This window comes from Cynocephalus volans, chromosome X (assembly GCF_027409185.1).
Source record: "Cynocephalus volans isolate mCynVol1 chromosome X, mCynVol1.pri, whole genome shotgun sequence".
Classification (NCBI taxonomy): Eukaryota; Metazoa; Chordata; class Mammalia; order Dermoptera; family Cynocephalidae; genus Cynocephalus; species Cynocephalus volans.
Window position 1 is genome coordinate 176751732 of NC_084478.1, and position 71910 is coordinate 176823641.

The 71910-nt window shown below is 48.0% G+C and overlaps 2 protein-coding genes and 1 pseudogene across 2 annotated transcripts; all 3 read left to right on the forward strand.

Annotated features, from left to right (window-relative positions):
* The first annotated feature begins 17432 nt into the window (after window positions 1–17432).
* On the forward strand, window positions 17433–18527 carry LOC134367591 (melanoma-associated antigen 8-like). The gene is given in 1 exon segment (XM_063084333.1): window positions 17433–18527. A coding segment is annotated over 1 exon segment (1095 nt).
* A 14929-nt stretch (window positions 18528–33456) lies between these two features.
* Window positions 33457–35610, forward strand: LOC134368627 (PWWP domain-containing DNA repair factor 4-like; annotated as a pseudogene).
* A 7461-nt stretch (window positions 35611–43071) lies between these two features.
* LOC134368628 (histone-lysine N-methyltransferase PRDM7-like) lies at window positions 43072–47906 on the forward strand. Its single transcript, XM_063085051.1, has 4 exons — window positions 43072–43150; window positions 43362–43633; window positions 44060–44127; window positions 47723–47906. The coding sequence occupies exons 1-4, from the start codon at window positions 43072–43074 to the stop codon at window positions 47904–47906; spliced, it is 603 nt and encodes a 200-aa protein (XP_062941121.1).
* The last annotated feature ends 24004 nt before the right edge of the window (window positions 47907–71910 follow it).

Consider the following 71910-nt stretch of genomic DNA (forward strand, 5'->3'; position numbering starts at 1 on the left):
CATTTGTTTCCATTTTATGGGGTGGGGGAGCAAGGAAAGCAGTCTTTACAACAGACAAAACTTTTAAAAATCTCCTTTGCCAATGTGGATGTGCAGAATAGAGAGCAAGAAAGCACTGTGGGGGGTAGGAAGGGGCATGGTCAAGTTAAAAACGTTTGTAGAGTCACATTCAAACGTCCTGACGGTACAGAGTGTTCTTGCTGTGGCCACACCCGTGAGTGCATATCCAAACACTTTGGGATGAAAACCTTGGAGTTGCAGTGGGAACCCTGACCCAATGAGTATTCTTCTGTGGTCCTTTTTGTTCCCGAAGCAGGCCAGGAGGGCTGTACACACCTACCCTGCAGGGGATGCTTTGCTGGTCTGCCCACAGCTCCAAGTTGGGATGTACAGAATAGAAAATTTTCTTAGCCAGTCCTTCTTTTCCAGTGTTCTAACTCTCGTCAGCAGCTTCTGGCAACATGCCTTGTTTTCCCAGCCCTCCCTGGTCTCCCTCATTGAACTAAGGCTCTGAATTCCACTTGCCTGCTAATACTCAACAAAAGACACCTTGCCAAAGAAGATATATATACAGATGGTGAATCAGCATATGAAAAGATGTTAAACATCATTGGTCATTATGGAATTACAAATTTAAACAACAATGAAATATCAGCAAACCTATTAGAATGCCTAAAATCCAAAACACTGTCAATACCAATTGCTGGTGAGGATGTGGAGCAACAGGAACTCCCATTAATTGCTGGCAGGAAGGTAAAATGGTACACCAGTTTGGAAGATAGTTTGGCAGTTTCTTACAAAGCTAAACATAGTCTTACTATTGATGCAGCAGTTACATACCTAGACATTTATACTCTACTTAGTTGAAAACTTACCTCCTCACAAAAACCTGCACACAAATGTTTCAAGACTACCCCCAAGTGTGCCTGAGATTCAGTGCCATTCTTTTCTGGCTTGTACCCACAGACTGAACTAGGCAACCATAAACCAGCTGGAACCGTTTTCCTCCTTCAGCTGGTCATAAAGGAACACCTCCCCGCCCCCATGCAGCCATAAGTGCAAGGTGGGGAAGGGGTGCTGGTGCAACTGTTCTGGATTCAGTGTCTAGCGAAGGCTCACTCTCTGCTTCATACATGTAGCCTCCTGTGTTCTCAAATGGTGGAAGGGGCAAACAGCTCCCTCCCACATTTTTTAGAAGGTCTCTGATCCCATTCATTAGACCCCTGCCCTCATGAATTAATCACCTCCTAAAGTTCCCACCTTTTAATACTATCACAATGGTGGTGAATTAATCACCTCCTAAAGTTCCCACCTTTTAATACTATCACAATGGTGATTAAAATTTCAACACATGAATTTTGAAGGGACTCATTCAGACCATACAATATGCTAAGTGAAAATAGCTAATCCCAAAAGCTTAACACTGTATGATTCCATTTATATATTATTCTTGACATAACAGAATTATAAAAATTAAGAACATATTAGTGGTTGCCGGGAGATAAGGGAAAAATGGGGGTGGGTGTGGGAGGGAAGTGGATATGTCTATAAAAGGGTGACGTTAGGTATCCTTTGGTGATGGAAATGTTCTGTATCTTGACTGTCTCAATGTCAAATCCTGAATGTGATATTGTACTACTTATCATTAGGGGTGTGAGGCTAAAGGGTACACACAATCTATCTGTATTATTTCTTACGACTTCATGTGAATCTACAATTACTCAAAGATATTATTTTTTTTAAATTTTCTGCAATTTATTGCCTGTACTAGAGAATGACCACTCCCACTGCCCCTGACCCATCCTTGTTAAGCAACTGCTCAACTCCAAGTCTTTTTAACAAGAAAGTACTTAAGCAGCGTGGTAGTCATGGTATCCAAACAGCATTATTTTAATGATTGGAGGGCTATTGTTGACTTTTCATAGGATGAGATATTTGGTCTTCCTGAGGGCCTTTGGTTGCTTACAGCATAGTTTATTAGTCAGGGTTCTCCACAGAAACATAACAAATAGAAAGTGTGTGTGCGTGTGCGTGTGCATGTGTGTTCTCTCTCTCTCTCTACACACACACACACACACACACACACACACACACACACACACACTCTCTCTCTCTCTCTCTCGCTCTCTGAGAGACAAACAGATATATAGAGACAGAGAGATTGAGAGAGAGAGATTTATTTTAAAGAACTGTCTCACAAGATTGAGGGGCTGACAAATCGGAGTTTGCAAGGCAGCAGGCACGTTGGAAATTCCAGCAAGAGTTAATGTTGCAGTCTTGAGTACAAAAGCAGTCTGGAGCAGAATTCCTTTGGCTTTAGGAGACTACAATCTTTTGTCTTAAGGTCTTCAATTGATTGCATGAGGCCCGCCCACATATTGAGGGTAATCTGCTTAACTCAAAGTCTACTGATTTAAATGTTAATCACATCTACAAAATACCTCCACAGTAACATCTACACAGGTGTTTGATCAAACATCTGGGTACCATAGCCCAGCCAAAGTGACACATAAAATTCACAGGGTGGAATGCAACAAACATCAATAAGAGCTAGGTGTTCTGAAGGCAATTACTTTATCTTTTTGGGAGGAAGCACTGCCACCACACACACACACACACACACACACACACACACACACTCTCTCTCTCTCTCTCTCTCTTCCATCTGGTCCCCCTCCACACAAGCAGAAAAACCAAAAGCTTTTCCTCCTTCCCCATGGGAAAAAGTGTTAAGGAGGAAACTTGTCGTCACTGTTTAGCCTTCACTCAGTCATTATCCTTTGTGTCTGGCAAACGGTGGACCTGTCTGTCTGACCCCAACCCTGCAAGACCCCGCTCCCTCCTTCCCCTCCCACACCTGCCTCTTCCCTTCCTTCCTCCTCCCCACATCACAGAACATGCACACACACACTTTATTCCACAAGGGGCACATTTTATTTTACTTGTCACCATTGTGTGCCCTGTTGATGTAACATTCGCTGGCCATGACCCAGTAGCCAGACCTCTGGAGACTTCGCAAATAGTTTTGAGGTCTCTGGTCTCACCCTTTAGTTAGCAGCTGCCCAGGTAGCCACTTGAGCTGCTGGGGGTCTCCCTGTCACTTGAGGTGCTGGGGATCTGCTTGTCCTTTTGGTCCTGCACTGGCTCTGTTTGCTGATGTTCCTCATTCACCTGGTAATAGTGTCTGAATAGTGTTGGCCCTTTCCCTTTTGGGGGTTTAATTGAGGGGGTCATCATTTTTGCAGTGGCTTTTGTCCTTACACTCCCTTGAAGGGGTCTTTCAAGTTTCATGGCTGTCTTGGATGCCTGGAAGGACAACAGGGAGATCACAGAAGGGCAACTGTTTGGAGGAAGAAGACGGAGGGATAGGAACAGGGGCTTCATGAGAAGGCATGTGGGCTGAGGGGAGGTTGTGCCAGGTGAGGACAGGGTAGGAGTCTTGGGAGAAAAGAGTCAAGGTGAAGATGAGAAGGAGCTTAAAAAGCTAGCAAATGAAAAGGCCAACAGGTGCAGAGGGCAAAAAAAACCTCAACAGAAGCCTGCTCTGTCTAGCCAAAAAAAAAAAAAAAGGAAGAGGGCAGACGGTAATCTTTTAGACAATAACTGTTCTGCTCCCACCAAACACCACCACCAAAAAAAAAAAAAAAAAAATCTGTGTGTCCCCTCACACCCACACCAACAAAAGCCAAGTAGGAAGCCTAGATTTTCACTCTCACCAGGATATACCATGATGCTCCAGCTGCCCCCTCACCACCATTAGATTGGTGTCAGAGAATCCTGAGTTGGAGCTTGGACTTTCTTCCCCACCAGGTACAAATGAGGCCTTCCTCTACACCCAACCACATCTTGTCAGGACAGCTTATGTGGGAAGCCTGGACTTCCATCCAAAAATAAAAAGTTACCCATTCCTCTGTCAACTGGGATGTCATCAAAGGAGGCCTAGTGAAGAGTGAAGACTTTCACTACTGTCCAGCAATAATGAGGGCATCCCCACACCCCATGGTGTCAGTGGAGGCCACATAGGGGACATTAATGAAAACACCAATCATTTCCATATTAGGAGGTGTCAGTAGAAGCCTAGTGGGGACCCAGAACACCCACTTCCACTCGGCAGTAATGAGGAGACTTGGGTGTCAATGGAGGTCAAGAGGGGAACCTGGTCTTCCATTTCCACATGGCAATAATGAAAGAGTGCCCTGTTTCTCTTGCTAGAGTGGTGTCAGAGAAGTTCCAATGGTGACCACAGCAACACAATACAGAGTCACTCACTTTGGCATAGGAAGCACTGAGCACACCAGCATACCCCCAAGGTACTTAATGCTCAGCCCACAGACACAAAAACCCTACCCAGTGTCACCCACTCCCAAAAAGAAACTGCCAAGGGCCCCACAGCTTCAGCCACAAAGACACCTACAGACAACTCCAAGACTGGATACAGTTGAAAAACTTGCATGAAGACTACACTACTGTGCTTGCCCAGAACCTAACCTACAGTGCTCAACCTGACTGTTAATATAGAACACTTCTACAGGAGAAATTTCTCCATTCAAAAACTAATCCAAAAATTAGAAGAAGTGCCTGCCCCACCAGATGCCCAGACATCAACTCACAGATACGAGAAGCATGAAAAAACAAGGAAACATGACTCCCCTAAAGGAAAAAATAGTTCTCCAGTACCAGACCCCAAACAACAGAAAATCTACAAAATGCCTGAAAAGGAGTTCCAAACAATAATCTTGAGGAAATACAACATGATGCAAGAAAATAGATAGAAATCACAATAAGTGAGAAAAACATTCCAGGACCTGAAGGAGAAATTCAACAAAAACATGGATATCATAAAAAGGAACAATGCAAAAATCCTGGGACTGAAGAATTCATTCAGCAAAATGAAAAATACAACCAAGAGCTTAATCAACAGCCTGGAACTAGTGGAAGAAAGAATTTCCAAACTTGAAGACAGGCTTTTGAATTAACTCAATTGGACCAAAGAGAAAAAAGAATTTAAAAACTGAAGAAAGCTTATGAGATCTATTGGACAACCTTAAGCATGAAAACATACATATTATGGGTGTTCTTGAAGGAGAAGAGAAAGGACAAGCCATCAAAAATCTATTTAACAAAGTGATAGCTGAAAACTTTATAAGTATTTGGAGAAATATGGTCATCCAGACCCAAGAGTCTAAAAGATCCCCAAACAGCTTCAATCCTCCCCCCAAAAAATGTCCTCCTGAGATATATTATACTCAAATTGTCAAAAGTCAAAGAGAGAGAGAGAGAGAGAGGGAGAGGGAGAGGGAGAGGGAGGGAGAAAGGGAGGGAGAGAGGGAGAGAGGGAGAGAGAGCAGCGAGAGAAAAGTGTCAAGTCAACTATAAGAGAATCCCCATCATACGAACAGCCAACTTCTCAACAGAAACCTTACAGGCCAGGAGAGAGTGGGATGTTATATTCAAAGTACTAAAAGAAAGGAAACTGCCCACCAAGAATACTATAACCAGTAATACTATCCTTCAGAAATAAAGGAGAAATACTCCTTCCCAGATAAATGAAAACTGTGGGAATTCATCACCATGAGACTGATTCTACAAGAAATCCTCAAGGGAGTTCTACATTTGGAATCAAAAGAGCAATAATCACTGTCATGAATATATGAGAAAGAATAAAACCCACTGGTAGAGTAGATACGCAAACAAGAAAGAGAAAAAAAAAAGCTATATCTTATCACTACAAAAATACAAAAACAAAAAACATCAAAGAAAAATAATCAAAAGGAAAGAAACTAGCCAAACAAACATAAAACAACCATCAAAAAGTCAATAAACTGCCAGGAGTAAGGCAATACCTTTCAATAACAACCCTGAATATAAATAGATGAAACTACACAGTTAAAAGATGTAGACTGACTGATGAATTAAAAAGCTAGACCCAACTATATGCTGCCTACAAGAAACTCACTTCACACATAAAGACACACATAGACTAATAGTGAAGGGATGGAAAAAGGTATTCCACACAAGTGGAAACCAAAAACAAGTAGGAATAATTATACTTATATCAGGTAAAATAACTTTAAAACAAAAACTATAAAAAGAGAGAAAGAGGGACATTATAAAATGATAAAGGGAATGATTCAGCAATAAGATGTAACAATCATCAATATATATGCACCCAACATCAGAGACCCCAGATATGTGAAGCAATTATTCTTGGATCTAAAGGGAAAGATAGACCCCAATACAATAATAGTTGGGGACTTTAACATCCCTTTCTCAGCACTGGAAAGATCACCTACACAAAAAATTAGGAAATGAACATTGGATTTAACTGCACTTTAGACCAAATGTACCTGACAGACATTTATAGAACATTTCAACCAACTGCAGAATATGCATTCTTCTCATCAGTACATGGATCATTCTCCAGGGTAGACCAGATGTTAGGTCACAAATCACATCTGAACAAATTTTAAACCATTGATATTATATCAAGTATTTTTTAGGACCACATGGAATAAAACTAGAAATCAATAACAAGAAAACTTTAGAAACTATACAAATTCATTGAAATTAAACAACATGCTCCTGAACGACCAATGGGTCAAAAAAGAAGTAAAGCAGGAAATCAAAAAAATTCTTGAAACAAATAAAAATAGAAGCACATCACACCAAAAACTATGAGATAGTGCAAAGCAGGACTAAGAAGGACGTTAATTGCAATAAGTTCTTACATCAAAAAATGCTGAAAGATCTCAAATAGACAACCTATTGTTATACCTCAAGGAACTAGAAAAGCAAGAACAATACAACGTCAAAATTAGTAGGTATAAAGTAATAATAAAAATCAGAGCATAACCAAATGAAACAGAGGCCAAAAAAAAAAAAAAGATACAAAATATCAATGAAGCAAAAACTCTTTTGAGAAGATAAAATTCACAAACCATTAGCTAGACTAACCGAGAAAAAAGGAGAGAAGACCCAAATAACAAAAATCAGAAATGAATACGGAGATATTACTAGTGATTCCACAGAAATACACACTCATTAAAGACTATTATGAACAACTAGATGCCAACAAATTTGAAAGTCTAGAGAAAAATGGATAAATTTCTGGACATATACAACACACCAACACTGAACCAAGAAGAAACAGAAAACATGAACTAAGCAGTAATAAGCAATGAAATTGAATCAATAAACAGCAGTCTCCCCACAAAGAATAGCACAGAACCAGATGATTTCATTGCTGAATTTTCCCAAGCTTTTAAGGAAGATTTAATACCAATTCTTCTCAAACTATTCCAAAAAAACTGAAGAAGAGGGAAGTCTGTCAAACTCATTCTATTAGGCCAGCATCACCCTAATACCAAAATTAGACAAAGACACAACCAAAAAAGAAAACCACAGGTCAATATCCTTGATGAATTAGATGCAAAAATTCTCAACAAAGTACTAGCAACCAAATGTAACAGCACATTGAAAAGATTATACATCACCTCATCAAGTGGGACTCATCCCAGGGATGCAAGGAAGTTTCAACATATGCAAAACAATAAATGTGATACACCACATCAACATAATGAAAGACAAAAATCATAAGATAGTCTCAATAGATGCAAAAAAGCTTTTTAAATAAAATTCAACTTCCCTTCATGATTAAAAACTCCCAACATAGGAGGCATAGAAGAAAAGGGTCTCAACACAGTCGAGGCCATATATGACAAACCCACAGTTAGTATCATCCTGAACTGTGAAAAGTTGAAAGTTTTTCCTCAATGTACTGTAGCCAGACAAGGATGCCAACAATCATGGCTCCTATTTAATATAGTACTAGAAGTTCTAACCAGAGTAACTAAGAGAAAGAAACAAAGGGCATCCAACCTGGAAAAGAGAAAGTAAAATTGTCCCTGTTTGCAGATGACATGATCTTGTAGAAAAACCTAAAAAAAAAAAAAAATCAAAAAACCGTTAGAGCTCATGTAAGAGTTCAGTAAGTAGAAGGATACAAAATCAATATACAAAAATCAGAGTGTTTTTACACACTGTCAATGAACTAGCAGAAAAAGAAATCAAGGGTGCAATCCCATTTAAGATAGCTACCAAAAAAGTAAAATATGTGGGAATAAATTTAACCAAGGAGGTGAAAGATCTCTACAATGAAAACTACAAATCAATTCTGAAAGTAATTAAAGAGGACACTAAAGACAGACATTCCATGCTCATGGATTGCTAGAATTAATGTTGTGAAAGTGATCATACTACCCAAAGTGATCTACAGATTCAACACAATCCCTATCCAATTACCAATGACATTCTTCACAGAAGTAGAAAAAGAAAATCCTATGATTCATACAAAACAACAAAAATCCCCAAACAGACAAAGGAATTCTGAGCAAAAAGAATAAAATGGGAGGTATCACACTACCTGAATTCAAAATATAATACAAAGCTGTAGTACCAAAACAGCCTGGTACCAGCATACAAATAGACACATGGAAAAAACGGAGTAGAATAGAGAACCCAGAAATAAATCCATGTACTTACAGCCAACTTATCCTTGACAAAGGCCCTGAAAACATTACATTGGGGAAAGAACAGTCTCTTCAGTAAATTGTGCTGGTAAAACTGGATATCCATGTGTAGATGAATGAAACTAGACCCCTATCTTTCACACATACAAAAATCAAGTCAAAATGCATTGAGGACTTAAATGTAAGTCCTAAAACTATAAAATTTCTGGAAGAGAACAAAGGGGAAACAGTCCATGATGTAGAACTGGGCAAAGATATCATGAATAAGACCTCGAAAGCACAGGCAACAAAAGCAAACAAACAAACAAACAAACAAAACAGATGGGACTTTATCAAACTAAAAACTTCTGCATAGTAAAGGATACAATCAACAGAGTGAAGAGACAGCCTGCAGAATGGGAGAAAATATTTGCAAACTGTCCATCAGACAAGGGACTAACATCTGGAAAACAGAAGGAACTCAAACAACTCAGCAGTAAAAAACTAAATAACCCAATTTAAAAATGGGCAAATGAGGTGAATGGATATTTCTCAAAGACATACATATGGCCAACAGGTACATGAAAAAATGCTCAACATCATTAATCATTAGGGAAATGGAAATCAAAACCACATTTAGTTATCTCACTCCTTTACAATGGCTATTATTAAAAAGACTGAGAATAACAAAACGGGTGAGGATGTGGAGAAAGGGGAACCCTTGTACATTGTTGGTGGGACTGTAAATTAATGCAGCCATTGTGGAAAAGAGTATGGGGTTTTCTCAAACAACTGCAACTAGAACTACCATATGATCCAGCAATCCCACTACTGGGTATATACCCAGTGGAATGGAAACTGTCATGTCAAAGTGACACCTGCACTCCCATGTTTACCACAGCTCTATTTATAATAGCCAAAATATGGAACCAACCTAAATGTCCATTGACAGATGACCAGATAAGGCAACTGTGGTATGTATACACAATGGAATTATATACAAACTACTCAGCCATAAAAAAGATCGAAATTCTGCCATTTGCAGAAATATGGATGAACTTGAAGAAAATCTTGTTAAGTGAAATAAGCCAGGCACAGAGAGAGAAATACCTTATATTCTCATTCATAAGTTGGAGCTAAAAACAAACAAACAAATAAATAATGTATTGCACAGTTAAAAGGAGAGGGAAGAACTGTGGATACTAGAGGTGGGAAAGGGGAGGGAGGAAGGAGGACAGTGAGAGGCTGCTTAATGGACACAAAATTACAGCTTGGTAGGAAAAATAAATTCTATTGGTATGCAGTTGACCCAGGAATCTTTAATTAACCATCGTTTACCACAGGTTATCAAACAACTAGCAGAGAGGAGATCAAATGTGCACATCACAAAGAAATGATGAAGTTTTGCAGTGATGAAAACGCTAATTACCTGATTAGATCATCACATATTGTATACATGTATTGAAATATAACTCTGTAATCAGTATGTTTCAATAAAAATTTTAATTCACTCACGTAACAAGAGGCAGGAAGATCTTAAACAGAACAAAAATATACAGGAAGATCTTAAACAAATAAAAACATGCAATCAATACATGCCAAAACCAAGATGACAGACATGTAAGAATTATCTGACAAAGATCGTAAATCAACCATCATAAAAATGTTTCAACGCACAATTATGACCACACTTGAAACAAGTGGAAAAAAATAAAAAGTCCCGGCAAAGAAGTAGCGCATACAAAGAAAAATCCAGTGAAGTTTTCAGAAATGAAAAACTACAATAAAACTCACTGGATGAGCTCAAAAGCAGGAGAGATGTTTATAAGACAAAACTACGGATATGACTGTCCACCACTGGTCTTTGCTGCTGCAGCTCCAGACTTGGAGTCATTTTTCATAAGGGTTGCAATTAGACAAATTCTCAGATGTGGCGGGGAGAGGACATCTCCCAGAAAGCATTTGGTCATGAAGCCAGGTGCCAAGATGAGGGCCCTCATGAGTGAGGGCGGAGGGGTCCTCTCCCCAAAACAAAGCAACCTCAAAGAATCCATCTCCTGCTGTCTGGTTAGCTCAGTTGATTAGAGAGTGCTGTGATAACACCAAGATCAAGGGTTCGGATCCCCTTACCAGCCAGCCACCAACATACAGAAAGAATCCATGTCGACCCTGCTGTAAACCCTGGAAGAACCCAGGCAGAGGTGTCAGGGTGACCACTCCCCCAATTTTCACTTACACAAGGGTTAAGTTATCAAGTCCAAATCTACCTCAAGGAACCGGGGAAGTGTGGACCTCGGTCCAACGGGCATATTCAGGTAGGCCCAGGGAGGTGTCACAGTCCTCCTAGGAGTCAAGCTGAGTACCTTGAGGGTGAAGTAAGGGGACCCACAGAGTCCATTTCAGCCCAGGAAGCCCCGGGCATGGTGCAGGTTGTGACGTCCTCTCACTTCCGCCTTGGGGTCTGACAAAGGGGAGCAGTTGGTGTCGGGTGTGAACTTCCGGTCAGCAGAAGGGACCGAAATCGGTCTGTGTTAGAGTCCAGGTGAGATGCTGGAGGGGGACTGAGGGACCCAGAATCATCCCGCTGTGTCCTGGCTGTCAGCCGTGAACCACTCCCAGACATACTTATCAGGCTGAGCCCCCGTCCTCCACTGCCACCTCTGGGGACTCTAGGAGTCAAGCCTTGGTGTGACGGGCAGATTCAGGTCACAGGTGATAAGGGTCCAGCCTCTGCCTGGAACCAAGTTGAGGCCCCTGAGGGTGCACTAAGGGGACACACTGAGTCCATTTTTGCCCGGACACCCCAAGCGTGGTGCCAGAAGTGACGTCATCAGACTTCCGCTTTCGGGGGTCTGACAAAGGGGAGCAGTTGGTGTGAGGTGCACACTTCAGGTCGGCAGAGGAGACAGAGATCGGTCTGTGTTAGAGTCGAGGTAAGACACTGAGGGTGGACTGAGGGACCCCGAATCATCCAGCTGTGCCCCGGCTGTCAGCCATGGACCACTTGGGGGCAGACTTGTCAGGCTGAGCCCCCCTCCCCCACTGCCACCTCTGGGGACTCTTGGAGTCAAGGCATGGTGTGATGGGCAGATTCAGGTCACAGGTGATAGGGGTCCAGCCTCTGCCTGGAACCAAGTTGAGGCCCCTGAGGGTGCACTAAGGGGACACACTGAGTCCATTTTTGCCCCGACACCCCGGGCGTGGTGCCGGAAATGACGTCACCTGACTCCCACCCTCGGGGGTCTGACAAAGGGGAGCGGTTGGTGTGAGGTGCACACTTCAGGTCAGCAGAGGGGACAGATATCGGTATGTGTTAGAGTCCAGGTGAGACTGTGAGGGGGGACTGAGGGACCCAGAATCTTCCAGCTTGTGCCCCTGTTGGTACCCGTGGAACACTCGGGGGCAGATTGTCAGTCAGAGCCCCCCTCCCCGACTGTCACCTCAGGGGATTCTGGGAAACAAGCCTTGGTATGACAGGGCAGAATCATGTCTCAGGGCACAGGGGTCCAGCCTCTGCCCTGAACCAAGGTGACGCCTCTCAGAATGAATTCAGGGGACCCACAGAGTCCATTTCAGCCCAAGACGCCCCGGGCATGGTGCGTATTGTGACGTCCTCACACTTCGGCCTTGGGGGTCTGAGGAAGAGGAGCGGTTGGTGTGAGTTGCACACTTCAGGTCGACGGAGGGGACCGAGATCGGTTGGTGTTAAAGACAAGGTGAGATGCTGAGGCTGTCCTGAGGGTCCAGAATTATCCAGCTGTGACACGGCTGTCACCCACAGACCACTCGGGGGCAGACTTAGGCTGAAACCCCCTTCTCCCCTGCCACCTTTGCGGACTCTGGAGGCAAGGTTTGGTGTGACGGTCAGACTCAGGTCTCAGGAGACATAGGCCCGGCTCTGCCTGGAAATAAGGTGAGGCCACTCAAGGTGAACTCACGGGACCCACAGAGTCCATTTTAGCCCGTGATGCCCTGGGTATCGTGCCGGGTTGTGACATCCTCGCACTTCCGCCTTGGGGTTCTGAGAAAGTGGAGACCCTTGGTCTCAGGTGCACGCTTCGGGTTGGTGTAGGGGACAGAGATCTGACTGTGATAGATGTGAGGTGATATGCTGCAGGGGGACTGAGAAACCTTGAGTCATTCAGCTTTGCCACTGCTGCTCCCCATAGACCACTCGGGGGCAGACTTGTCAGGCTTCAGAAGCCCCAAGAATGGTGCCATATATGACTTCCACTGACTTTTGCCTTTCCGGTGGGGAAGAGGTGAGGGCCTTGTTGCTAATTATTGGGTTCTCCAACTCTCCCTTGTTTGGCTTCTCCTACACATATGTAACCAGTCCCTTGCATTATATTCCCTCTGTATTAAATGTTTAGAGGGGTTTCTATTTTCCTGACTGTTACACATTGCCCCCGAGTGTTACACATTGTCAATTATATTGATTGATCTTATAGTGTTTAACTTCTTTGCATTCCTGCAATAAACCCAACTCTGTCAACAACATTTGAATATGATTAAGTCCCTTCTATAACTAATAACAAAAATGAAAGAAAACCAAATGCCCCTGGACCCTGAGATCTCCTCCAATTGACATTCTATCCCTCTCGACCTTTTCATACTCTTCTCAAAAATAATTTTACACCCCCTTATTTGGGGATATATATGGAAAAAATTAATAGGATAAGTAATAGAGTAATATATTCAACTTGTAAAAAGTTCAAGCAATACACATAAAGCTATTTACCACTGACTGTGTGATACAGCTCAAGAGATACTCAGAGGGAAATGTATATCCTTAAATGTACTAGAAAATTTAAAAACATTTAAAACACCCAGGCAAATCAAGAAGCTAGGGAATAAATACAATATTAAATCTAAGTTAGTAGAAGGTAGGAAATAATAAAGATAAATGCATTAATAATGAAACATATCAGAGATTACTAACAAAAGCCAGTTCTTTGAAAATACTTATGCAATAGACATTTTTGGCAAAGATGATCAATTACTAAGAAAAAAAGCATAAACAAACAATAGAAGTTAAAAACTATGTACTAAATATAGAAGCAGGAGAGATGATTATAAGACAACACTACGGATATGACTGTCCACCACTGGTCTTAGCTGCTGCAGCTCCAGACTTGGAGTCATTTTTCATAAGGGTTGCAATTAGACAAATTCTCAGATGTGGCGGGGAGAGGACATCTCCCAGAAAGCATTTGGTCATGAAGCCAGGTGCCAAGATGAGGGCCCTCATGAGTGAGGGCGGAGGGGTCCTCTCCCCAAAACAAAGCAACCTCAAAGAATCCATCTCCTGCTGTCTGGTTAGCTCAGTTGATTAGAGAGTGCTGTGATAACACCAAGATCAAGGGTTCGGATCCCCTTACCAGCCAGCCACCAACATACAGAAAGAATCCATGTCGACCCTGCTGTAAACCCTGGAAGAACCCAGGCAGAGGTGTCAGGGTGACCACTCCCCCAATTTTCACTTACACAAGGGTTAAGTTATCAAGTCCAAATCTACCTCAAGGAACCGGGGAAGTGTGGACCTCGGTCCAACGGGCATATTCAGGTAGGCCCAGGGAGGTGTCACAGTCCTCCTAGGAGTCAAGCTGAGTACCTTGAGGGTGAAGTAAGGGGACCCACAGAGTCCATTTCTGCCCAGGACGCCCTGGACATGGTGCCGGAAGTGACGTCCTCTGACTTCCGCCTTGGGGGTCTGAGAAAGAGGAGCCATTGGTGTGAGGTGCGAACTTCCGGTCAGCAGAGGGGACTGAGATTGGTCTGTGTTAGAGTCAAGGTGAGACTCTGAGGGGACTGAGGGACCCCGAATCATTCCCCTGTGCCCCGGCTGTCAGCCGTGGACCACTCAGGGACATAATTGTCAGGCTGAGGCCCCTCCCCCACTGCCACATCTGGGAACTCTGGGAGTCAGAGCTTTTGTGTGATATGGGTGACTAGGTTTGACTAAGGCCGGGCCTAGGCCCTGTCAGGAATGAATGTCGGGACCCTGTGAAAGAACTGAGGAGACCCACAGAGTCCATCTCCACCCCTGCTGTCAGCTTCGGAAGCCCCAGGAATGGTTCCCTAAATGACGTACACTGACTTCTGCCTTTGAAATGGGGAAGAGGTGAGGGCCTTGTTTTGAGAGTAGGGGGCCGAGGCTCTTCCAGGTAGGGAGGTGAGAACACAGAGAGAACACAGAGGGGGCATTAGAATCCAGAACGAGGGATGCCACAGAAGCCTGCCCCAGTTATCAGCCCTGGGGGGACTTGGGCACGTGTCCTGACTTCCACATCCATGTCTGGGAGAGAGAAGGGTTCTGGTATAAGGAGCACGACCTCAGGTAAGCAGAGGGACGGGCCCAGGACCTACCTGGAGTCAACGGAAGGATTCAGGCGACCTAGGACCCCAGGTAAAATGGGGTCCAGCCCCACCCTGAGAGAATGTGGGCAGGGTTGCCAGAACTGTTGCGTCCTTGCTTCTCTTTTTGGGTTGTCAGGGAGGTGAACACCTTTGCCTGAGTGAGGACTGGGGATACCGCCACCCCAGAACAGCAGAGGCCTCACAGAAACCCACTCTGTCACCACTGTCAGCCCTAGAACCTACAGGCACGGTGACCAGATATGATGCTCCCTCACTGCTGCCTCGGGGGTCTGAGGCTGGTGAGGAGTTTGGTCTGAGGGTTGCAGCCTCGGGTCGGCATAGGAAAGAGGCCCAGGCCCTGCCAAACACCCAGGTGAGGACACAGAGGGAGGAATGTAGGGACCTCCCACCCCAGATAGTGAGGACCCAACAACTCCCCACCTCTGTTGTTGCCCTGGGAGGACCCAGGCAGGGCTGGCTGGATGTGGTGACCTCTGACTTGAGCCTGAGGAAGGTATCAGGGAGGAAATGACTTTGTTCTGAGGGGAGTAGCCTTACATCAGCTGACGGACAAGTCCCAGGTTTTTCAGAAGTCGAGGTAGGTACTCCAAGTGAAGACTAAATGTACTTACCCACCTCAGAAAAGACACCACAGTGTCTAGCTTCCCTGTTCGCAACCCCTGGGGGAACCAGGTAGGGGCAGCAGGGTGTGGCATGCTGTCAACTGCACCTCGGTGTGGAAAGGGTGTCCTCAAGCATGTTAGAGCTTGGCCTGAGGTAAGAGAGGTGATGTCAGGTCAGCAGAGCGTTGGTCTAGGCCCTGCCAGGATTGCAGGTGAATACCCAGAGGATGGACTGAGGGAAGCCCCAACCCCAAACAGTCTGGACCGAGGCCTTCCTGTCAGCACTGGGACATCCTGGGCAAAGGTGCCCAGATACGATGCACCCTCACTTTTATCTTGGGCCACTCAGGGTAATAAAGGTCTTGGTCTGAGGGGCAACTTCAGGTCAGCAGAGAGAGCCACATCTAGTGACAGAAGGAGTCATCTCAGGCTTAGCCAGGAGTCAAGATGATAGACCTAGGTGAAGGTAGCCCCTAACCATAAAAGAAAGGACCCCACAGAATGCAGTGGTCCCCTGTTCTCAACTCTCGGAGACCCCAGGTAGGGGTGACAACCCCAGGATGTGACACCTTGTCACTTCTGGCTTGGTGTCACTTCCTTTTCAGGGAGCTGAGGGCCTTGGTTTTAGGGGTGAGATTGGATCAGAAGCGGGAGAAACATCTGATCAGCTGAAGGAGGGATCCCAGGATCTGTCAAGGGAAGAGATTTTCGTGAGGACTGAAGGTGCCCCCAGCCCAGAACATAAAGAGGGCCCCACAAATGTCCACTATGGCCCTGCTGTCAGCCCAGGAGACTCTGGGAAGAGCTTCAGACTGAGCCTCATTTCTGGCTCAGGGGTCTCAGAGGGCTGAGGACCTTAATCTGAGAGGGCCACGCTCAGATCAACAGAGATGTGTCCCAGGCCCTACCTACCAGGAGTCAAGGTGAGGGCTGAGGGGACCACCCACACCAGAACACACAGGAGCCCAGCCCCTCCCTGCTCCTCTCACCCATGGGTAGGCCCACGAAACAGTGGGGGCTTTGGCTCTCACTTCCTTTTCCGGTGTCTCATGGAGATAGGGCCTTGGCATAAGGCACGTGGCCTCGGGTCTACAGAGGGCGAGTCCCAGGACCTGCCAGACATAAAGGTGATATCACGCAGACCCCTCCCTCCAGGACACACGGATCCCACTGAATTTGGGCACCTCCTGCGGTCCTCCCTGGGATGCCCTGGGCAGGTGTGGCCAGATGTGGGCCCCTCACTGCTTTTTGTTCCATATCAAGGGTGTGAGCTCTTGTTCTGAGAGTTTCTCAGGCCAGCAGAAGGGTTGGGTCTGGGTCCTGCCGGGGGAAAGGTGAGGGCTCCAAGTGAGTACGGAGGGGACCATTCATTCACCACAGAACAGTGGGGACCTCACAGAGTCCGGCCCACCCCTCCTGTCAGCACTGGGAGCCCAAGGTGTCCTTGCAGTCTGCAGCCTGAGGACCTCCTCTGTTCCTCTTACAGGAGCTCCAGGAACTGAGAGGTGAGACCTTGGTGTGAGGCAGTGTCCTCAGGTCACAGCAGAGAAGGCCCAGGAGTGCAGGAGTCAAGGTGAGGTGCGTGACCTGAATGAGTACCAAGGGCCCCACTGGCCCCAGGACAGAGGGGACCCCACAGCGCCCGGCCCCACCCACAATACTGTCAGTGCTGGAGCCTCAACCTCTGGCGGCTGAACCCTGAGGAGCTGTCTCATTCCCCCTTCAGGTCCACAGGAGACAGGCCGACCAGGAGGACAGGAGTCCTGTGAGGCCCCGAGCACCACCAAAAGACAAGACCTGTGAGTAGGCGTTTGTCACAGCCCCCTAGGGTGTGGTTCTAGGCTGAGGCCGCTCACCTGCTCCCTCCCTCCCCCAGGCCTGTGTGTCCCCATCACCCAACTCCAGCCCTCACTCCTGTCTTCTGTCCTCAGGGAAAGTCGTGATGCCTTATTGTCAGAAGAGTCAGCTCTGCAAGCTTGAGGATGGCCTTTGGGCCCAAAGAGAGGAACCGTCCCTGGTGGATGCACAGGTTCCTGGTGATGAGGAAGACATGGAGGTCTTCTTCTTCACCACCTCTTCCTCTACCTCCTCTTCCTCCAACTCCTCTGCCTCCACCTCTCCTCTGATCCCAGGCACCCCGGAGGAGGTGCCTGCGGCTAGAACACCAAGTCCTCCCCCGAGTCCTCAGAATGTCTCCTCATCCCCCACTGCCATTGCCTCCACTCCATGGAGCCAGTCAAATGAGGGCCCCAGCAGCCAAGGAGAAGAGGGCCCGAGCACCTCGCAGGATGCGGAAGTCCCTGAGTCCTTGCTCCAGGATGTACCACGGGAGAAGCTGAGTGATTTGCTTAATTTCCTGCTCCTCAAGTATCGAATGAAGGAGCCGATCACAAAGGAAGAAATGCTGAATGGTGTCCTCAAAAGTTACGAGGACCAATTCCCTGCCATCTTCAGCAGAGTCTCTGAGTGCCTGGAGCTGGTCTATGGCATTGAAGTGAAGGAAGTGGATCCTGCCGGCCATGCCTACAGCCTCAGCATCTGCCTGGGCCTCACCTACGATGGGATGCAGAGTGATGACCAGAGCCTGCCCAAGACCGGCCTCCTGATCATCATCCTGGGCTTGATCTTCATGGAGGGCAACTGCACCTCCGAGGAGATCGTGTGGGAGGCGCTGAGTGTGCTGGGGGTGTGTCCTGGGAGCGAGCACTCCATCTATGGGGAGCCCAGGAAGCTCATCACTGAAGATTGGGTGCAGGAAAACTACCTGGAGTACCGGCAGGTGCCCGACAGTGATCCTGCACGCTATGAGTTCCTGTGGGGCCCACGTGCCCACGCTGAAACCACCAAGATGAAAGTCCTGGAGCATTTGGCCAAGTTCAGTAGTACCGTCCCCAGTTCATTCCCGTACTTGTATGAGGAGGCTTTGAGAGATGAGGAAGAGAGAGCCCAGGCCGGAATTGCCACCATAAATGGCACTTCCGCCACGGCCAGTACCAGTGCTAGTGGCACACGTTAAAGTTTCTCTAACCCCAAATGAAGTCTAAGGTAGATTCTTCACTGTGTTTGAAAATAGCAGTCACTGTTTTAATTAGAAATATAGTGTGGGGCTAGGGGAAATAGAGTGAGTCACAGCGTTGGTTTCCTGTTCCATAGGGGTTAGTTGGAGCTTTGTATTGTTTTCAGTTTTGAATTTTTCAAATGTTATTCCTTTAAATGGAAGGTTTAATTAGCTTAAGAAACTAAGTTCATGAATGACATCGATCACACATTTGTTACTCTTTACCCAGTTCAGGAGTAAAAGTTTTGCTATTTCATAAAACAAATTGGGAAACCTTCCATCTTATTTTGTGGTCTGGAATAAGATAGCATGGCATTGGAATAGGAATTTACTTGGAAATACGAAAAAGCTTAATAAAATAATTGAACAAGAACTAGAGAAAAAAGTAAGAAATGATTAATTTTTGGCTTCCTTTCCCCTTAAGTCTGTTGTTCTGTGAAATTAAAAAACATACGTACACCTGGATTTGCTTGTGTTCTTCAAGGATGTAGGAGAAATTACATCTCAATAAATGAAACCGCTGCTCACGGGCTCATGTATTCTGCCAACATTCAATGAGCATCGCTCTCTGGAAGGCCCTGTGTTAGTCGGGGAGATACTAGGATAAGCCCGACCCACCGCTCCCCATAGAATGGGGAAGCCTAGGAACAGCCACCATATTAGGAGTGTGGTGAGATGTCCTTAAATCCTAAAGAGCAAGTAGATAAGGATTGGCCAGAAGGTGGGACTCCGGGTGAGAGCAGTCGACTGTAAATGTCCTGAGCCAAGGCAGCTTGGGAGTTCAGGCATCTGCACCTCCCTCTGCGGGAGGTGTCTGCACTGAAGCTGGGGGTGGCAGGGGCCAGGCTCTCAGACGCTGTGTCTTAGGACTGAGAGTAGAACATGGATTGGAAAACTGCTCTGAGCAGGCCCTTTTGGATGGTGAATCAAGCAGAGAGAACTCTCCACCTGGGGCAGGTATGGGAGGTGTCCTGCACTCCTGTGCCAGTGCGACTGAACACAGTGCAGGAACGAGGTGACTTATACCCACCATGTACGTGGGTCTCCTGAGAGATAAGAGTGAACCTCCCATGAGGTGAGGCCCAGAAGCCACTGGCCAGGAACTCTTCTGCCTGGCCTGGGGAAGCAGAGCCAGCCTCATTAAAATGGCATTTTAATTAGGTTGTCTTGAGGGTAATTTGGCCAATTGTAAGCAAGGGCCAGACTTTTGGTGGTGAGGGGGATTAATGAAAATAGGGGTATGAATGGAAGAGCAGCTGGGAGAATGGGAAGAGTTTTGTCCTTGACTCAGATTCTACAAGCTTTGAGTTGCATCCAGCTGGGGAAGACTCCTGCACACCCACATGAAATAAATAATAGATCGTGCAGGAGGGAAATCTTACCGAGTTCTATCTTTGAAGCAACGTCTAGTGCTGAATTGGTATTCCTCGTACTGTTGTGCTGCATAATCTCTGAGGCCTCCTAGATGACACCTAAAACAATAACATTCTCAGAGGAGAGGATAGTAAGATCTATCACTATCCAAATATTGATATAGATAACTGCCAATCATTAAAAATCTAATACATGTCGCACACTGTGCCAAGTGCTTTGCATACATTCCGTGCATTTCAACAGTCCTACGAGACAAACTCATTATCAAGCCCATTTCACACAACAGTAACCTGAGGCTCACAGGGCTTGGTAATTTTCCTGTAATCACGTGGCTAGTGAGGAACGGGGCTGGGGCTGGATGCCTGGTGTTATGGGCAAAATTGTGTCTGCCCCCAAATTCCTAACCCGCAGTACCTCAGAATGTGACTGTATTTGGAGATGGGGTCTTTACAAAGGTTTTTATCAGGTTTATGGGGTCTTTTATCAGGTTAAAATCAAGTCATTAGAGAGGGCCCTAATCCAATGTGACTGGTGTCTTTATAAGAAGAGAAGATTGCAACACAGATACGCACAGAGGAAAGACCATGTGAAGACACAGGGAGGAGATGGCCTGTCTACAAGCCCAAAAGAGAGGCCCAGGAGAAACCAACCCTGCCCACACCCTGATCTTGGACTTCCAGCCTCCAGACCTGTGAGGAAATGAGTTTGTGTTGTTCAAGCTGCCCAGTCTACTTTACTTTGCTAGGACAGCCCAAGCAAACTAATACACATGGTCTGAATTCAGTAAAGCTCACGCCATTCTCACTCACCCAACCTAAAGCAGGCCTTCTGTCTCACAATTCATTTCTCAGGAATCTGTAACATCTCTCTCTTCTCATGACTCTGTAGTGTCTCTCAGGCAACCAAATGATGGGCCCTGTGGTACTAAATGACGGTACTAAAAGCAGGTGTAAAGAAGTGCTATGGACTAAAATGTGTCCCCCCACAACTTACATGTTGAAGTCCCAACCCCAATGTGATGGTATTTGGAGATGGGGCCTTTGGGAGTTAATGAGGGTTAGATGAAGTCTTGAAAGTGGAGGCCCTCATGATGGGATTGGTGCCCTAACAACAAGAGACACCAGACCCCTCTTCCTCTTTCTCTCTCTCTGTCTCTCTCTGCCAGACGCACAGAGAATGTGGCTGTCTACAAGCCTGGAATAGAGCCCTCACCAGACACCCCCTATAGTGGAATCTTGATCTTGGACTTCCCAGTCTCCAGAACTGTGAGAAAACAAATGTCTGTTGTTTAAGCTACCCACTCTATGGCATTTTATTATGTATAGCAGCACAAGCTGACTAAGAGAAGAAGGAAGGTGACAATGCACACCAAACACAAATTGGGGATTGGCTGTGGTTCCTTGAGAGCCGAGTCTGTCCAGGTGACAACATTCTTGTGCAGTCCCAGCACTTTTCTGCAATGCTGTGGCCTTCTCCTAGTCTTCTCCCATATGTCCTCCTATCCAGCTCTGGAATCTGGCCTGTTTCTCAGCTCTTCGTGGCTGCATCCTCTGAAGGCTGCACCTTGCTCCCAGTGGGACAGCCAAGAATCACCTGCCCTCCCTCTAACATACAGCACTTTTACTCTTTGCAGAAGTCCCCTTACTGTCCGTGTCCCTCACTCTGGAGCCCCTCTGACAGCAAAATCCCTTTGACTTTAAATACCTTCATCCCGCTGGATGTCTTCAGCACATTTCTCAAAATGTTTTCCAAATAAGCTGGTGATTGGAGTCTGATTTGGCCCATAATGTATCAGTTCCTGGGATATAACCCTGAAGTTAGTTAGAGGTTTTGAAACCACCCTGATATTTACAGTAGGATGTAAACAGGATACACATACATAGATGAATGAGCTTTCCTATGTGGTCAAAAACCAAAGCCTCTTATATTAGTCAGCTTAGACTACCATAACAATATACCATAGACTGGGTGGCCTAAACAATAGAATGTATTTCTCACATTTCTGGAAGCTGGGAAGTCCAAGATCAGGGTACTGGCAGATTTAATGCCTGGGGAAGGCTCTCTTCCCAGCTTGTAGATGACCACCTTCTTGGTGTGTCCTCACATGGCAGAAAGAGAGAGCGAGCAAACTCTCTGGTGTCTCTACTTATAAGGGCACTAATTCCATCATGAAGGCCCCACACTCACACTTACTCATCTGCACTTAATTACCTAATTACTAAAGGCTCCACTTGCAAGTACATCACATTTCGAGTTAAGACTTCAACATTTAAATTTATAATTCAACATTAAATTTGGGGAGAGCAGGGAAACAGTTCAGCTCATAACATCTCCCTCATAAGTGGGAGATGAGGAAAGACCATGGAAATCACTGTGGAGCAAAGATCTACTACAGCTAAACTTCTAAAACCCTCAAATTCTCCTAGGAGTGAAAAATGGTTCCTTGGTGTACATGCTAGCTCTGATGAAAAATGAAAAAATAACCATCTTTTCATTGCCCGTGGCCTACGTATCTGCCCCACAGAAAAGTCCTGCCTTTCATGTGTCTAATGGCACCTGTATAGATAGCCGTTCTGGCGTGTGGAGGGTAGCAGAGACTGACAGGTTAAGATTTTGCCCATGCATCAAAAGCAAGAAAAAATTTTCAGCCTACTGAGATTTTAGAGGTTATTGCAAAGGATAGTGCAGAAAAGTGCTACTGAATAAAAACGGCTCCCCACTGAGATTTATGAGATCCTTGGAAAACTACATGGGATGCTGTATTTGAAAGCACCTGTCATATAGTAGGTACTTAATAGCCAAGGTATGAAGCCAACCTAAATGTCCATCAATGGACGATTGGATAGGAAAATGTGGTATATATACACCACGGAATACTACTCTGACATAAAAAAGAATGAAATACTCCCATTTGCAACAACATGGATGAGCTTGGAGAAACTTATGTTGAGTGAAATAAGCAAAGCACAGAGGGATAAATACTGCACGTACTCTCTTATAAGTGGGAGCGAAGAGAGAATGAAAGAAGGAAAGAAAGACCACAGTGGTGCATTGGACTTGGAGAGGGAGAGAACATACCTAGGGATACAAAGTGGAGTGGGAAAAGGGGGCTGGGGAGGGAGGTCGGAGATAATTGGGTGGCGAACACTGGGTATAATCACCATTTGTGGTAATGGACATGCTGCCAGTATGGGTCGCACCATCACATCTTGGGCACGAGTGGTGACAATTAGCTTTGTACCCCATGAATATTCATAACCAATAAAAAAACCCCGAAAAATTAAAAAAAAATAAAGAGTTGAAAAACTTAAGGCAAATCTGGCCTTCTCAGAAACTTCCAGCAATGAAGACGGCTGTTTTCATAACAAACTAAAGTAGTTGATTTTTGTCCAGCATCTACTATGTAACAGTTTAAGGGAAGACTTCAAGTGCCCTTACACGTCTTGTCTTCCTGTCTTTCCTGGACACAGGGACAGTACATTGCCAGTCCACTTGTAGTTAGCAAGAGTCATGTGACTTTCCCTAACCACTGAAACATGAGCAGACGCGTTGTTTGTCCCATGTAGGCATTTGAGAGCCAGTGGGCCATTCCCATCCTTTCTCGCTCCATGCGACAGCAGACATGGCGATTCCACACTGAGACGGCAGGAACACAGGAATCTGGATCTCTGGGTCACCTGAGACTGGAGAGCTGCTGCCAAACCACATCAGAGTTTATGTGCACAAAAAACAAACCTTTGTTATGTTTCAAGCCATTCAAATGTTGGGGTCTGTCTGTTGCATCAGCTTGCAGTTACTTTAAATAATACACAGCTACTATTTATGTGGTTAAGCTGACTTAGATATTTTAACTGCAAATGTGATAGTGCCCATATTCTTGTTGCAAAACATTTGTAAATACAGATAAATCACATTTCCTATCTTTAGAAAGGTCTTTCACAATTTAGCCACCTCCTCAGCGCTCACCACAAGTAATAATCTGGTGTGTATGATTTTAAAGCTTATTCCATGACTTTTCACACATAGACGTGCTATGATAATATACAGTGTTTTTTTAATACCCATGAGTAATGATGCACATGTTGATCTGTCACATGTCTTTGCCACTTAAAAAGATGGATGCAAGGTGTCCGGCAGATCCTGCCCGTTTGGTCTTCTCATGGTTTTCAGTGAACAGGCCAAAGAAGGGAGTGACAGTGTTCGCTGGGGTTAATGATCCTGACTACCAAGGCGAAGTTGGGCTACGACTCCACAAAGGCAGTCAGGAAGAGTATGTCTGCAATACAGACGATCTTTCGGGTGTCCCTCAGTATGACCATGCCCTGTGATTAAGGTCGGTAAGAAACTACAACAACCCAGTCCACGCAGGACTATTCACGGCCCAGACACATCAAGAATAAAGGCTTGAGTCACCTCACCAGGCAAAGGACTATGACCAGCTGAGGTGCTTGCTGAAGGCAAAGGGAATACAAAAAGGGTGATAGAAGAATCTAGTTATAAATACCAGCTACAACCACGACACGAGCTTTACAGAAACAAGGACTGTAACTGTCATGAGTATTTCCTCCCTGTTTTGTTATGAATATGTGTCAGCAAAATGCCTGTGAATTTGATGCTTTCCTTTCTATTGCTGAGTAGTATACCGTTGTATGGATGCACCATAGTTCATCTTACACCCATGGAAGGATATTTGGGTCGTATTCAGATTTTGGAAAATATGCATAAACCTTCATGTGTAGGTTTTTGTGAGAACATACATTTTTATTTCTTCCAGGAGTGACATTTCTGAGTCATATGGTGCCTGTTTATAAGAAATGACCAAGTGATTTTCCCCATGGCTGTAGCATTTCATAATTCCCACCAGCAATGTAAGACATTTCAACTTGTCCTTTATCCTTGCTAGCAATTAGTAGTGTCGGGATTTTTAAAATTTTAATCCCTTTCAAATGTGTATAGTGTTGTCTCATCTTGATTTTGACTTACAATTCTCTAATGGCTAATGATGGAAAACAACTTTGCATGTGCTCATTTGCCATCATATGCCCACTTTGGTGAGGTGCCCATTAACGTCTCTTGCCCATTATTAAAATTGGGTAGTTTGATTTCTAATTTTCAAGGTTTGAGAGCCCTTTACGTATCCTAGATACAAGTCCTTTGCTGGGTATGCAGTTCGCAAATATTTTCTTCCAGTCTACAGCTTGACTTTTTGATTTTTCTTTTCTTTCTCACAGCACATATTTTTAATTTTGAAGAAGTTAATTTATTTTTTTCCTTTATGAATTGTGCTCTTGGTGTCATGTTCAAGATCTCTTTGCCTCACTTTAGGTCATGAGATTTTCTCCTGTGCTTTTTTAAACAGTGTTACAGTTTTTCATTTAACATTTAGATCTATGCTATGGTTTTACACATGGGTATCTAGTGGCTCCAATGCCATTTATTGAAAAGACAAACATTTCTCCGTTGAGTTACCTTTGTAAAATGTTAAAAGCTGTCCTTGTGCGTTTCTATCACTGGACTCTCTAACCAGTTCCTTTGATCCCGTGTCTGTCCCTTCACCAGTACCAGTTTCTCGATTACTACAGCCTTATCTTCAAATCAGACAGTGTGATTCTTCAAACTTTATTCTACTTTTTCATCATTGTTTTTTCTGTTTGACAAATAAAAATTGTCTGTATTTAAGGTGTACAAGTGACGTTTTGATATACATACACATTGTGAAGTGATTACCACAATTAACATATTCATCACCTCATATAGTTGCCATTTGTGTGTGTGGTGAGAACACTTAAGATCTACTCTCTTAGCAAATTTCAAGAATATAATACATTATTATTAGCTATAGTTACCTTGATGCACATTAGATCTCCGGAACTTACTCACTTTAGAATTGAAATTTTGTACCATTGCCCAAAATCCTTTCATTTCCCCCAACTCCCAGCCCCTGGCAACCTTTCTACTCTGTTTCTATGACTTTGACTTCTTTAGATTTCACATGTAAATGAGATCATTTAATATTTGTCTCTCTGTGCCTGGCTTATGTAACTTAGCATAATGTCCTCCAGGTTTCTCTATGTTGTCCCAAATGGCAGGATTTCCTTCCTTTTTAGGGCTGAACAATATTCCATTATATATACTTGTCACACTTTCCTTATCCAATTATCCACTGATGGACTCTTAGGTCGCTTTCACGTCTTGGCTATTGTGAATAATGCTGCAATGACACAGGAGTGCAGATTTCTCTTTGAGATCCTGATTTCAATTTCATTGGATATACACCCAGAACCGCGATTGCTGGATCATAAGGTGTTCTATCTTCAGTTTTTGAGGAACCTCCACACTGTATTACGTAATGGCTATGGCTACACCCATTTACCATCCCACCATCAATGTACAAGGGTTCCCTTTTCTCCACATCCTCAAGAGCACTTGTTATTCTTTGACTTTCTGATAATAGTCATCCTAACAGGTGTGACGTGGTATCTAATTGTGGTTTTCATTTGCACTTCACTGGTGATCAGTTACAGTGAGCACTTTTTAATGTATCTGTTGGCCATTTGTAATATCTTCATTAGAGATATGTCCATTCAGGACATTTGTCCATTTTTAAAATTGGGTTATTGGGGTTTTTTGTTTGTTTGTTTGTTTTACTGCTAAGTTTTATGACTTCCTTATATTTTGGGGATATTAGCCCCTATAAGAAATATATATGATTTACAAATATTTTCTTTCATTCTGTAGGTTGCTTTTTTATTTCATTGATCATCTTTGCTGTGCAGAAACTTTTAGTTTGAGTAGTTCCAATTGTTTAGTTTTGCTTTCTTTGCCTGTACTTTTGAAGTCATAGTCATAATGGCATTGCCAAGACCAATGTCTAGAATTTTTTCTCCTATTTTCTTCTGCAATTTTTAGATTTTGGGGCCTTATGTTTAAATCTTTAATCCATTTTGAGTTGATTTTTGTGTATGATGTAAAATAAGTGTACAATTTTATTCCTTTGCATGAGGAAATCCAGTTTTCCGAACACCATTTATGAAAGAGACTGTCCTTTCCCCATTGTGTATTCCTGGTGCTCTTGTCAAACATCAGTTGATGGTTATGTATGGGATTATTTCTGGGACTTCTATTCTGTTCCATTGGTCTATGAGTCTGCTTTTATGCCTCTACCATGCTGTTTTGATTACAATAGTTTTATAATACACTTTGACATCGGGGAGTGTGATACCTCCAACATTGCTCTTCTTGCTCAAGGTTGATTTCGCTACTTGGGGTCCTTTAGGGTTCCATATAAGTTTTAGGATTGCTTTTTCTAATTCTGTGAAAAATGTCATTGGAATTCTGATGGTAATTGCATTGAATCTGTAGGTCACTTTGAGTAGTATGAACATTGTAACAACATTGATTCTTCCAACTCATGAACATCCAATGTCTTTCCATTTTGATGTGTCTTCTTCAGTTTCACCAATGGTGTATAATTTTCAGTGTACAGACCTTTCATTTCTTTTTAGTTCAAACTTTTTTTAATAAAAATTAAAATAAAAGATTTTTTAAAAAAAATCTTTGATACCAATGAACTATCCTGCTCCAAATGGTTGCAATGGTCGTTATTACGTTATGTGTATGTAATGACAGTAAAAAAACAAGAGGAAACACAGTTTTAAAGTTGGTTGTTCAGAGGAGCGAAAGCGCAGGCCACCGGTGCCTCAGGCATTAGGTGCAGGGTTCACGGTCGGCCCCCTGCTCCTGTTTGCTTGCGTCACTGCCCAGGACAAGGAGCTGCAAACCCAGGGTGGTGACAGAGGCCCTGGAAAGCCACCACCAGGGCAGGGCGGCACTAGACGGTCCTTCCGCTAGGGGGCGTGCCTTCGGGACCGTCCGCTAGGGGGCGTGCCTTCGGGACCGTCCGCTAGGGGGCGAGCCTTCGGGGGCGTGGCTCCACGCAGCCCGCCTCCCACAAGCGCCCACCAATCAGCAAGGCCGACTGCTCCCGCGCGGCCCCAGGCCCTCAGAGCCGCGTGGCCAGCGGGGGTTCGCGGAGTCCCATGAGGCGCCAGGTCGGGGTCCCTCCCGTAAGGCGCCTGCCCGGCCCTGCAGCCCAGAGACACGAGGGTGTGGGCGCAGGGAGGGCCTTGCGGACCTCTGAGGAGACGTCCTGTCGTGGGCGTCGCCCGGGGTCTGGGACCCGGGCCCGGCGGGCGACGGCGCCGGGAGGGTGGCGGCGGGGCCTCGTGTGTGCGGTCGGGCGGGGAGGGGACCGTGCACGGAGGCCCTCGGCAGCGGGGCAGCGTCCTGTCCTGGTCGCCTCCTGCTGCCAGCGCAGATTCGAGGGCACGCCAGCCCCACGCCTGTGGGGCCCGGGAAGTGCCCGCTGGCGGTCCTGTCGCTCGCCCATCCCTGCAGCGTGGCTCCGCGCTCCCGAGGGCCAGGAGCGGTCTGCAGCGCGGGAACACAGCGCGCCCTGGCGCCGGCGGGAAGGAAGCGCGGGGACAGAGCCGCCACCGCTCCCCGGGCTCACCGCTTGGGATTCCACCTGTTGCAGACGCTAAGGAGCCCGTGGCTCTAAAGTCAGTTCCTGGCCTGCAGGTCCCCCTGTCATGCTCCCCCCCCCACCCCCCCTGCAGCAGTCGCAGAGTTCCGGACGCTCCTGCAGCAGCCCTTCTGGGCGTGGGTAGTCCTTCCTCCCACATGTGTCACGAGTAGGACCTGGTTTACGGTGACCCGAAGCCCGAAAGGCCTGCAGAAACGTCTGCAGAAAACCGCCCTGGGCCTTGGCCTGACTTCCTCTGACCTGCACTTGCTGGTTCCATGGACTGTATAGGTCTGCTCCAAACGCCTCTGTAGTCCAAAGGCCTTCGAAACTCCACGGCGAGGGTATTTCTCCATGACAAATGACAAAAATCGGGCACGCCTGCTAAAACTGTTTTCCCTCTTTATTTTCATGCAGGACAGGATGCAGCAACTGATGAACGTGGGCACAAAAGGCCTTTTGCAGAAGCAGCTGAGCAAGATGTGGGGTCCTGCGTTTGCCGTCATGTTTGCCTGCCTAGTAAGGTGCTTTAAGAACAGTCACCCGATGCCCATGCAGCGACCGTTCTACGCAAAACACCTGACACGACACGTTGTTCCCAAACACACACTGTGGTCTACGGATCAAAAGACGTTATGAAGAGAGTGAAAAGATACCCTAACGCATGGTAGGAACTATTGCCAATCATACATCTGAGGAGGGTCTGCGGTGCCAAAGACTGAAAGCACGCTGGGCATCCCTTGCCAACTCAGCGGTCGGGGACCTCCTGCTGGTGGCTCGACATCAGCCACGCAGAGCGTATGTCCAGCACGGAAGCATCAGGCCTGCGCCGTCCCTCCCGAGCGCCCGTTTCCAGCGCATCGCTGCCCCGCCTTGGCCGCAGCAGGGTCGCCTGCAGCCAGCTCATGAACAGGAGGAAGGGCTGCATCAGAGGACAGCTCTGTCCCCCCGGCGGGAAGGACGACGGTGAGAGAGGAAGCGTGTGCCCGGTAGCCAGGTGATAAGAGACCTGCGTCCGAGCATAGCGTGCATGGGCAGTGCGGTCTCAGCGGGACACGCTGAGCTGAACGCGGGTTCCAGATGGGACAGGCTCCTCCCCGCCTGCCTGTCGTCCGAGGTCACTGGACGACCATTGTGTGCTGACGACTCTACTGACGCGTCCCGGTCCCTGTGTGGACCCAGGGTGCTGCGGTCCTGCCCAGCCGCCCACTGGCGCGCAGGTGCCTTTTGCCCACGTGCTTCCTCGTCCACACGTCCCCTGAAAGGGATTGACGGTCCTCGACCTCGCGTGGTGTGGCAGGGAAAGGGGGTGTTTCAGGGGACCTGGATGCTGAGTCTGTGTGTCCGAAGGGAGAAGAGGACCCGATGTCCCTTCCCTCCCCTTCCTCCCTGCCCCCAGTGCCCCCTCCCGGAGAACGCCCGTCCCGGCTCCACAGCTCATTCATTGAGTCCCCGCTTCGGGCACGTGTGACCGAGGGAGCTCGAGACCAACGTTCTGCCCCTGAGGACGAGTGAGTACTTCCTGGTGGGAAGAGCGAGGAGGACATTGTGATGACCTGCTGGTTGCTATGGCAACTGGGGCACGGCATTCTTTTCTGGCGGCAGAAACTCTTCACAGGACATTGCCGGACCGGAGACGTGGGAGCAGCGTACAGACAGCGAGACTAGTAGGTGTCTGCTGTCAGCCTGTGCGTGTGCGTGACTGTGTGCATGGCGTGCTGGCGTGTGTGCGTGCGAACTCCTTGGTTGGACTTCAGGGCTCAAGCCCCCTGCTTATCACAGGGGCTGGCAGCTCCTGGGGAAAGGGGGCCTGAGGAGACGGAGCAAGCACCCACCCCGCCATGGTCCTGAGGTGACACCCGCTGTGTGAGGGCACTGCCATCTGAGTGCTTCAAAGCAGAGGTCCCCCCCTAGTTCCAAACTTACCCCTCGGTTTCCCCACGGTTGTCACCTGTACCATTAGCGATGTGGCTGACTTTGGTCATTTGAATGTGGGTACTGTGTCGAGGATCATGGCTCATCTTATGGAAGGCGACAAGTCTAATTTCTTCTATTCCTGTGAAAAAAACTGAGGCAAATCACGATTCTTCAGTCTGTAATGGTGACGGTTACACCTGAAGTACAAAACGACCCCACTCGCCGCGTAGGCGTGACCTCTATTTGTAAAATGAATGAACAAAATAGTAGAAAAATGCAAAGGCATTCATTCACTCCCACCCAGTTATTCCACACAGGCCCTGCGACCCTATGAAACCTGCACACTTTCAGAGAAAAACGTGGGGACGTTGCTGGGGAGTGACTCTGGCAAAGGAAAGGTGCGAGAAGAGGCAAGAAGGTGTTTTCCTTATTTACAAAGCAGTCTTGTAAACCGTGCCTTTCTTACAGTAAAGGGATCTGCCAGCTCATCCTTTTATGGAAACCCACGTCTTGAGGAAGTTTTGAAACCCAACCCAGTAGCCGCACAGAAGCTCACTATGCTCATTCTTTTGTCATTTTGAAGATCATTTCGGATTTTTCCGTGTATACTTTCAAAACAGGGAACTAGATGGAGCTCAAAATAGCGTCCATCCTGGAAGCAAGTACAGGGGGAGGTGTACAGACAGTGAGCTGGATTGTGGGCGTCCACACCAGGCATCGTGGGTTTGTAACATCGGCGTGTACGTGGCTGTGAGCGGGCGTGAGTGTGTGTGACAGAGAGTGCGTGCTCGTGTTTTGGGGCGTGGGTGGTCACGCTGCAGGGCGCTCGATCACCCCTGTTTCCTGAGAAGGGCTGGCAGGTCCAACTGAGGGAAGACTGAAGAGGCCGAGTAACCTGTTATTCCTTCCCCCTGTAGTTGTGTGTCCTCAGGTGACCCTTGGGCTTAAGAGCCCAGCACCCTTGAGTACTCTAAAGCAGAGGGCACCAACCTGTGTGACCACGCACCCTCGTCCAAGGAAGACCGTGTGCAGACTGTCCCCAAGGTACGTGTATTTCGTCATCGTGACACATTTCCTGTTACATCGACCAGTGTGCATGAACAAAGACACACATATATGCATTTATGAAGGAAAGAAGTTTTGCATCAGAAAACAGAATTTGAAGTCAATACTGAACGAGCTAAAGTGTACAAAGGAGTCGTGACACTTATTTGGATGAAATATAGAGAAAACTAGGACATATGAACAAAGAACTTGGGTGGAAAGGTAGGAAGAGTAGGACGGATAGAACGGTAGCATCTTCGGCAGAACACATTTCTATACTGTCGGAAATTCCATGAGAGTTTGGAAATATCAGGAAAAGTTTGGCATAAAGAGATTCATGAAAATGACGTAGGAAAATGGGCATTCACTAGGAAATGTGTTCAATTATGCTCTCGTGTTAGCAACTGCAGTGTAACAGTAGTGCTCGCACGTGCACAGGGATGCATAGGGAATGCGCTGGAAGCACGTGCACCACCGTCTTCAGAGTGAGCATCTTTAAGGTGCTGCCCCCTCTGCACAGCCTTCTACGCATGACATGTTCTCTGCAAGCTCATTCAGTGTGCTTTGAGACTCAGAAAATCACAATCACACGAAAAACCCCATTTTTGTTACACACACACAGACGATCACAAACACACGACTAATGTTAAATCCATGTGTCCAAGGCAGACGCGATCCCAAAAGCAGTAGCTCCCCCTGTTCTGAAGCGGGAAGACATTAGCATACGCCAAGCAGCATACCGTGGAAACATTGCAGAATGCAAAAGGAGGAAAATAAACATGACATCTTCATCGTAGATGTGATTCAGATATCAGCTCTGTTTCAAAAAGGCGTGCATCCTAGAGTTGGGGAAGGGATCGCGATCATTGGATCCCCACTTAATTGACTTATGTTGCTTCCTCTTATGAATTTTCCAGATTATCATGAGAGGTCCGTAGGTCCTGGGTATCTACACGAGGTGCCATCTGATCCCTGAAGAACGGTGCCCTTCAGAGGCACGCAGCGGGGTAGAGGGTGTGCGGACAAGCAGTTGCAGTGTGAGAATCAACAGATCCAGCCCACAGAACCGGACCTGCCTCCATCCACGTGACGTTGGTAAGACGTCCCCATTCACTTGCACCCATCTCATGTTGACATTTTGGGGTGCAGTCACCTTTGCACCTCACTCTACACACAAGTGTCTTCATAACGAGCATCACAGCTTTGGGGTTGGGAGACAAGAGTTTTGCACAGTATAGAGGTGCAGGTCGCAGCCAATGACCAGTGCCTGCAGCAATCCCTACTAACGGTGACAGCCAGGAATCATCAGGATGACCTCATAGACCTCTGGATTCTAAGCTCATGCTCTTGAACATGGCGTTGGGCTGGATGCCCGTATTGGTATGTAGGAGATGACTTCAGGCTTCCTGGGGCGCACAGGGCAGCATCGGCACCCTAGGAAGGCGAAAAACGAACTAAGAATTCTCCTAGGTTGAAACGCGAGGATCCCAGAAGGCACAGTGTGTCTGAGAGAGAAATGGGATCCCTGACACGACCCCCACGTCCCCATGCAGATGCTCTTCCACATGCTGTCATTATAATTAGGGCACCATGGTGGCTTCGGAGTGTTATAAAACTCCTCCTGCACCTTCTGCATTGTTCCCGAAATGCTTGCCATTCATCTTCCCCTCTGTCTAAGGCCCGCTTTTCATAATACCTTGTTTTATCTCATCAATTCCTTGAGTGGAGCACTTCTAGTTTCACAAAAGGAATTCTTTCCTGATACGCGTCTTCTTTTCCATTTCCCTATCCCAGTCTCCTGCAGTTCCGTGCACTTACAACACGAGTGCAAGCAACTCAGGGAGAACCAGGTGGAGGAGGACAGCGCTCACCAGCTGAGAACGCTTTGCAGTCCAGGGGCACAGGAGGCCTCGTAGAGTAGGGGGTTGGGGGAAGACCTGACACAGCAGTGGCAATGACAGCCAGACACCTGCCTGTCTTCATCACCTCTTGTTAGATGAAAGAGTTAAAGTGAAAACCACAGACATAACGGCCCTAATTACGCCTGAAATGGAAGCCATCGGCTCCTCGGTAGGGTCACAGTGCAAGGTCGGTGCCCAGTGCAGGGTCGGTGCCCAGTGCAAGGTCGCTGTCCAGTGCAGGGTCGGTGCCCAGTGCAAGGTCGGTGCCCAGTGCAAGGTCGGTGTCCAGTGCAAGGTCGGTGCCCAGTGCAAGGTCGGTGCCCAGTGCAGGGTCAGTGCTCAGTGCAAGGTCGGTGTCCAGTGCAAGGTCGGTGCCCAGGGCAATTTTGGTGCCCAGTGCAAGGTCGGTGCCCTGGCGGGAGAGGAATGGGGGTGCAGAAGAGCCCTGAAAGTGGTGCTGGAGAAGTTGGATGAGGGAACAAAACTGGGCCGAGGAAGAAAACCAGATGACCAGGAGACCAGTCCGCCCTCCCTGAAGGTAGCTCCACATCCAGCCAGTTCACCACCTCGTAAAAAGTTTGGCAAACGCAAAGGGGTCGCTCGGAGGAGTGCTGGGAAGAGAGAAGACCCAGGATCACCGCCGGTTGGTGCAGAGAGTGAGGATGGCGTGTGCGGTGACAAATCACGGCTGCACACGACCTGTGCCCCTGCTCCAGCAGAAACGCAAATAAAGGCATCACGGAGGTCCAGCGCGTGCCACGGTTTCCCGACACTGTCGGGACACGAGGGTGGGAAAGAGGGCAAGGCTAAGGCACAGGCCTGCACGGTTACGTCCCGGCATCCCACAGTCCTGGAGGAGGGTGCATGTGCTAAACATGGACAGGGGGCCCCATCCCGGCCACCGGGTCTCACGCCCACTGTGCCCAAAGCTCTGAACGCAGAGGCACAGGACACCTGCCCAAAGGCTCTGGCTAGTCGCTCCACATGCTCTGCCTTGTCAGGGAATACTGAGGACCCTGGAGAGGGGGCCTCGAAGCCAGGCGTGGAAGGGGCGGCAGCTCCCTCCGGGTCTTCTGTGCCCTCCGGGTCCCCTGCCGTGAGGCCGCGTTACTCCCTCCGTCTGGCAGACCAAAGAAGGAAGCTGCAAGTGCTGGTTTCGTCGGAAGGGCTGCAAGAATGCCGACCTCCTGCTGACTCGAAGGCCAGCAACCCCATCCTCACAGTTGAAATGGCTGGCGGTAAACGAGGGGGACAACGTGCCAGCATGGCTCTGGCACAGGAGCCGCCTCCAATTGAAAGAGGAACGATGGTGTGGTTTCAATTTCAAGACCACCCATTCTGGCCGGCCGTGGTGAAGAGTGTCAGCGCGTCGGAGAAGACCGCACGGGTGCTCTTGATTGAGGCAGACCTGCGCCGGGAGAGCAGCGGCCTCCGAGTGCCCCTTCGAAGACTGAAGCACCTGGATTGCAGAGAGAAAGACAGACTCCTGCAGAGAGCCCGGAAAGTGCACGAGGAAGGGGTCAACTGGTGTTTCTCCCTCATCTCCCACTACACACGAGCCATCGGCCGGGGTTCCTTCGTGGGCTCTTTCCTGGACTATTATGCCGCCGACGTCAGCTACCCACCCAGGAAAGCCATCCAAGAGGGCCCGCTGGAGACTGACTTTCCAAAGGTGAACTATGCCGACCTGGAGGACTCTGAGGACGAGACCCCCCTGGGCGGGAAGAGGCCCTGCAAGAGGATTCTCCCCGACAGGATGAGGGCCGCTCGGGCCAGGACAACCGCGAGCTGGTGGACTTCATCGTGAAGAGAAGGGGGGCCGACCACCACCTCCTGGACATCTTGAAGGGCAGGAAACAGTCCAGGCGGCTGACGTTATTTCTGAATTCACCTAGGCACGCGCTCTGCGCAGAAACGTACCTGGAGGATGAGGACCAGTTGGATGTGTTGAGGAAACATCTACAAGAAATCTACACCCAAATGGACAACACCATGCGGACTCTCATAAGGGACGACAAAGTAAATTTTGTTCTGGAAGTTCTCCTGCCGGAAGCACTCATTTGTTCCATCGCAGCACTTGATGGGCTGGATTACCAGGGGGCAGAAGAGAAGGATCTGCGAGGGCCGCCCGTGCACTACCGTGAGAAAGAACTGTTTGACAGAAACATCTTAAAGAAAAGGAGAAAGAGGTCAGCAACCAGGAGGACGGCTAACTAGGTCTCCTCCTGTGCCCCTACAGCGACAGACCCTTTTTCTTCTATCTTATCGCCACATTCCCATACTCCTTCCAAAACGATTCTAAAAGGGAAGCAGAAAGTGAACGGGTCACCTGCACGTAGTCCACATGTGAGTGAATGAAATCCCCGTGTGCACTAAACCTTTGTCAGCCTTGTGCAAGGCACTCTTGACTCTGTTTCCCTGAAATTTCATCTACCACAGTAGCTCTCCGTCAACGGCCAAATGACTTCCTGAAACAGACAGGCTTCTGGCTGTCTTCAAAACTGAAGGCGACTGGATCCTCTCCCTAGAGCCATGTGCCCCACGCGCACGGCAGCTACCTCCCTGCATTCACAGTCCAGCCACTCTACACCTGTGAGCCAGGCTGACTGCGTAGGAGCCCATCTACTCTCATATAAGTTAGAGGAAAGCAAGCACTTTGTTCTGGACCCTGGACCCCCAAAACGGAGTCATTTGTCTCAAACCAACCGAGCTTCATCTTTGCCTTTATTCGTTGTCTAGCTCCAACAGGTTCCATCGGCACAAACGCAGACTGGCAAGTCATTCCAGGTGGCTGGAGCAGTAGATGGACCAAAACCAGGAATTTGAAAACAGGTTCTACAAACAGCCTCCATTTGGCTAAACATGACCCTCTCTGGAATATAATTAATTAGACACACTTAGTTGAAAGAGAACATGTGAAGCCCATGAATACTACCTTAAAACAAGGTGTGTTTTGAGAATACCTGTTGGGAAAGCTAGCTTAGTTTTTAAACTTCATGTGAAAATAAGCATTGAGGGCTTAACAGGAACCTGAGGACATTTCTAGTTTAGAGGAAGTCAGCTGCTCCCGTGAGACCATGCTGTGTGTTCACAGGCCCACGTGTTGCTGTCAAATTTGCAAATGACCTGTCTGGATTCACAATAAACCCATGGTGTCTGTTACCTTGAACTTCTGCTTCATCACACTTGAGATTATACCAGTTCGTACGGGGCATGTGCAAGAACATATATAAACGCACTTCCAAAGAAACCATGTTTTGGACATTATGGTGGTTGCTGCTGTCAGGGTTTAGAGCTGATTAGAAATGTTCTTCTCATTCTAAACAAATATTCACCCAGCTGAGCACGACTGGTGAGGATGGAGAATACTTGGAATACCGGGAACACGGGGAACACTGGGAGTACTACGAACACCAGGATCACTGGGAACACGGAACACGGGGAACACTGGGAGTACTATGAACACTGGGAACACTGGGAACACTGGGAATACTGGGAGTACTACGAACACCAAGATCACTGGGAACACTGGGAACACTGGGAGTACTACGAACACCAGGATCACGGGGAACACTGGGAACACTGGGAGTACTACAAACACCAGGATCACGGGGAACACTGGGAACACTGGGAGTACTACGAACACCAGGATCACGGGGAACACTGGGAATACTGGAAAAACCAGGAAATCTGGGAACACGGGGAACACTGGGAACGCAGGTACACGTGCAGGCTCTCCTCCCTCTGGTAAACCACTTGCTTTTGCTGATGGTGTGTCCAGCATGTGCGTGGAAGATCCCTTGCAGAGGGAGGAAACGTACACGTTGGTATCAGAAATGCCCCTGACGCTGGGGGTGGAATTCAAAGGTTCCGAGAGGGTTCTGCGTCCTCATCCTGCCTCGGCCACAGCCGTCTTCCGGCCCTGCCGTCCCTGCTGGGGCAGACAGGAAACCAGGAGAGCGCTCCGTATGGGGCGTCAAATGCCCACTTTTATGAGAACCTCAGGTGCACCACCTGCCTTGTGGCCGGAGAGCCACAAGTCACCCACCTGGCCTGCTGGGGAAGAGCCACAGGTGGTTCTGCAGGTGCCTGGAGCCCACCACGGCTTCACCACGAAACGCCCTCTAGTTCCCACCGCCCAACCCCACAGAGTGCACAGCTCCGAGAGTGAGCCCGTGTGTTAGTTAACAGTAACGTGTCACTACTGGCTGCTGGACAGTAACAAAGCACAGTTCAAAGCTGGCATTAGGGGCTGATGTCAGGCTGGTTCTCAAAGGCTCTGGGCTTCCTTTTGCTTGCTAATGACCTGAGGGCAGGCTGGCCAGCTGGTCAGAGGTCAGCAGCCCCAGAGGTCGGCGGCCTCACAGGTTGGTGGCTCCAGAGGCCAGGAATCCTACAGGCCGGTGGCCCCCGAGGCCAGTGCACTGTCTCGCTGGGTGCTGAACCGTCGTTGTCCTGAGACTTGGTGCCACATCCAAACCTGAGTGAGAGGTTTTGTCCTAATCTTCTGAAATGCAGGTGTTGTTGGCTCCCGTGAGGGTGTCCCGGGATGCGCAGACTTGGATCTCTATTCGGAGACGACACACGCACGCACCTTCCAGGTCCTCTCTGAGCACTCATGGTCCTGCACTTGGACTTCTCTGCCAGGTGGCCCAAAGCTTTCAGCACTGAGGCTGTCACCGGCCGTGCCCATCACGCTGCCTGGGCTGGATGGCGTTTGCCACCTCCTGGACCAGCCTTTTTGACGCTCCGTCAGGATCACTCAGCCAGGCTCTCTGCCTCAGCACGTGCCCTGACAGCGCTGAGAAATTGTCCCGGCTCTCCCACCCATGGATGCTTGCAGAGCCCCACCCTCCGTCCCCACTGGACGGCCTTCCTCTCCTCCTGCAGAAGCGTCCACGCAGCCAACTGCTCGGATGGGTCCAAGGCACTCTCCCGGATTTTCCCTTCGAGTTTGGTCCCTGTTGGAGGAATGGGACGGTTTTCCCCACTGCAGAGGCTCAGGGTTTGGGGCCACGCTGAGTCCCCGCATTTGCACCATCTCCCCCAGGGATGTCTCCCGTCACCTAGTGCGTCAAGCCTGCTGCTCCTCGGACTCTGAGACCTTTTGCATCTTGGACCCAGGAGGTAGTGGCATGGATATCAGTGTCCCCTCCTGCCAGCCTCCCCACAAGGGGGCCTCTTGCCTGCCCATGGGGCAGTCACTCACTGAGGTCTCTGCCTGACTTAGTAGAGATCTTCATCTTTGCTTCAGCTGACCAGGTCCTGGTCCTTTGCTGGCTGCAAAGCCCAGGACGACCACATGTCCGTCTCTGCCCCTCAGAGGATAGCAGTGCCCACATCCAGGACAGCCTTCCTGTGCTCCCAAAGTCCCTGGGTGACAGAGCAGAGCAGTAATTCAGGCAGAGCCAGAAGAGGGCTTCCTCCTGGGGGATGAGGGACAAGGGATCAAGCATCCAGTGGACAGAATAACCAGGGGATGAGATGCAAGACCAAGCACGCAGAGGAGAGAACGTTTAGGACAGTGTCCAGAGGACAAAGTGTCCCGGGAATGACGTGTCCAGTGGACACAGTGACCAGGGGACAGAGCTTCAGCCGAAGGAACATCCAGGACAGAGTGTCCATGGAACAAAGTGTCCACGAACGAAGTGTTCAGAGCATCCAGGGGACAGAGCATCCAGGGGACAGAGCATCCAGGGGCAAGAGCGTCCAGGGGACAGAGCGTCCAGGGGACACAGCAATCAGGGGAGGGAGTTTCCAAAGGAGAGAGTGTCCAGGGGGGTGCCATCCACGGGACAGAGCATCAGGGAACAAATGGTCCCAGGGACAGAACCTCTAGGGGAGAGATTGTCCAAGGGACAGAGCATCCAGGGGAGAGAGCATCCAGGGAGCAGAGTGTCCGGGGGCAGAGCATCCAGGGAACAGAGCGTCTATGTTCCTATGAATTCGATTACTTTAGATACCTCATGTAAGTGAACCATGCCATATTTGTCTTATAGTGACTGGCTTATTTAACTTAGCAAAATGTCTTCAAGATTTATCCGTGTGGCAGCATGTGACAGGGTTTCTTTATTTTATAAGGCTAAATAGTATTCCATTGTATTTATATACCAAATTTTCTTTATCCATTCATTTGTCGATGGATATTTAGGGTGCTTCCACCTCTTGGGGGGAATCTCTCTCTTCCTCTCCTTATAAAAGCACTAATCCCGTCATGAGGGCCGCACCCTCATGAACTCATCTAACCCTAATTACTTCCCTAAAGCTCCATCTCCAAATATTATCACACCAGGAATTAGGGTTTCAACATACGAATTTTGGAGGAAAAAAGTCCAGTCACAGCACCCAGTTTTTAACTGGGTTGTGTTTTTGTTGTTGAGTTGTAGGAGCTCCTTATGTATTCTAGGTATTAACTCCTTATCAGATATATGGATTGTAACTACTTTCTCTCATACTGTAGGTCGACTTTTCACTCCATTGATTGTCTCCTTTGGTACTCAGAAGTTTTTAAGTTTTATGTAGTCCTCTGTCTACTTTTGCTTTTGTCACTTATGCTTTTGGTGTCATTTCCAAGAAATCACGGCCAAATTCAATTTCTTGAGCTTTCCCCCATGTCTTCTTCTTGGGAGTTTTATACTTTTGGGTGTTACATTAAGGTCTTTAATCTATTTTGATGTGATTTTTGTATGTAGTGGAAGATAAGGGTCCATCTCCATTCTTTTGCATGTGGCGATCCAGTTTTCCCAATACCATCTCTTGAAGAGACTGACCTGTCCTCCACTGTGTGGTTTCGTTCAGCGTTTTTTTTCATGAAAGTTAAGCCAATTCATTTTTTAAAAATAAATGTAATAGATACTTTGTGAACACAAGATGAAGGAGAGATAAGGTTTGGTTTGGTTTGGTTTCATTTGTCACTCTCTGGTTCAGAATTCTCTGTCCCTAATGAGAATCTTCTGAGCTTAAAAATATTTACCAACTAAAACACTGATTTCTCATCACCTTTTAGTCAAACCTCATCGGGCGGCCTTCAGAGTGGAAAAGCGTAAACAACGGATGGTGAGTACCTGAGAAATCCTATTGTTAAGACAATCTTCCTCATGGAAGATCCAAACACACATGCGAGAAGGAGAACGAGCAGAGCATCCTGGGACTGCTGCCTCCCTTTTCTGATCACTTTAGCACAGTGTCTGATATCATCATTTTAAGAGTTAATAAGAGCAACAATAGCCACTACCACTTGTTTTATTTTTGCCATATTTCAGACGTTATTTTGAGCATTTTATATGAATAAACTCACTCAAACCCTCACAACAATCCTATGAAGTTGGTACTATAAGCATAAGCATTTTGTGGATGAGAAAACTGAGGTACAGAAATGTTTGATTATATGCTTGAGATCACAGTGAGCAGTGGTTCAGTCTAATCCAGTACTCCTTCCTTCTCTAAAGTACTTACAAGCTCATTCGAACTTTCATGTTCTATAAAGTTCATGCTGCCTTATGCGGACACCTCTACATTATTCATCTGACTGGTTATTTCAACCTAATTCTTCTCTGCTGTGCTAAGTGAGAGATATGCTAAGACCCTCTAAGGGAAGCTTGCAAATACACAGTCAATTTCTTCTGTGCACGGTCCCAGATGAAGACGGAGATAGTTCCTACTCTCTCATAAGGGACCCATTCAGATGTGAGAAAGCTGCTCCTAGCCCTGAGAAGTTTGAGGTTTGACTGAGAAACAACAGATAGGAAAATGACTTAGCACTTCATGTATTCTACACTGTCCAGAAGAAATGTATCCTGGTACTGATTTTAAACGCTCCTCCCTGTAGGAAGAAGTAACTGCTCGTTCCTCTGGGCCCGAATTAAGCAGATCTCATGCTGATTCAAATCATTTATTGAGCCTGCTGCTTCTGTCTTGGGAGCTCTTTGAGAGCGTGGTCCAGACCTGATTTTTCTCAGGAGTCCCAGGCCCAGCTGAGAGCCCCTGACGGCCCCGGAATGTTTTCTAAACGATTCCAAAGTTTACAAATTAAAATAGATGTAACAGGGTCAAGTAGTGCTGAAGATAATATCTTTGAATTAGATTTCAACTGTAGAGATGGTTGAGGAGGTAAATCGATGTCAGGACTATAAGAGAAATTACTCATCTCATGTTTGTACTGTGTTTAAGGCCTCACAAAACACTTGGTGAACATTATTACATTTCATGTTCACTATACCATTAAGAATTAGAATGGATGCCAATTTATGGATTGGGAAACTGAATAGAATTAGCTAATGGTACACCCTTACTTAAGCAGAATTGGTACAGGAACCAGTTAATTCAATTCCAAAGTTAAATATTCCTTCCAGGATATGGCAGTTTGCAACTCTTAGCATCACTTTCTTAGTTGTCTAGATACACTTATGCCACCTGTTTCTTCTCTTCCCAAACTCACTGTTCATTTTCCAGATGTGTTTTGTACCCTCTGTGCTTTTCTACATTTCTCCTTCCATCATATGTCTACTAGTTCATAGAAGATCCCCTCTTTTTCTCTATAAGCCCCTACCTCCTTCCTTCAGAGACCTTGTTGAGTCTCCAGCTTGTCTTCCAAAGTATTCTCCCTCCCTCGCACTCACTTATATTTAGAAAGTTGAAGGAAAAGAGCCTTCAGACATGAGTTCTAGTCCTAGATTGACTACCCCCTCAGGCCTTTCCCTTTCTCTCTGGTATTCAGACACTCCAGGATTTTCCAGGGATTGTTGAACCATTAACTAAAGTCATATATGTGAAAACAGGTTGCAAGCCCTAAGGCACTCAAGAAATCTATGTTGTCTTTTAATATGTGACTCTCACATTAAAGGAAATGTCCACGGCACCATTAAGTAATGAATCTAGAGTGAAGAAATTGTCAGAAACAACAGATTTACTAAACACAAGTGACTCAGAGCAGGCCCAGAACCGAGTGTCCCCTCCTGCAGAAGCAAGTACCTCTGGACTGCCCTCTGGACAAAAATTGGGTAAGAGAAAATAATTTGGGGACTTTAGTTCCTCTAGGTCCTTTAGAAAGGTCGATGAGTATGGTCTAGATATGTGGGGTAGACTTTCGATAGGCCTGGGCTTAACCTGGACTAAGCTGAGACCAGAAGTTAGATGTAGTATTGAATAACATGTAAGAACAAACACCAACTCTGAAGTCACACACTTGGGTTATAACCCATGCAGAATCATTAGCGCCTTGGGCAGACATTATAAATTCTCTGAGCTCCTTAATGCTAATCTGTATAATGAAGATAAACACATATAGCTCATATATTGCTTAAAAGCATTAAATTAAATATAAAAGACCTGATACATGCAAGGTGTCCAATAAATCCATCTGTGATAACAGAGACCACGTTTTCTTATTGTATATCCACGCCTTTGTTCAATGCCTAATATGTAATGCAGCCTCAACACATATTTTGTGAATAAATAAATGCATGAATTAACTGTCTTGTGAGTAGAAAGTTTGGGAGGTTAAACCTGATCCTGGGAATCCAGAAACGAAAATTGAATTATGCATCTGTAGTCAGTGTGGGTGTGGAGTCTTAGTCTCTCTGAAATAATAGGTAAGAGGTAGTGAAGGGGTGGGGAGCCAGAGTATGTAGAAGAAGAGACAATAATTTGATGGTAGGAGATTTCACATTTTCTGATGAAACGGGTACAAACACTCCAGACTCCTAAGTTCACTCACCTACTCTTCTCCAACTTAGAACTCAGGAGTGAGGAAACTGAAGCGAAGATGCATAGCCTGCAAGAAAGAAAGGGTCGTACATACGAAGAGGTCGAAGAGCCTTCGATCAAGGATGATGACTACTTATGTAAGTGACCCTTTTGGCCCACTCATGGAGAAGGCTATGTCCTGGTACAATAATGTCATCTTGTCGTTTGACCCCAAATCATTCGTTTACTCTGGTGGCTTGGGGTACAGGATTGAGGCTAAATTATGTAAGTGCTGGGCTCTTTCTGAAGCTCTTCATATCCAGGTACATGCACTATACTTTTCCTAATCCCTGCTGCTCTCGCCTCCAGTTTGTGAGCATTGCCAGAACAACTTCATCGACAGCTGTCCGGCTCATGGACCCCCTACATTTGTAAAAGACAATGAAGTAGCCATGGGGCATCCCAACCGCTCAGACCTCACTTTGCCCCCTGGGCTGAGAATTGGACCGTCGGGCATCCCCAAGGCCGGGCTTGGAGTATGGAATGAGGCATCCTATCTGCCGTTGGGTCTGCACTTTGGCCCCTATGAGGGCCGGATCACAGAGGATGAAGAGGCAGGCAACAATGGCTACTCCTGGCTGGTGAGAAGGGCCTATCTTACCCTGTCTTCTGGCTTCCTACATCCCTTCTGTGCCTTTGGTGGCATCCCCTTCTACATGCTGGACATCCCCTTCTACATGCTAGCACATGGATAGTGACAACATGGTTAGCTCTGTGTACTTAGTGGTCTTTGCATGAAACTGGAACTACTATTTAAAGGTCAGACGGTGAGCGGGAGAAAAGTGGCACAGAGAAAAAAAGTGCATTCTCCCTATGGGGCCTCAGCTCTGACTGGACAAACCAACTCTGACGTGTAGATGAGGCCAAGGAGCACAGCATGTGTCGCCATTGGCGGCTGAATCCATGCAGGCTCAAAATGCATTGATGACAGTAGAATAAAATCATTCTTCTGATTATTACCCGCCCCTCAACCCCTAGAAAGACTAACTTATTTTTCTGAAACTCAGATCAACAAGGGGAGAAACCGCTATGAGTATGTGGATGGAAAGGACAAATCTCGGGCCAACTGGATGAGGTAAGGCCAATAGGTTTCGGGTTCCAGCAAGGACACTCATCTCTCTCAAGCTCGGCTTCTTTCCTCCTCAGCATGCCCCCCTCAATGCTTTTCACACTCTCTGCTCCCCTTACAATGTTCTTTCATATTATGAACATCTAGGAAAAAAGAGATAAAATATAAATATTACCATTTTTTTAGTGAAAAAACTAAATCTCTATGATAGCCGAAATCGGGGCACCAGGGTAAACCCTGAGGAGCCTAGATTCATTGGGGACGCTGGATTCGCACTTTAATTTATCTAATCAGCATTTATTAAGCACTTACTATATTCTAGTTTAGAAAATGGAGTACATCACATGAACAGATCACACAACCCATGCCCTCGTGGAGGACTATCGCGGGCAGATGTGAAACATTTGATTATAGGAGAAGTACACAATGCCAAGACAAAATAAAACAAGGGACCTCTAATCTGTGAGGGCAGGAAATCTTGGCAGCTTCAGTGAAATTAAATCTGAAGCCTGAGAAGTGAGCTGCAGGGTGGTCACGGGCCTCTGTGCTGCATGGACCAGCTCTTTCCATGAGTGGCTCTCATTTTATTAGAAGATAAGAATATGAAGATGCTGTTATTATTCTGTGTTATCATGCTAAGACAAAGGGACCTCTAAGTTTCTATGGGAACCCAGGGAGGCAGGTGAATGGCACCTAGGTAAACTATGGGAGATTAGAGAAAGGTCTCTCAAAAGAAGATAGACGTGCGCTGAGTATAGAATGACGTGTGCTAATGCAGAAGCAGAGTACGTGATTGATCACACACCAAATTCTGTGTTATATGTAGAAATTGATTTAGAGTTTAGAGAAGTGAGAAGTCAGTGTTTTATAGCCAAGCAAGGTGGAAGTAAGTCTGGAATGGGGCTTTGAAGAATGGTTAATTAGTCAAGGGGGGAAAAGCATTCCAGGCAGGATGAGCACAGTGAGTAGGACTTGGAGAAAGAGGCTTAGTTATGAACAGCAGGTTCCTGGAGGAGGGTAACGGCATGGGCCGTCACAGCATGGGGGCCCTGACCATCTGGTGACAAGCCCAACATGGCCCTGACGGGTAGTGGAGACTCACTGGCTGTTATTTTCTGTCCCTTTGTCTGCCTCAACCCCAGATACGTGAACTGTGCCCGGGATGATGAGGAGCAGAACCTGGTGGCCCTTCAATACCACGGGCAGATCTTCTATCGAACTTGTCAGGTCATCAAGCCGGGCTGTGAACTGCTGGTCTGGTATGGGGACGAATATGGCCAGGAGCTGGGTATCATCTGCGACAAGGAGCAGGAGCGGAAGGACAAGCTCACGGCAGAGAGAGGTGGGCACCACTATTATTCTTTAAAAGGACAGAAAAGAAAGAATTCTCCTTGGGAATTTTCATGGTACAACTCTTAAGTAGAGTAAAATGCAGTCTAAAGTCAGAAAAATTCCAAATCACGTGCTTCTGAAATTAAGGATTCGTTTCATTTGCCTTTGACTCTTAGGGACGATTTATATTTTAACATTTTTGCTTTGATTTTATTTTTTAACTACTTTATATGCGAAATATATAACAACATATAGTCCTGACAGGGTTAGAGAGAAAGAACAAGTCTCAAGCACCTACCAGCTCTTTCATCAAGGTAGTTTCTTCTGGCTCTTTTAAGTATTTCTTAATTTCTTCCATATTTCTAAATAACATGCATATGTTGCTTTTCATTCAGTCATTCTTTCAATTAGTCATCATGTGAATTCCTACTCTGTAACAGACAATGTCCCAGGAACAAGAAATACAGACAGAACAAGATGATCAGAATAAGTGCTCTTGAGCAGCTGACACGTGAATTAGGGAAACACGCAGACACACACAGGCACGTGCATATCAGACAGTGCTTCGTGCTTTGAAGAAAACTAATCTGGAAAAGTGCCTAGAGATCATCATGAGGGGAAGGAGGGTGTGACAGGGGACGGTCATCAGTGGAGGGTCCTCTCAGGACATAACATTTGAGAGGTGCAGAGTTGTGAGCAAAAGACTCCAGGCAGAGGGAGCAGCTCGTGCAACAGCCCTGAGGCAGGAGAGAGTGAGGGTGTGGGTGGAATGGCTGAGACCACCAGGTGAAGGAAGCAGAGAAGGGAGCAGAGGTCAGAGAGACACAGAAGCCTGGACATGTAGTGCCCATGATTCCTGCCAAGACACCGGGGATTTTCCTGAGATGGAAAAAATTGTGGATTTTTGGTTAATTTTCAGAAAAAAATCTGCAGTGGGTAATCCCCTCAGAGGCCACATCAGCCTCCAGGTAAGAGAGGATGGTGCACTGGATAAAGGTGGGAGTCAGGAGGTAAGAAGTCTGATTAGCGATATATTTAAAACAACTTCTTATTAAATTTGAAATGGGCTAAGACTGAATGAAATAACTCAAGTAGGAATATTTGGTGTGTCGCCCAAGGAAGGACATATTTTCATTTTATGATTCGTGGGCACTGAGACAGAAGCAATCCGTAATCTAGTTTAGACAGCAGGAACCAGAGTCCTTTACTCAAGGGGGCCTGGACCACTCTGAATTCCACTTTCTGATGGAGACCCAGGTACAGAAGAGTCCTCAATTAAATGTCTTTACAATGAGGAAACTCAAATTCAGATTTACTCACACATGCTCTTTAACCACTACTCTACACTGCCTTCCACATTTGTGCATCTCCAGACGAAGTGGCTCCTGACTTAATAGATCCCTTTCCCCTCATAAGAAAAGTCACTAAGTATGAGTCCATCAGTATTAGTCCCTTTTCATGTTGCTATAACACAATACCTGAGACTGGGTAATTTATAAAGAACAGAGGTTTATTTGGCTTATGATTCTGGGACAGCTGCATCTGGCATGAACCTCAGGTTGCTTCTACTCATGGTGGAAAGTGGCAGGCAGTTGGTGGGTACAAGCAGCAAGAGGAAGCAAGAGAGAGAGAGGGGAGGTGTCAGGGTCTTTTAAACAACCAGCTCTCGTGGGAACTAATAGAGTGAGAACTCACTCACTACTGCCACCCCCCAGGTACAGCATTAATCCATTCATGAGGGATCTGCCCCCATGACTCAAACAGCTCCCAACACTGCCATATTGGGGATCAGATTTTCACATGAGTTTTGGGGGGACAGCACGTCCGAACTCTATCACCATGTATGTAATCCAGAGTGTTATTATATCTCAGTAGAATAAAATAGCTGCAGATGCTCTATGAGGAAAAGTGCCCAGGGAATCGGGGGAGAAGAGGATATGATATGACTCCGAAGACACTTGTAGTGTGTGGGGGAAAGTCACTGCTGTTCCTTCTGTATAAGGACTGAAGCTGCCTCTGATGCTACTGAAGGTCCCAAGTTTGGCTGATACACAGACAAGGCCTTTGATGTGGGTTTTCTGGATTTCGGAGGAAGGTGTAGTGAACAAAAATGGAATGGAGAATAGACTGTAAAGGAGCACTCGGTGGGAGACAGCAGGCGTTAACACATGAGGAATGATTAGTGGAGCAGGCCTTACCATACGACAGAGAGATGGCCCAGACAGTGTTGTCTACACCTCCCCTGACCAAAAACTTCCTCTTTCAGCAGAACCGAAGCCAGAGATCCACCCACGTTCTTCAAGGCCTCTGGCCTTCTCCAATCGAAAAGTCATCAGGAAACATGGGAAATGCAATTACCTCTCTCAGATCTTCGCAGCGACATCTGCAAGAAAACGTCTCCAGCCAGGCAATCTCTATCCAGTTGGTCGGAATCCGGAGCAGCAACGTTCTGATCCACACAGCTGGAAAGACGAGGGCGAAGGTCAAGAGGTCGAAGAAGGGTCCAACCCCTTATATAAAAGGGCAAAGCAGAGGAGGATTTCAAGCACATTTTCCAGCCCACCCAACGGCCAAGTGGGGAGTTCTAGAGAGAGTGAGATGGAACAAGAGTCCAAAACAGGCCAAAAAGTGAATCCAGAGGACACAGGCAAGTTATCTGTGGGGGTAAGAATCTCAAGAATTACAAAAGTCAAGGGTAGAGAGTGTGGGAGAAGCTTCAGTAAAAAGTCACCACACACATAAACAAACACACACACCACACCACACATAAACACACACCCCACACACTACACACTCCAAACACACCACACACTCCATGCACACCACACAGTCCACACACAGCACACACATCACGCACACCACAGACACCACACATAAACACACGCACCACACACGCTACACACCAAGAAGTCCATAACATACACAAACACACACATTTTAATTATTACAGCTTGGTTGGGCTGGAGTCTGTCTTGAGTCATAAATTATAGCTGGTTATAGGTAGACACTTGTCTTGATTCTCACATCTTTCCATTGCCTCATAATTGAAAAAGTTATTGCACCTGTTTGGGTCAGTGTCCAGGTCGGCTCAGGAACTGCCACTGGCCACTGGGAGACTGAGGCTGGCTGAGCTGGGGCCCCTTCCTCAGTCCCAGGCATGCATGCTGCTGGCTGTGTAACTGGCTGTCATGTCTCCATCCATCTTTTCCTCCTTGCAGTTTTTGGTTGAAGAAACTGGGCTGTTGACCTGCAGAGTGTCCTGAGGATGGATTAGCTGAGGGCGCCCTGGCGGTTAGGGTTTAATTGTCCTGCCGCCTGGATTCCTATCAACAGTGAGATCTGCAGTTCGTAAGCTCCATGTTCTGTTATTTGAGAGTTAAAACACGCTGTGGTTATACATATAATTAAATAAATTTTTCATATGTAAAAAGCCATGTTCTGTATAAAGTATATGCTATAGTATAAGCATAGGTAATGTGCACAGTACAGATTTATATATCATGCATCACATAACAGTCATATATATTTACAAAACATATAAAATTTATTGATATAATATATGATAAATAAAAGTTTATTTTAGTTTGATAAAAAACACAGAACATAAAATCTAGCATTAGTGGAATTGAGCATATTGGCAATGTGAAGCAATCACCACATCCACCCACATAGGGACAATTGTTATCAGCCACAAAGAAGACCACAAACCCAGTAGCAGCAGCTCCCCATTAACCCCTGCCCGTGGACCCTCCTCCTGCAGCCCCTCTGCCCACGTCTCACCTGAGCACACAGAGACTCTGGCTCCTCCTCCTGCAGACCTCCTGGCCAGAGAGATCTTCCTCGTGTAATAATCCCCCCCGCACTGTCACAGTTCCCTTCCTCTATTGCAATCATCCCCTCCTCTGTTCCAATGGTCCCCCTCCCCAATGCCACAGTCCCCTCCGCCACTGCAGTAGTCCCCTCCCCTATTGGAAAGAGTCTCCCCCCCTTGCAATAATCCTTTTAAGTAAAGTCTCCCCTTACTAAGTCCAGATTTGCTTTTCAGTTGATCTCACCACCCCCACCTCATGCTGTTACCTGGCCCAGGTCCGGCTGTCTGCTCCCTTTCAAAAATAAACAACATGAAAGTCAAGGAGCCAGGTGTGAGGTCTCGCCAAGGCTCCACCTGGTTTGCACTCCCGTCCTTGCTGTCATCTCAGGGTCCTACTTCGGGGTGGAATCAGCACAGCTTGGTTGACGTCTTCCTTGGTTTCTCAGGGTCTGGATAGTACGTGCCTTGTGGCAAGTCTGTGGCTCCATGACATTAATTCTATGAAAACAACTTTACGTTCATGTAACTGATGTCATATTGCCTATAACCAAGGCTCCAAAGATTAACTAACCATGGGAAAAGAGGGAACTCAGAGAACTTCATGCCAAGAAAAAAACCGGGTCCTTTTAAAATCTCTTAGAGCCCATGCACTTTTAGGCTCCAACATGGCTCCAGCCCTGCTCACCCAACAATAGGACCCGGGTCTTCTGAGGTCACAGACGAGGAAGTGGGTCCAACGAGACAACCCCACCCCCTCCCGAGCTTGCACCCCCCAATTCCACAGGCCGGCCCTGCACCGTCCTGGTCTCTCTCTGTTAGCAGCACCTGATCTACTGTTGACTTGCTCACTCCACTGCTCCTGCCAGAAAGCACTTTGGGTACATTTCCCATGTCCACCCTACCGAGCAGGGAGGAACAGGAGTCCCAGCCCCCAGCTCTTCCACCTCCGCCTCACCAGCGCAGACGGGGGCTCTACCCAGGGAGACCTGGACCCGGTTTGGTCGGCATGGAGGGTTTTCAAGGCTTTTGTGTTTGCTCATGTTCTCCTGGCAATGACTTTTTAAACTATGTGCCTTTTTGCATGTTTAAGAATTGGCATGCAATATTTTCACGGAGCAAGCAGCAAGGACACGATTTCCAGCATCTAAATGGACGTTGACATTGCAAACCAAACTGTCCCTTTCAAATTTGTCTGATGGAATCTGAACACAGTAAGGAATTTAAACCCAACACCATGCACTTAACAGTCCACAGAACCCTTGGTACACTGGTCGCCTGTTTCTGAGGGATGACAGGTGCACAGGCCAGAGATCAGGGCCCCTGGATCACGACTCGGCCTATCCCTGGTGCATGCTGAGCTCTCTTATATGTTCTTTCATTTACTGTAATTGAATAAGCACCAGGAGCCCAACACCCACAAAAAAGCCACATGCCACCACCCCATCCACCGTGTCCCCCATCCAGGCAACCCCCATGCACTCACTGGTGTTCCTTTCCTTTCCATGAGCTTTTTCTCATCTACATGTGTGGCTGCATCAGTCTCCTGGCACTGCTGTAACAAATGACTACAAACCGGTGCTTTAAAACAACAGGAATGTGTCCTCTCCCAGTTCCAGAGGCAGAAGTGTGAGATGCAGGTGTGGCAGGGCCGTGCTCTCTCCAGAGGCTCCAGGGAGGATCCTCCCTGCCTCTTCCAGCTCCCGGTGGCTCCAGGCGTCCCTGGGCTTGTGGCCGCATCACTCCAGTCTCTGCCTCCGTCTTCACGTGGCTTCTCCTCTGTGTCTGTGTCTCCTCTTCTGTCTCTTGTGAGGACACCTGACATTGGAACAGAGCCCACCCTACTCCACTAGAACCTCATCTTAACTAATTCCATCTGCAGAGACCCTATGTCCAAATAAGGTTGCATTCTGAGGTTCTGGGAGGACGTGGGTTTTGGGGGACACTATCCATCCACCACGGTGGTGCTGCTGGGGGGCTTGGGGTTGGGAGTGAGAGAAGTTATCCAGACTCATGTTCTGAGCAGTGGGGAGAAGGAAGAGGGGGCGGAGGCAGAAAGGGGAGTCTGGGGCGTGCTCATTTCTCATGCCTGGTGACCTTCCCGACGGGGGTGTTGGGTATGTGAGTCTGAGTTTGGAAGCAGCATCTGGGCTGCGGCTGTGAAGCCGGGAGCCGTCGGCACATGGAGTGTGTAAAGTCATGAGACTGTGAGATCATCAGTCCCAGGTGCAGATGGAGGACACGGGGTGGGAGGATGGAGCCCGGAACGCCACGGGATAGTCTGAGAGGGGGACTTGTTGGACGGAGGCTGAGGAAGGCCTCGAGATGGGAGAGACCAGAGCACGTGGGGCGCAGCTGAGAGCGGCTGTGGCAGGAGGGTGCTCGTGCCTGCGTGTGGCTGCCAGTCAGGCGGGGGTGGGGCGCGAGGGCCAAGGTCCAGCAGCGGAGACCACCGGGGCGCTGGAGGCACAAGGCCCACATGGATCGACGGGGGGCTCACGTGTTTCCGAGTCCTCAGCCCACGGACGGCGATTAGCCCTGCTGCAGCTGAGTGCGTCCTCCAGTTTCTGTCGAGGCCACCGTTCCGGCCTCCTCGGGCCCAGTGCAGTGGCCTCTTTCCTCCCTGTGTTCAAACTTCCTTTGGGGACTTAAAAGCACCTCTTTGCCCGCTGCTCTCCTTGCCCTCTTGGTTTGAGGATGGACAGAAAAGGGAGTGTTGGCCAAAAAATATGGTAGACCACGGGACCTTCAGTGTGGCCTCTGTGACAGTGGTGTCCCACGCAGCCGTGTGCGTCCTTCCCCCTGAAACGCATTCTCTCAGCTTCAGGGAGTCAGACTGTGTCTGGTGGTCCGGGCAGGTGTTTGTGGCTCCATAAACGCACCCACGGGAGCGAGTGTGTAAGTGGCGTGTGTGTCCCACACATATGTAACCAGGGAGTTTGTGAAAGTGTCCACACCCACAGTCAGCCCAAATAGGCCTCAGAGGCAGGCAGCTCCTGGCCCCAGTGACCACCTAGACACCAAGGTGCCCAGTTGGGATGACTAGACAGCATTTCCTAATGTGGGGTCCCAAGACAGAACTGTGAGGTACTGCAGAGCCAAACACACTTAGAAAGCTGCGCCATCCTGGGAAGAAACGCATGCCGGGTGGAGCTGGTCTAACTTGACCCAGAGGTTGCAAGACACGCCAAAGGCTGTTTCAGGGAGTGGGCCCTGAGTTCACTATGCCCGCTGCTCTGGGGTCCCCACCGCAAGCCTCAGGCCCTGCTTCCTTTCCTTTGAATCCCACCGCAGCCCATGGGGGTGCAGGCTCCTCGTGGGCACATGCCTCCATGGGCCCTGTGGGTCGGGGCCACTGGCAGGGATGAGCCTGGCACAGTCTCAGACAGGAGCCACCAGGGTCACAGGCCCAGGGGAGCTGCAGGAAGACCCAGGGTTTGACACCATGAGGGTGCCGTGGGAGCCCAGGAGGCGAAACTCCACATATGACAGGCATGTCAGGGAAGACGCGGAATCTGTGGATTCGTGATCAGGTCCACAGAGAGGGCGCTTGGTCCGGGATGGTGTCCAGGGCCCTCGGTGAGCTGCGATAGGCCTTTCAGCGGAATCCGTGGGATACAGGGTGTGGGCTCCCATCTGGGAGGAGCCCGCATCACTAATCGGTGCAGGAGAATCGACCTCCAAGGAGCTGGCAGCCCATGTGGGGGGAGGATGGACTCGGCCACAGCCGGGTCCTGAGAAGAGCCCCAGGACAGGCTGGCAGGAGCAAGGGGCACTGGCTGGGTGCTCTAAGGGGCTCCTGCGGAAGGAGACCCCAGCACCTCTTCTTCCAGCCTAATGCACAGTGGACAGCAGCTCCTGGAGCTGCCACTCAGGGCTCCCCAGGAAAGAGCAGGGCGACCACACCCGCCCACTGGGGATCTCCTGGGGTTTGGCCAGGACACAGGAGGGAGGGACGGACGAGGGTCGGAGGGAGTTGCCTGCCAGGGGCGGCCCCGGCCGAGCTCAGCAGCTGAGGACAGCGCGTGTCCTGCCTGAGCTGGAGCAGAGGAGGGAGAGCTGAGACGGAGCAGCCGAGCCGGGCGAGCCCCTGAAGCCGCAGGTGACGTGTGACATTGGACCCGCTTCTGGCCGGTCCACTTCCCGAGTGTCTGGAATACCAGGAAGGTTTTGTAAAACAAATGCCATTGAGGGAAGGTTTTTGCAAAGTGAATCTGATTAGAAGGAAAGCGTTTGGAAAAGAAACCCCATTAAAAAGAGAGTTGTTGAAAACTGCGTCCAACTCAAAGAACGTGAATGGAGTCCTGTCGCGGGGCAAGGAAGGTGTAGTTAGAGGCAGGGGCCACCTGGGAGCCAGACCCCCAGGAGTGCAGCCCCCATCCCATGCTCCACGTCTGGCCACGTCGTCACTTGGCTTCTCAGAGGCTCCGTGTCCCCGTGTGCTGTGTGGAGCGACGGCAGGGGCGACCGAGTTAACACGGGTGTGCTGAGAACAGGGACAGCGCGTCTGCTCGAAGAGCCCCCTGGACGTCCCACGGGTGTCGTCTTTCCACTGACTGCGCGAGGTGTTGTCTGAGTCTCACGGTGGTCAGGCTCCAGCGGCAGACGCGGGTTTCATCACAGTGCGTGCATCACACACCGGGAGCATCGGGGTCTCCCCTGTCCAGCGGCCCCAGCCCTGGGGTCTGGGAAGCAGGGGGAGGGGACACTAGGCTGCACTCAGGGGCTCGCCTTCTCCTCAGGCCATGGCGTCCCCCAGGTTCGAGGCATCGTGTCAGGCAGCGGCCCAGGATGGGGGGGGGTGCCCCGTGTGGGAAGAGGGGACAGGGCAGCTGCTGTTCGTGGACATCACCACCGGGCTCGGGCCGGTGCAGCCCACTCACGGGGGAGGTGCGGACCGTGGGCCTGAGTGAGTAGCAACTGGGGATCCCCGCAGGGAGGGGACTCGACCCCCTTTCCTGGTCATCAGGGTGGGGACCGTGTGTGAAGGCACGTCTGGTCCCCACACGCCTGGGGCCCTGGGTTGGGTGTGCCCTCCCATGTGGGTCATGGAGCTTCCCCTGACTTTGTCAGAAGAGAAAGCAGCCCACTAGTAGCCGCTGCAGCTGGTCACCGTGGTGGCTGCAGGCAGGGTCGGCTGCCTCGGTAACGTCCTGGAGGAACGGTAGAGGCTGCTGTGGGGAGGGGATGCACAGGACGGCTGGCTCAGGAGGGGTCCCCTCTCAGTTGGGGAGCAGCTGACCCCCGCCTGGGGAGAAGAGAAACACTTCCTCACCGGCCACGGCTCCTAACAGGCGCCACGGCAGGGTGGGGGTGGCACTGGCCAGTGGAGAGGCAGCCACGGGGGCCCCACCTGTCCCTCTGTGTTTCTCTAGGAAACCGCGTCGTCTGCGTGGCTCTGCGCCAGAAAGGGGCCTATGTGGGGGCAGCCGGCACCCGCCTCGGCTTCCTGGACTGGGAGACACAGCAGGTGCAGTGGGTGGCCTGGCTAGACAGGGACAAGCCCCACAACAGGTTCAACGACGGCAAGGTGGGCCCTGCCGGGAGGTTTGTGGCAGGTGGGCTTCTGGAAGGTCAGGTGTGGCCTCAGCCCACTGCGACCTGGGTCAGCTGGAGGCCAGTGGCCACCTGGGCAGTCCCACGCTCAGGGCAGGTGCCAGGGGCCAAGCGGGCAGCTTTGGGCAGCTGTTCCCCTTCATGGCAGGTGACCACTCGGACGTCCAGTGCATGCCGTGTGGTGCTGGGCGTCTCCAGATGAGAGTTGTCATTCCAGCGCGTTCTGTCCAATTCCAAACCCCATCTTTTCACCCCATTATGCCTCCTGGGCTCCTGGCTATCCGCCCAGATGTGGCTTCGGCCAGCCCTGGAAATGTTAATCTCATCGGCGTGTGGCATGGCCAAGGGCACCTTCCCTGAGGTGTCCACGTTCATGAGAATGCCCCGTGTGCCCTGGGTGTCCTGGGGTGGGATTCAGAGCCCCATGAGCACGGTCTGTGTCCTGGGGTGGGCTGCGGTGCTCGGGACTCCCAGGAGGGACCTCAGCCCCGAGGCGGAGGGGGCCGAGGAGGTCTCACACCTGGGGATGTGAGCGTGTGGGCACAGTTGAGCCGCCTGTAGACAATTTGCTGTAGAAAGCCTGGCTCTTTCCTGAGAAGACTGGGAGGAAACCTGCAGGTGGAGATGCTGGGCTGGGGCTGGGGCCGGGGGCACGGCTCAGCCTGCAAAGAACCAGCAGTGCCCAAACCAGCCAGGAGTGTGGTTCTCCCACCAGGTGGAAGGTGTGCGGAGTGTGCGCTGTGCACCACTGTGCGCCAGGTTCCCCAAGACCACCCAGGTCTGGGCACTCCCAGGCGGCTTGCGGAGTCAGCGTATTGTGGTGTGCTCGCAGCTAACATGGGTCTCAGGGCACCTGAGGACACGCAGCCGGGCCTCGAGGAGGACGGCAGGGTCAGGAGAAGCCACGTGCCACTGCCCTGTGCTCCCTGCCTCCCGCAAGGTCTGCAGAACACCCTCTTCCCAGCAATGAAGAGGCGGCCACACGCGTGTGGTGGTTCCTCCTGGGGAGCCCGTCAGGGACTCGGTGCCCAGGGTGTGTGTTGGGGGCTGGTCACATGGGCGCCATCCACCCTGTATCTCCCAAACTTCAGGCGCCCAGAGGAAAGCCCGGGCACAAGATAAACCCATGGTTCGCACGGTGTGGGCACAGGGCCACTTACTGGTTAGGGAGACTTCATAGCAGTGTAGGAAGAGGCTCGGCAGCTGTAAGAGTGTCCCGGGCCACCGTGACAAGTGCTTATACACTGGGGGACTTAAAACAATGGGAATGTATCCTCTGCCAGGTCTGGAGGCAGAAGTCTGAGATCCAGATGTGGCAGGGCAGTGCTCCCTCCAGAGGCTCCAGGGGAGGATCCTTCCTGCCGCTTCAAGCTCCTGGTGGTTCCAGGTGTCCCTGGGCTTGTGGCTGCATCACTCCAGTCTCTGCCTCCGTCTTCACTTGGCTTTTCTTCTGTGTCTGTGTCTCTTATGGTGTCTCTTATGAGGACACTTGTCAGTGGATTTAGGGTCACCCTCCTCCAGGAAGACCTTGTCTTAATTACATCAGCACAGTCCCTATTTCCAAATAAGGTCCCATTCCCGGGTTCTGGGGTTCGGATGTGTATTTGTTTTTCAGGTCCCCCATTGTGCCATCGTAACGGTCCAGTTTCCTGACATTGGCCAAGGGTCCTTCCTGACCCCCTTCCTGAGGAGAGCAGTCCCAGGCCCATGATGTCCACCCTGCACAGAGCATCTTTCATTTCCTGGGGAGTGGCTGTAGTTTGGGGGTGGACAGGGCAGGGGGAAGGGTTCTGCTGGAGCCCTGGGGGCCACTCACTGACCTCCTGTCTTTCAGGCACCATGCCGGAGCTGTCCGCCCCAGGAGTGTGGGAGCGAGGGCAGGGCTCCGTGTACCTGCTCTGTGCTGACCACTCGGTGGTCAGACACCTGTGTGGGCTGGGCATCCCCAGTTGGCTGGACTGGTCCCTGGACCACAGCACCTTCTGCCACGTTGACAGCCTGGACTACTTCGTGCCAGACCAGGGAGACAGAGACGGGCAGGCCCCCGCAGAAGCTCCATGCCGGTGGCAGTGGGTGGGCCAAGGCTCAGTTGCTCCCCAAAGGCCTGTCCTTGTGTGTGAGTGACCTGGGCTCAGAGCTTTAGGGCTGCACCTGCGTCTGCCTGCGAGGGTCACTTGGGGTCTAAATTTAGGGAAATCTTGTCCCTCAGGCATTCTCCAGTGTCCCATCCCCCACGCCCCAGGCCCACCTTAACATCAGAAGCAGCTTTTTCATGGTGTCTGTCTCACTTCTAAGTGCCCCTGGGGAAGGACTATTTTATCGTTGCAAGAAGCAGGCACTGTCCAGTCACGGACAGAGAGAAGGGATGGCTGCCCATCTGCCCTGCATGGAAAAGAAGCCACGTGCTCACAGAACCTGCTTCAGGCAGATTGCAGGTGCCCACCCTGTGGTCAGTTTCCTTGTAGTCAGTGTCACCTTCTCCTCGTGTCCCCGGGTCAGTGTCGCAGAAGTGACCAGGTCAGGGTCACTGAGTCATGTCAGGGCCTCACATCCACCCAGTGGTCAGTAAAGGGTGATATCCACCCTGTGGTCAGTGTGGCCTGACCTGCACCCTGTGGTCAGTGTCACGTCTCCTTCTCGTCCTGGGTCAAGAGTCTCAGGAGTGACTGTCAGAGCCTCATGTGCACCCAGTGGTCAGTGAGAAGTAATGTCCAGCTGTAGTCAGTAAGGAGTGATGTCCACCATGTGGTCAGTGTCCCTGTGGTCAGTGTTACCTTCTCCTCCTGGCCCTAGGTGAAGGATCACAGGAGTGACCACTTCAGAGTCACCGAGTTGTGTCAAGGCCTCACATCCACCCAGTGGTCAGAATGTCCCTGTGCTCAGTGTTACCTTCTCCTCCTGGCCCTAGGTCAGGTATCACGGGAGTGACCACTTCAGAGTCACCGAGTTGTGTCAGGGCCTCACATCCACCCAGTGGTCAGAGTGGCCCTGTGGTCACTGTCACTCTCTCCCTGTGGCTCTGGATGAGGGTTGCCCGTGGCTGACTGTGCTCAGCAACTTGGTGATCGCCTCACTCAAGAGACAAGCACCAGCCCTCGAGGCTTCTGGTCTCTCACACCCAGAGATGTTGTTTCCAGGCAAGGACCTAGAGCGCCTTTTCCACGAGAAACAGCCTGAGCTGGGCTGAGAGGCCGAGAGGCTTGGAGGGGGTGGACGATAGAGGTTTCTCTGACGTTTCCCTGTCCGGGGAGCCGGGTGGTGCTGGAGCCAAGGAAGCAATACAGAGAAGGAGCCAGCAGGTGTGGGAAGAGGAGGGGGCCGTCACCTGCTGGGAGCACAGGAGACCTATGGTCAATGTCAGCAGAGCACAGCGGGTACGCCGAGTCTGGGTGGTCATGCTCACGCTGGGCACATAAGAAGGTGGTTCAGATAAAACTGAAAAGAGGAAATGTGGAAAATGGTGCCAGGCGCTGAGAGAAACTAGTGTGCAGCACGGCCAAGAGAAGGACGCAGGGCAGGACGTGCAGGACGCAGCAGGGCAGGTCCAGGGTCGGAGGCGGGACGTGCAGCAGGTGACAGGCAGGAGTGCAGGATGCAGCAGGGCAGGTCCAGGGTCAGAGGCGGGATGACCAGCAGGAAAAAGTGGGGTCCTCTTGTGGACTGTGAGCCCTAAGTGGGCCTTCAGGAATTTGGGGGTAGGCAGGAGGCTCAGCCCAGGAGCAGGAGCCGTGGGGATGGGGAAGGTCCTGGGTCCCAAGAGTCGTTGAGGAAGAGCAGGAGGGTGGGGCCCGGGAGAGGCCAGGGTGGCCCCGAGTGTCAGACACACAGCACCTGCCCAGCTCATCTGAGGGGCGCCGGCTCTGGGCAGCTGTCAGAAGGCACCGCAGACTGCGAGGCTTGTACGGGGGCGTTTATGGAGACTTAGAGACCAAGGTGGGGCAGGGCTGCTTCCTTCTGGGGCTCTAAGGGGAATCTGTCCAGGTCGCTCCCGGCTCCTGGGGCTGCCGGCAGTCCTCGTGTTCCTGGGCTTGTGGCCACATCGCCCCAGTCCCTCGGCCTTCACTTGGCTGCAACCCTGTGTGTGTCCGCGTCCCGACCTCCTCTTGTCACGAAGACAGCTGTCCTATCAGATGAGGCCCACCCGAGCAACCTCGTTTCATCTCACTCACCTCTGTAAAGACCCTGCTTCCAAGTAACGTCCCGTTCTTTTGCTTTCGTTGCCTGTACTTTTGAAGTCATAGTCATAATGGCATTGCCAAGACCAATGTCTAGAATTTTTTTCCTATTTTCTTCTGGAATTTTTACATTTTGAGGCCTTATGTTTAAATCTTTAATCAGTTTTGAGTTGATTTTTGTGTAAGATGTAGGATAAGTGTACAATTTTATTCTTTTGCATGTGGAAATCCGGTTTTCCCAACACCGTTTATTAAGGAGACTGTCCTTTCCTCATTGTGTATTCCTGGTGCCCTTGTCAAATATTAGTTGACTGGGTGGGGGGGGTGGTGTGTTGTTTTTAATTTTATTAATAATTTTTTACATTTTATGATGTTGTTGTAGAGCAGTTGGGAGGGAGAGGGAGAGGGGAAAGGGGAAGGAAATGGGATGGAAGAAGGAGGAAGGAGGGGTGGGATTGAGGCCTGTGGCAGCCCCCACATTACCACAGGGGAGACTGGGGGGCTTCCAGTGGTGTCTTGGTTATTGCCGGGCTGGGCAATAAGCCTCACCCCCCACCACCCCAGCTCAGGAACCGGAGGCCCTTCTTGCTGAGACTTGCTGGTCGTCTCTGGGCTGGTTGAGCACGGTGGGGGGAGTGGCCGAGACACTCGGCCCACTGCCGCCTGGCTGGAGAGAGGCCGGGGCACCTCCTGCAGTGGCTCAGTGGTCACTGCTGGGCTGGGTGCTCGTGCAGGGGGGCGGGGTATGGACGAGGCTCTTGGCCCCCCTGCTGCCCCAGCTTGGGAGAGCCTAGGGCACCTCCTGTGGTGGCTCAGTGGTCAGCAGTGAGCTGGGTGCTCGTGTGGGGTGGCGTGGACGAGGCCCTTGGCTCCCATCCTCGGGACTGGTTGCGCGTGTCGGGGGGGCATTGCTGAGGCCCCCGGCCCTCCCCCCTTTCTGGCTTGGTAGCCCAGGGGACTTCTGGTCCTTCTAGATGTTATAGGTGCTCTTTGGTGGTGTTAGACCTTTACTAGTTAATATCAAAGTTTGTCTCTGGTTGTGGGTACTTTGTTTTTTCTTTCAGTTCTGTGTTGAATTATTTGCTGTTCCCACCACTTAAACTCTGCACTGGAACTAATTTGTTGTCCTTTGCTTACTTCTAAAGCAGGGGAACTTCCTGTGGGGACCAGCCCTTGAGCTGTGTGGTTGAGCTAAATTGCTGCGTTGCTGCTGATTCCCTAGGGAAGGCTTTTTGTGCAGCTCAGGGTTTAATAGTTGACTTTCTAGGTACTTCCAGATCTGGTGAAATCTGATGCACCTGGGTTGTACAGAAAAACTGGTCTGGGCCTGAGTCTTTTCACCGAACTGCTCCCCATGCAGTTCTATATTCCTGACCAGTCTCCTCTGAGTGATCCTGCACTGACTGGGGTCAGATCAGCTGTCCTTGCTGTGTCCCAGTGTTCCCCAGGTGGGCCCGTCTCCCCAACCACCCATGCTCCAAACACTTCCCATGGGACGGACCATGCTCCAGTCCCTTGTGATGACTCACCGGCTTCTGAGTGACTCCAATTTTTCAGTTGTTGTGGCTCCTCAGTCCTATGTGGGTCCATGGGAACACTGCTGATGGTACTGTTGGCCTGGAAGCCACCAAGGCCCTCTTCTCACCTGCTGCCTACAAGCAACTTCATCCAAAGGGCACAGCTGTGGCCTTTTGCCAACTCCTGCTCCCTGCACTCAGCAGCTCCAGCCTTAAAGCAGTTGTGGCACAAAACAGTCAGAGTGGTTTTTGCTTTCTCTCATCGAGACTTCTCCCACCTTCATGCCCTCCATAGGTCTCTCCTCCTCTTCCCCTGAGCCCTAGCAACCCCAGCTTGGCTGTCATTGCTTTTTAATGTTTGTAAACTGATTTGTGGGAGAGAGTGACACTGGGGACCGTCTATTCCACCATCTTGAACAGAAGCCAAATATTAGTTGACTGTTATGGGTGGGATTATTTCTGGGACTTCTATTCTGTTCCATTGGTCTGTGAGTCTGTTTTTATGCCTGTACCGTGCTGTTTTGATTACAGTAGTTTTAAAATACACTTTGACATCAGGAAGTGTGATACCTCCAACATTGCTTTTCTTGCTCAAGATTGATTTGGCTACTTGGGGTGTTTTATGGTTCCATATAAATTTTAGGATTGCTTTTTCTAATTCTGTGAAAAATGTCATTGGAATTCTGATAGTAATCGCATTGAATCTGTAGATCACTTTGAGTAGTATGAACACTGTAACAATATTGATTCTTCCAACTCATGAACATTCAATGTCTTTCCATTTTTTAGTGTCTTCTTCAATTTCACCAATGATGTATAATTTTCACTGTACAGACCTTTCATTTCTTTGGTTAAAATTAATTTTTTATAAAACTAAACGAAAAGATTTTTTTAAAAAACGGGGAAAAAACTGAAAAACAAATAAATAAAATTATTTTATTAGTTTTTGATGTTTTCATAAAAGAATTTTTTTCTTAGTTACTTTCTTGATATTTTGTAGTTAGTGAATAGAAATGCAACTGATTTTTGCATGTTGATTTTGCATCCTGCAAATTTGCTGAATTTGTTCATTGGTTCTAACAGTTTTTTGGGGAAGTGATTACGGTTTTCTATATACGCGGTCGTGTCATCAGCAAACAGAGATGATTTTACTTCTTCCTTTTCAATTTAGATACCTTTTGATACTTTTTATTGCCTAATGTGTCTTGCTAGGACTTTCAGTACTATGTTGGATAGAAGTGGCAAGAGTGGGCATCCTTGTCTTGTTCCTCATCTTAGAGGGAAAGCTTTCAGCTTTTCACCATTGAGTATAATGTTAGCTATGGGCTTGTCATACATGCCTTTTATTGTGTTAAAGTGCATTCCTTCTATACTGAATTTGTTGAGAGTTTTTCTCATGAAAGAATGTTGAATTGTGTCAAATGATATTTCTGCACCTATTAAGATGATCATATGATTTTTGTCTTTCGTTTTGTTAATTTATTGTATCACATTTATTGATTTGTATATGTTGAACGATTCTTGCATCCTAAGGATAAATTCTGCTTGATCATGATATATAATACTTTTAATGTGCTGTTCAATTCAGTTTGCTAGCATTTTGTTGAGGATTTTTGCATCTGCGTTCATCAAGGTCTCGTAATAAAACAATTAGCTAGTCTAGTTCCTTTGCTCTTCCATAAACTTTTTTTATTTAATTTTTGTTTTATTTTTGTCATCGTACCTGTTTGTGGGAAACAATTTGTTGTTTTAATACATGCATATATTGTATAATGATCTAATCAGTATACTTAGCGTATCTATCATTTGTTTGTAGTTATAACATTCAAGATCCTCTTGAATTGGTACAATAATGTAATAGTTCTGCCTAACATGATGCAACTATCCTGCATACAACTGAAACGTGTTAATCCCTTTGCCAGGAGAGGAGATAAAGTCCTTAGATGATATTTACACTTCTTCCAATATCCCATGACTTAAATGCAAATACTATGATGTAAAAGTAAGAATATTTAAATGCTGATATAAGTCAATAGGTCTCATGGTTCATGATAAAGAATAAGAGGAACAAAAACAAAGATAATTGCTTAATATATGTACAATATATATGCATAAATATATATTCTTTTTTAAAGTTTATTTATTTATATATATATTTTTACATTCTCAGATGTTGTGGAGCAGTTGTGGGGAGGGGGAGAGGGAAAGGGGAAAGGAAATAGGGTGAGAGAAGGAGGAAGGAGGGGGTACATGGTTGAGGCTCATGGCAACCCCCTCATTCCTGCAAAGGAGACCAGAGGCCTTCGAGCAGTGACTCGGTGGTTGCTGGGCTGGATGCAGATGTTGGAGGGTGTGGCTGAAGCCCTTGGCTTCCCACCACCCTGGTTTGGGAGGCTGGGGCATTTCATGTGGTGTCTCGGTGGTCATTGTTGGGTTGGTTGCATGTGTCAGGGGGGCATGGCTGAGGCCCTCAGCCCACCACTGCCTTGGCTCAGGAGCCCAGGGTACTTCCTGCAGCAGCTTGGTGGACATCACTGAGCTGTTTATGGATGTTGGGGACATGGCTCAGGTCCCTGGCCCTCCCCACACCCTGGCTTGGGATCCCGGGGGGCTTCCAGTCCTTCTAGGTTTTATAGGTGTTCTTTGGTGATGTCAGACCTTTACTAGTTAATATTAAACTTTGTCTCTGGTCTTTGGGTGCTTTGTTTTTTCTTTCAGTTCTGTGTTGGGGTATTTGCTGTTCCCACTACTTAAACTCTGCACTGGAACTTAGTTGTTGTCCTTTGCTTACTTCTAAAATGGGGGAACTTCCTGTGGGGACCAGCACTTGAGCTGTGTGGTTGAGCTAAATTGTTGCTTTGCTGCTGATTCCCTGGGGAAGGCTTTTTGTGCAGCTCAGGTTTCAATTATTGACCTTATATGTACTTCTGGGTCTTGTGAGTTCTGGTGCGCCTAGGTTGTGTGGAAACTCTGGTCTGGGTCTGAGACTTTTCAGCAAACTGCACCCGCTGCAGTTCTATATTCCTGTCCAGTCTCCACTGAGTGGCCCTGTGCTGATTGGAGGGCAGATCAGCTGTCCATGCTGTGCCCCAGTGTTCCCCTGGTGGCCTGTCTCCACCACGACCCATGCTGCAAACACTTCCCATGGGATGGGCCTTGTGCCGGTCCCTCGTGATGACTCACTGGCCTCTGAGTGGCTCCTTTTTCCAGTCGTTGTGGCTCCTCGCTCCAGTGTGGGTCCACAGGAACCCTGTTAGTGCTCTTGCTGGCCTGAGGGCCACCAAGGCCCTCTTTTCCCCTGCCTCCTCCAAGCAACTTCATACAATGAGCACAGCAGCAGCTTTTGCCAGCTCCTGCTCCATGTGTTCACCGGCTCCAGCCTTGAAGCAGCTGGGATTCGAAATGGTCAGATCGATCCTTTCTTTCTTTCATCGTGGCTTCTCCTACCTTCATGAACTCCGTAGGTCTGTCCTCTTCTTCCCCTGAGCTCTAGTGGCCCTAGCTTGGCTGTCATTGCTTTTTAATAGTTGTAAATTGGTTGATTTGTGGAATAGAGTGACACTGGTGACCATCTATTCCATCTTTGAGACATATTCTTAACACAATAGGGAGGACAATTACAATCCCCCTTTCTGTACCTGGTCACGTGGTCAAAGTGGTATTTATAACTACCTTCTCCTACTACCCATTCTGTACTCCCTTTGCCTTCAGCGAGCACCTCAGCTGGTCATGGTTCTTTACCTGACAAGGTGAACAAAACCTTCATCCCTGAAGAGTCTGAACCATTCATCGTCCTGCCTGGAGTTGGTTGTTGCAATTTTCCATGAACCTTAGTCACAGAGGATGGTAGTATGAAGAGATGCCTTTAGTACTAAAGGATCTCCTGTATTCCAGACATAATCTTCCTGACCTCCATTGTGAAGTAGTAGTCCAACTTCCCCTACTGTGGGAAGGGCTGAGAGCTGAGAGCTGTTGGCAGATCCCCCAGGATCTGCAGTCCAGGGTCCTGTAGCACACATCCTTCTCCGATATCCCACAAGGCAATTGGAGAATAGGGGTCCTATGTCCCAATACTAGCACGCTCATCCTCAGGTTGCAGGACCATGCAGGCAGGCTGTTGATTCCCACCAGGATTCATGGGCAGGTTTTTCCCTGATGAGGCATTTTCAAGCCAAAAGGCTGCCTGCTCCTTCCCTTCACTTCTTTTTATTATATTTTTAATGTAAAATACACATAACATAAAATGTACATCTTAACCATTTTTAAGTGTACAGTTTATTAGCATTAAGCACATTCACATTGTTCTGCACCTATCACATCTTTAAGACTCTTTAATCTCTTTAATCTTTAATCTCTTTAATCTTCAGGATTAAAAATCTTCCCAAACTGAAACTCTGTTCCCATTAAACAACAGCTCCCCACCCCCCCAACCAAGCTCCTGTCAACCACCCTTCTACTTTCTGCCTCCATGAGTTTGACTACTCTAAATACCTCACATAAGTGGAATCATACAGTATTTATCTTTCTGTGACTGGATTATTTCGCTTAGTATAATGTCCTCAAGGTTCATCCTGTTACAGCACGTGTCAGAATTTCCTCCCGTTTTAAGGCTGAATAACACTCCATTGTACGGATGGACATTTGTGTTGTTTTCAACTCTTGGCTATTGTAAATAATACTGCGGTGAACATGGGTGAGCAAATATCTCTTCAATCTGCTTTTAATTTTTTTAGAAATATACCCAGAAATTGGATTGCTGCATCATATGGTAATTCTAGTAATCATTTTTTGAGGAACCTCCATACTGTCTTCCATAGGGAAGATTGCACCATCGTACAATCCTAATAACAGATTGCACTGTTGTACAATCCCAGCACCGGTTAACAAAGGTTCCACTTTCACCACATTCTCACCAACACTTATTTCCTGATTTTTGGATAGTAGCCATCGTAATGGATATAAAGTGACATCTTAGAGTAGTTTTGATTTGCATTTCCCTAATAATGCATTCCCTGCTGATGTTGAGCGTCTTTGCATGTGCTTATTGGCCTTTTGTATGTCTTTTTTGGAGAAATGTTTATTCAAGTCATGTGCCCATTTTTTAATTGAGTTGTTTGCTTTTGCTGTTCAGTTGTAAAAGTTCCTTATGTATTCTGGATAATAACCCATCATCAGATACATGACTTGTAAATATTTTCTCCCAGTCCATGGATTGTTTCATGTGTGGAAGTTTTTAATTCTGATTTAGTCCATTTTTCTGCTTGTTCTTTTGTTGCCTGTATTTTTGGTGTTGTATCCAAGAAACCATCGCTGCATCCAATGTCATGAAGCTTTTCCCTTAAGTTTTCTTCTAAGTGTTGTGTAGTTTTAGTGCTTACATTTAGGTCTTTAATCCATTTTGAGTTAATTTTTGTATATGGTGTAATTTAAGGGTCCAACTTCATACTTTTGCATGTGGATACACAGTTGTCCCAATATTATTTGTTGAAATTCCTCAGCTCTTAAAGAAAAAAGTGACAAGGAACAGGGTGACTAAGGGTGACAAGGCCTTCTCTTCCTTTTGATGAGCCACTCACTCACTCAAGAACTTTGGGCATGAATTCATTCATTTATGCATTGTGCAATGTTCAAACCTGGATTCCATGACCTCCATAAAATTTAGGAAGTCTGTGGAATTAGATAGCAGAAGAATGTATCTTTATTTGCAGTAACCTCTAACTGAAATTAGCATTATGGATAATAAATGCAGACAACCAACCACAGGAAGGTTAACAGTACCTATGACTTTCTCACCAAGATATTTTCACGTCACACTAACTGTGGCAGCAGATCTCTCCAAATATCCTCTGCACTTGTCACTACTTCCAAACTACAGGAGTTATCAGATCTGCCACTCAATTTTATTATTTAATGCATTAATGAAAATGCACATATATTTTATGATATCACAATGTGATTTTAAAAAATATTTTGATAACTGCATTTCAATGACATTTCTTTCATTTCTATTCCTACCTATTTTACTTCATGCATTTAAAAACATTCTGAGAAAGGCCCCACACGTTTCCCCAGACAACCAAGGAAAAGGTTCAGAAGCTCCGCTGGGGACACAGCAGCCCATTGCCACAGACTTGGTCACTGGCTACAGGAAGATCCCAGCCCCGGGGGTTGAGAGGGCACACGGATAAGTAGATACAATGCCTCTGAGTGATTTCTGTGCCGGGGGCACCACGCACTGTGGGAGCCCAGTGAACTACACAGCTCCAATTGACTAGCCATTTCTTGCATGTTTCAGTGTGAGGAGAGACTGTTCGCGTCAGCCGTGAGGACTGACTCTGCCCCAGTGACCTGTTTGCTCCTCTTAGTGCAGGTAATGAGATTCAGAGAAACCAACCCTTCCTCCCTTGGCAGCAGCAGATCAGCTCTCTTTCCCCTCTTCTGCTGACACTAGATATATTCAGCTGTGGGAGCAGAAGTGCTTGGTGTGCTCTTGGTAGCTATGGAAATCCCAGGGTTTCCCTAGCAACAGTTCCAGACGGGTCTTGTTGCTAGGGAATGTGGGATTTCCCAGGCTGCTGAATGAGCGAGAGTGCTCTAGCCCAAGGGCTGACACACTAGCACAGCTGTTGGTCTGAGCCCCAGGTGATGGATAGTTCCTCTTGACCCTGATCCTTTTGGAGCACCCAGGCCTATAGCCAAGGGAAAAGGTTAGGGCTGCACACTGGCTGAGGGGATCTTGAGACAGGGATGAGGAGGGAGTGTTGGGGGTAAGCAAACTAATTAGAAAAGTCCAAATGAGCCCAACAGATGCCAGGAAGTGGAAGATGCTAGACTTCAGGAAACTCTCAATCTTCCAGTCCAGCACTTGGCTGTCCCCAAAGCACTTTCCCTGAGATTATCACAGAGCACACACCTGCTTAGTTTCAAGAGAAGGCCCAAGATTAAAACTAAGGCTGGTCTCCTGGCTCTGCAGCCCAGATGGTCACACAGGGCCCCATGCTTAGAAGGACTCTGCACACTTGGTTTCACACTCTGCTATCACCCATTTGAAATGCTTAATTTTTAAACCAGGGTCCCCAAGTTTTTATTTTGCACTGGGCCCCACAAATTTTGCAGCCAGTCCTAGTTAGAACCCTTGTTTTACAAAGGAGAAAACTGATCCATAGGGCGCAGGTGTAATTAGCCAGAGTTCACGTGTCAGAAAGCACACCTTAGGGGCCACTGTGTTTGCCCTTAGGTGCTATCAGGCACCAGCAGCCAAGAGGAGCTTGACCCAAACAGACGTGGGAAGGTACTCCTGGGGTCCCCATGGCAGATAGGTAGCTATGGCCAGTTGTAGTCACCTCTCTTGTTCTATGTGCTGAACTCAGAACTGGAGAAAACAAGGCTTCAGGGAGCTCTCAGCGTTGTAGGAAAGATGGACAGCACTGAGAACGCGTGACTGGAATAAGAGCTGAGGCGGCGCCAGCAGCGGGGCCATGGCAGGTGGGAGCCACGTGGCGTCCTCCATGTCTTAGGAAGCCCGGAAGTTGGTGTCTGCTTCCTCCTGCCTTGGCTCCCACACGAAGTGGACATTTCCCATCTCTTTGTCTCCTACTCACTAATTCCAGAGCAACACTGTACACACATTTAGTGAGGTCTTGCGTATTAGCCCCTGAGATGATACCTGTGAGGGGCTGAACTGTGTCCCTCAAAATTCATGTGTTGAACTTCTAACCACCGGTACTACAGAATGTGACTGTGTTTGGAAAGAGGGCCTTTAAAGAAGTGATTGAGTTCAAATGACGTCGCTAGGGTGGGCCCTAACCCAATGTGACTGGTGTCCTGATAAGAAGAGGAGATTGGGACACAGACACACAGGGACAATCATGTAAGGACACAGTGAGAAGACAGCTTCTAGAAGCCAAGGAGAGAGGCCTCAGGAGAAACCAACTTCCAACCTCCAGGACTGTGAGACAATGCATTTCTGCAGTTTAAGCCATTCAGTCTGTGGCACTTTGTTATGGCAGCCTGAGCTGGCTTGTATAATATCCCCCCAGTCCTGTGAGGTAAGCACTATGACTATTTCACAGAGGAGGAACCTGAGACTCTGAGGGGTTAAGTGTCTTATTCAGGGTCATACAAGCTACTAGGAAGCCATGCCAGAACTGGAACTCAGCTTGGTCTCACCTCCAACCCTGTGTTTACAGCTTGGCCAGCCTGGGTAGGACTGCACCCCAGCTCACCCAGTCCAGAATATCCGGAGCCCTGTCCTAAGCACGCCCATCCCTCTGCTGTCCTGTGAGCTCAGGGACTTACTGGCACAAGTCTCTTGCCTCTGGGCCCATCCATAGCACATATCTACCTCAGGTTCCAATTTCTTAAAGCTTCCCTGTGGTTTGCATCCCTGCCCCAAGCTGAGACGACTGCCCTAGCTGGATCCTTTGATGGAAGGACTCTGGGGCCATATAGACATTTACTGTCCTAAAGACCAAACAAAAAAGTGGATATCAAAGTCCTTTGAAAAGTGACATGAATCAAAGTAGCAGCTACATGGGATCCCTGAACCCTTCAGCACTAGAGGGGCATGCTTCCTTTAGTGTTAAAGTGGCCACACCAGCAGATCCCAGATTCTGTCACCTTCATGTGGAGGAGCAGGTCAGCTCTCTCTTTGACTCTCTCTTTTCATCTCCCGCAGCCAGGTATCGTCCCAAACAAAGGACTATCTACCCAGAGAAAACCCTACCACTCTCCTCAAAAGCAAAAGCAACTACAGGTAGTTAAGGAGATTGTTTTTTTTCTTTCTTTCTTTCTTTCATTCATTCATTCTTTCTTTCTTTATGTTTAGTGCTTTATTGAGGTATAATGTATATACAATAAATTGCACAGATCTTAAGTGTCCGGCTTGAAGAGGCATTTAACAAAGTGTACATTCTCATGTAGCCATCATCCTGGTGCAGATGGTAGCTGTGTTTTTAAATAGAAATCCCCGCCTCTCTGTTACAAGGTTTCCATGCACAGTGTGCCAACTGTGGCCATATCGCATGTTGGGCCCGGAGGATCTAGAGCTGAAGTACAAAGTCAGTGGACTGGATGACTTCCCTAACCCAGAGGACAAGAGCTATGGCGGAGAGGACAGGGGCCAGGGAAGCACAGGAAGGGGCCCATATGCAGCCTGGAGCAGTCCTGAAAGGTTCTCCTAGAGCTTGTGACAGGTAAACTGAATCGTGTAGAATAAGGAGTCTGCTGAGAGGAGAGGGAAAACAAGGGGACACTGTAGACATAAGGATGTGCAAAGGCTTAGGGACATCAAACAGCTTAGGGGGGAAAGTTCAGAGTAGAGACAGCAAAGGATAGCTCATAGGGTGCCATATGGGGTCAGGAATAAGACATGGCTACAGAGAAATGAAACTGAGCTGTTGTCCAACTGAGAAGCTATTTCTGAAGCCAGAGCAGTCAGTGCCCATCTACTGTTCATGTCAGGTTTTATTGTTTGTGGTCAAAGGCCAATGCACAATACACGGAGCAAAGAGCAGAAACCGCATGATTTTTCAGAGCAATGTCCAGAAAAAATGTGAGTCCCTGCCTGAAAAATGACATTGCGGAGCAGTTACATAAACAGAATTATCCGTCTAATAGATCACAGCACTAATTGATCAGGTGTCTAAAATCAGGTTAGCACTGATGCTTAAAGCAGTCAGTATCAAATAGATATTTAAGGGTATAAAATTAAATACACGTTTCATCTCATTGTCCCAACACATCCTTTCCTCCTGCTTTAAATATGTCTTTTATTCTATTGTCTAGAATGCGCCTCTTGAAGCTGTTTTAAATCTTTTCTGTGGTTCCTTCCCTTAAACACTCAAACATTCTAAAGTCTCTTCCATTAAAAAAATTCTCCCCCCTGCCACCTCTGCATGGTCACTAGCTACTACTCTACCTCTTTTCACTCTTTTACAGCCAAATTTCTCAAAAACGTTCTACATATGTTTTATTTCCTTGCCCACATTTCAGCTCTAAGCCACTGCCATTTTTCTGTCCCCACCGCACCATGGAAATTGCTCTTGCCAAAGTCATTAATGACCTCAGTGTTGCTAAATCCGAAGGGCAAATCCCAGCCCTCCATAACTTAACACACTCTCTCCTTGCTTCTGTGTTGTTCCTTTCTCTTGGGTTTCCTAGAGTCACTTTCCTTATTTTCAGTCCCAAACTACCCAGGTGCTTTCAGTGTTTAACAAATGAGAAGAGGAGCAGAAGCAAGCAGACAGACTGAAAATAAGGAAATAACGAAAAATAATCCTTTATTGAGTCAGCTCACTGAGATATAGAAAATGTTTGATGCAGCATTTAGCGTGGCCCAGCTAATACATTATCTCTATGCTAATGACAACCAAATATTTGAATTCCAGGCTTGTGCTTCTAAATATTCATCAAAAAAAATGACAACAGTGCCCAAAATGATAGGACAGAGAATATTTTTTAAAGTAGATTACTAGGAATTCACATAAATTCATTCATCTAACAAATGTTTATTGAGTGCCTACAGTGCACCAGACACTGTGCAAAGCGCTAACACCACATGTCTCCTCTGTGTCTGGCTTTATTCACCAAGCATAATGTTTTCATGGTCCATTCATGTTGTGGCATGGGTAAACTGAGTGCAAGGACTGGATCTCTCTGTGCTCATCACTGCAAACTTAGAGCCTAGCACGGTGTCTGTCCTATTGTATGTATCTAAGTACCACATTTTGTTTATCCACTCATCTGCTGATGGACACACGGGTTTCCACCTGTTAGCTATTATTGAATAATGTTGCTATGAACGTTGCTGTATAAATATCTTTTCAAGTCCCTGCTTTCAGTTCTTTGGGGTATATATCTAGAAGTGCAATTGCTTGCTCCTATGGTAACTATGTTTAAGCTTCTGAGGAACCAGCACACCATTTTCCAAAGTGGCTGCACCATTTTACATTCCCACCAACGATGAATCAGGGTTCCAATTTCTCCACATCCTCACCAGCACTTGATCTTTTCGTCTTTTTTTTTTTTATTATAGCCATCCTAGCATATGTAAAGTGGTGTCTAAGAAGACTTTTTTTTAATGCAAAAGGCATACATGAATACAGTCTTGTTCTAAGAAATTCAACCCCAGAACAGAATGAAAGGACAGAGTCAATTTCACTGGAGCCACCTCCAAGCTCCTTCCACTCTCCAGAGAAAACCACTGTTAAAAATTTGGGGTGCGTGTGTCCAGACCTTGCTCTCTGCCTTTATAGTCTTACGTGTGTGTGAATGTAAGATTATGCATGATGTATGCATATCCATTCTGTCGGGAATGCCAATATCCCTCCTTCTTTCTAACTGTTACACTGTTCCTTCTGTTCGAGAAGTTCCACTCCTAGAATCTCTCCCTACAGCTTAT

Bases quoted from the DNA above. Each gene is read 5' to 3' on its own strand.
- LOC134368628 (XM_063085051.1), top strand. From the start codon at position 43,072: ATGCATAGCCTGCAAGAAAGAAAGGGTCGTACATACGAAGAGGTCGAA. The intron at 43,151-43,361 runs GTAAGTGACCCT...TCTCGCCTCCAG, and splicing joins CAAGGATGATGACTACTTAT to TTTGTGAGCATTGCCAGAAC. The intron at 44,128-47,722 runs GTAAGGCCAATA...CTCTTTCAGCAG, and splicing joins TCTCGGGCCAACTGGATGAG to AACCGAAGCCAGAGATCCAC.